Below are 72089 nucleotides of genomic sequence, written 5' to 3'. Positions count from 1 at the left end.
GCCTTAAAGACAATAATCAAGTCACATAATAACTTCCATGTGGTGTGGTCATCTCCAAGAGCAATTCAGGGAAGGTGGCCCAGAACCCACATGTCCTTCCCTGTGGTCATCCCCCCTAGTGGTGCAGGGAAGGTGGCCCAGGACCTGAGTCCTTCCCTGTGGTCATCTCCCCTAGTGGTGCAGGGAAGGTGGCCCAGGACCTGAGTCCTTCCCTGTGGTCATCAACCCTAGTGATGCAGGGTAGGTGACCCAGGAAAGGTGGCCCAGGACCTGAGTCCTTCCCTGTGGTCATCTCCATGAGTGGTAACAGGGAAGGTGACCCAGGACCTGAGTCCTTCCCTGTGGTCATCCATCAGTGGTAACAGGGAAGAGTAGTCTGAGCATTTAGCAGTTGATCCCGTGGTGAGTTCATAGGGATTTTCCAAGTGCAATACAGACAGTTGAGAACACAGTCCCTGAGCACTGAGTCGCAGGGAAGGAACTCTGCTGGGAGGATGGTCCGAGCATGCCTGGAGGCGTGCATGCTCTTTCGGGTCTGTCCACTCTTGGAATGCACCCTTCCTCCTAGTCCTTATGGTGACCCTATGTTTTGGTGTCTTATTACCTGACACTTTTAGCAGAACTAGAGGAATGTACCTTAATGATCCTGGGTGCTATTTCCACACTCCAGATGGAATGTGTGTCCCTCCTGTGTATACTGTCTCAATCTGTCCTCTGCCAGGCTGCTGAGCAGTGGGGACCAGATGTTATTACGCCCTCTCCTGGCTGCACAGAAACTCAGCGCCTGCCTGGGCTAGGAACCCCAGGTCAGTGGACCCCAATGTCATGCCCCAGCAGTGACTTGGGTTTTGTAAGGTTTTCTTCTTTTCAATATTAATGCTATAACAGACTGGAAATGCTAAAGAAAAATAATGAATAATCAAGGCTCATGTTTACTGACCTCTGTACCAGGCTGTGCTCTGGGCTCGAAGGCATTATCATGTTTGAACAGGCATCGGCTCCAGCAGCGACCTACTGTCATTGGAAGGTTGACTCCGTCACTAAAGACCACACCAGCCCTAAGAAACCTGGGTTTGAGCCGGTGCACATGAATCTATGACGCCATAATTCCCTGGTGGGCCATGGATTTTAATAGAAGCCAACAATGTGTGTTGGCTGTTTTCTTCACCCCCGTCCGCCCCGAATTCCCACAAACAGATGCTGTCATCTGTTTCAGCAGAGACTGGGGGCTGCTGAGAACATGCTTGTTAAATGGCCCTACAGGTCCTGCACATGCTGGTGGCTTTGGGCTGATAATGAGACCTTTTAGGGTTGAATTAAGTAAAAGTTGCCAGCATCTGCATTTTATCAGTACTTTACCAAAAACCTGACTTTCCGCTGGAAAGGAAATGGTCTTGCCGAGTATTTTGAAGTATTGAGGGAATGAAATACTTCATTTTGATATTCCTAAAAAGTTAGGGGGGACTGTCAGGTTAGAGAAAAGCAGCATGCTCATGACTGCCAGGTGCAGACCCCAGGTTTCTGTGTCTTCCTGTCCCTAGGGGAAGTTTTCCTCCCACTGGCCTCTCGGATAATATTCTAGGATGGTGACCGTCACGGTGGTCTCTGAAGTCATCTGGGAAGAGAAGAAGAAGGGGGACATGCTTACGGCTGGTGGCAGGCCTGGCCTTTCTCCATCTCTTTCCTGTCAGCTCCCAGGTCACACCTCTGCCTTCAGATCCCCGCCTGTCCCCTCCCATCCCACTCAGCCAAGGTTCCTGGCCCGAAGGTGCCCATATGCAAATCAGGGAGCGGTCCCCTATGTCATAAACAATGCAAACCCAGTCACCTCCTCCAGAACGGCGCCCTTCTCCCTGAGGCAGCATCTGGGAGACTTCACGCCCTGTACGTGCAGGACTCGCCTCCACCTTAACAAGAAATTCAGTGATGCTCCTTCAAGTTCAAGTGATGCTCAAGAAGGTGCCCTCGCCCCAGGGGAGCCTGGCTTGTACTGAGCTGTGAATCCCCTCCTCTCTGTCTCCTTTCCTGTTCCTCGAAAACCATCCGCGTTGCCACCTCTGTCGGCTCTCCACCCGCAGCCCGTGTGGCAGGGCCCCATCTCGCCTTCCAGTCCCAGCACGTTTCCCCCAAGTCTGCACCTGCTCAGCACAACCTGCACCCCACGCCTCCATCTCCACGCATGGAGACCCTCACCCTCTCCGTGCAGCCCGGTGCAATCAGGGTCGCCACCTTGCCCCTTGCTCTCCTCCTTCCACCCGTGCCGGCGAGCGTCACTTACACCGGGACTCCAGTTACTCAGGATGTCTGCCCGGTGCAGAGCCCACGCTTGGGCTGCCAGGGCACGCACCCTCAGAGTGCCACCGGTCCTGCACACCCCGCACCCACTTCATTCCTCCGTTCACTGCCTGCCTCGGTGGGAGTCTGCATGTCAGACTCTCTGCTTCTTTTCTGGGGCCACTGACCCATCACTTCTCCCAGGTGCCGGGCGGAGCCTCCGCCCCGGCGCACGCACACCCCGCAGACGCTCACGCAGCTCCCTGCCGAAGGAAATGCAGGGCACCTGCTGCTGAGCAGGAGGCCCGGGAGGCCGTGTGTCCTGCTGCGGCACGGCCACCTCCCGGCCTGTCGGCCCCCCTGCGGCTTGGCACACACCCCAGCTGGGCCATGTCGCCTTGCCTCTGTGCTGCTCATGGGTGGACCCCAGCTCGTCCATCTGTCCACTGAGGACGGTCTCCTTTGCTTTGAAAAAGCCCCTGGATCCCCGGCCTCCTCCTTGCCAGGTTCTGTTTCCTCTGCTCCCATAGCCGCCCTGCTGTCGCAGCCACAGCCCGAGGGACAGAATGAAATCCTGCAACCTCACCCGTGGGACTGGCCTTCTGTGCTCGCGCCAACCTTACGCTGGCCTGTCCCCTTGTCCCCAGCACCCACAGAGCCTGCAAACACCAGGAAACACCTGCAAATACCAGGCAGTGAACTAGTGTGTTCACAGGCCCCTGGGACATGTGGTTCTCTCCAGCCCTCCACCCACTCCCCTGCAGCCCACCGGGAGGGTGTCCAGATGGGCGCGTCCTCTTGGAAGGGCTGTGGGTGTTCCAGGCAACGCTGGGCCCCCCAGTGCCCCGCCTGCCCCCCGCACCCTTGGGCAGACTGGCCGTGGGGGCCGGTTATTCCCTTCTTAGACGGCTGCTCCCAAACCCTTGTTTTGCCAACAGACACTTTTCTGAGAAGCGAACGAGAGCAGCCACAGCACACGGCCTGGCCAGGCTCGGGCAGCCTGTCCGCTCCCACGCGAGCAGGGAAGGTCGAACCAGGGGTTTTCTGGCACCCCGATGGCTGCCTGCTCTCGCCTGGGAATTACCCCATCTTTCAGGAGGGGTGTGAGTGGGGCCGGAGACAACGCTCAGGGCGTGCTGCCCGACCCCTGGTCTTCCCGGGAAGGCCTGCCTTGTTTCGTTTTGCAGTGGTTTGCTATTGTATGATCACGTACCCATGACCAAGGGCTTACCCACAGCCCTATTTCCAAGGACCGCGGTCTCCTGAAGAACTTCCCTCACGTCCAGCAGGGAAGAGCCCCTTAGCGCTGGGCCTGCCACTCCAGGAAAAGCGCCGGGACCCCAGCACCCCGAATCTGAGACTCTGCTGCCCCAGCCTGTTCCCCAAAGGCTCGGGAAGTGGAGGTTTTCTGGCCCTGCAGCCCCCACTCACCTCTGCTGCTCTGATCTCCCCTCCCAGTCGTCAGGTGTGGGGACTGCTGACCGGTCCCCCCTTGTCCCCTTGCACCAGGGATCTGAGGGCCTGGCTCCTGGAGCCCTGGTTGCCCCTGGAGACCACCCTGCCATCACCACACTCAAGGCCACTCCCATGGTGACCCTGTCCAGAGAGACCCTGGGCCACCATATCCTGGCAAAGTCCCTTGGTCGGGGCCCTCGCGCCTGGTGCCCTGAGGATGGCTGTGGGCTCCTGGGCTGGGACACAGCAGAGCCCTGTGGGAGCCGGGGTGGGGCCAGCACGGCTGGCATGAAGGTTGGCGTTCAGGTGTTATCATTTCCCTTCAGTCATCAAACATGACCTAAAAATACTGAGAGGGGACTCGATTGTATTTACCCAATTTCTGCTCATTGCCTCTCTCTTTCTTGCTTCCAGGTGCCCCACGATTCCTTCTCTGTTGTAGCCTTTGGTTGTCCTTGAAGGGCAGCCTTCTCTGCACCGTGAAAGTCCCTGGCGGCTTCGGAGAGCCTGGCACAGCCCCTGGGGCCTGGGCATCCACAGGCAGAGCAGTGCCCTCTGCAGTCCCTGCCCCCCCAGCAGCCTGCCTGCCCTGAGTCCCCACTGCACCCAGACCCCGCATGCCCACCCACCGAGTGCCCACCGTCTGGGGCCTGTGCGCACGCCAGGGGTGGCCTGCATTTCCCCACAGCTCCAGGCTGGCTCCCCTGCGGTGTGGTGGCAGACCGCACCCTCCCCAAGGAGGGCTGAGCTCCTTCCCATCTTGGCCTTCGGACTTAGGGTACCGTGGAGATTTGTGTATACCCTTTGTTATCATTTTATTATAGCTCATGGTTCTTATATTACACTTCTGTTCAACTAACTGCTTGCTTTCTGTCTCCGGTCTGGACCCAGGCAGACGCATGGACCCAGAGGGTTGTTGACATGTGTGCACATAGTTTCAGTGGAGGAAGGACAGCTGTTCCAGGAGGGTGCTGGAGCCAGGACACCCACCGATGGAGAGTGAACCGCCACACAGACCTCACGTGGACTGGGAGAGAACCGTGCAGACCTCTACCCATCAAAGGACAAGTGTCTGGAAAATATGTAGAACTCTCAAAGCCAACAGCAAATGAATCGGAAGTGAACTAAATCTATCCTGCTCATTTCACTGACAAAGACATTCAGTCAGCAGACAGGCACGAGACACGGTGGACATCACCAGCCACCAGGACAAGACAGCATGAAGCCACACTGGCTGTCACCGCTGACGCAGCACAGGTGAGACACTGATGCTGGGGGGATGCTGGCGGGGGCGGGGGGCGGTTTGCTGCTCACGCGGAGGTTTCCGAGCAAACAGAAAAGGGACCCTGCTCTGGAACACAATCCGCATTTAGCCGAAACATGGAAAGAACCTCAGTGCCCTTCAGTGAATGGTGAATGGTTAAACAAACGATACCGCCTTGCCGTGGACTGTCATAGCGATAAACAGAGACAGATGTCAGCTGACACAACATGGATGGATCTCGAGGGAATTATGCCGCACGAGAAAGCCAACCCTAGAAGGTTACAGACTCTGTGATTCCATCTGTATAGCATTTTTAAAAAATCTTTATTGTTAAAAGTATTGCAGATGTCCCTCCCTATTTTCCCCCACTGACCCTCTCCTCCCCATTCCCACCCCCCTCCTCCCTGCTCCCACATATATCCTAAGAGGACTGAAACACCAATCAGAAAGAATATGTACCCCATGTTCATAGCAGCATTATTTACAATAGCTAAGATCTGGAAACAGCACAAGTGTCCATCAGTAGATGAGTGGATAAAAATGTTGTGGTACATTTACACAATGGAGTACTATGCAGCTGTAAGAAAGAAAGGTCTCTTATCCTTTGAGACAATAGTTTCCCCAAACTGTTGTCTGTATCCATTGGTATCCATAGATGCACATAAGTTCCTTGGTTTATCCTTCCTGCACCCCCACTTCTCTCTGAGGTTTGTCAGTCTGTTCCCTACTTTAGTGACTCTGGATCTATTTTGATCATGATATTCCATAAATAAGTGAGATCATGTGATACTTGTCTTTCTCTTACTCTCTGACTGACTTATTTTGCTTAACATAATACTCTCCAGGTCCCGCCATGTTGTCTCAAAAGATAAGAAATCTTTCTTTCTTACAGCTGCATAGTACTCCATTGTGTATATGTACTACTGCTTTTTTATCCACTCATCTACTGATGGACACTTGGGCTGTTTCCAGATCTTAGCAATTGTAAATAGTGCTGCTATGAACATGGGGGTACATATATTCTTGCTGATTGATATTTGAGGCTTCTTAGGATATATTCCTAGAAGTGGGATCACTGGGTCAAACGGCAGTTCCATTTCTAATTTTTTGAGGAAACACCATATTGTTTTCTATAGTGGCTACAGCAGTCTGCATTCCCACCAGCAGTGTACTAGAGTCCCCTTTTCTCCACACCCTCACCAACACTTATTGTTTGAAGATTTGTTGATGGCGGCCATTCTGGCTGGTGTGAGGTGATAGCTCATTGTTGTTTTAATTTGCATCTCTCTGATGATTAGTGATGTTGAGCATTTTTTTATAAGTCTCCTGGCCATTTGTGTGTCCTGTTTGGAGAGGTGTCTTTACAGGTCCTCTGCCTATTTTTTTAAATTTGATTCTTTGTCTTCCTCTTGTTGAGTTGTATGAGTACTCTATATATTTTGGATATGAACCTCTTATCCAATATATCATTGGCAAATAAGTTCTCCCAGAGAATGAGTTCCTTTTCCATTTTCATTCTGGTTTCTTTGCCATGCAGAAGCTTTTTAGTTGATGTAGTCTCATTTATTAATTTTTTCCTTTATTTCTCTACTACCTTTGATGTCTGAGATTTTTCTGCCTACATTTTCTTCTAGGATTTTTATGGTTTCACAACTTACATGTAAGTTGTTTACCCATTTTGAGTTTATTCTTGTGTATGGTGAAAGTTGATAGTCTAGTTTCATTTTTTTTGCATGTAGCTGTCCAATTTTCCCAACACCATTTATTTTGTTTTAATTTTTTTTTTTTTTCTTTTTTTACGTGCCCCTAGCGGGAACTGAAACCGGGACTCTCCGGTCCGCAGGCCAATGCTCCAACTGCTGAGCCAAACCGGCCAGGACCCAACACCATTTATTGAAGAGACCGGCTTTCCTCCATTGTATGCTCTTGCCTCCTTTGTTGAACATTAATTGTGCATACTGTTTGGGTCTATTTCCAGGTTCTCTGTTCTGTTCTATTGATCTGTGTGTCTGTTCTTGTGCCTGTACGAAGCTGTTTTGATCACGATGGCTTTGTAGTATGGCTATAATGATATCCAGTATTGTGGTCCTTCCAAATTTAATCTTCTTTTTCAAGATGCTATGTCTATTTGGCGTCTTTTTTGGTTCCATATAAACTTTTGGAGTATTTGTTCTAGTTCTGTGAAAGATGTCATTGACATTTTAATGAGGATTGCATTGAATCTGTAGATTGCTTTGGGCAGTATGGACATTTTACTGATGTTAATTCTTCCAATGCATGAACAAGGTATATGCTTTCACTTTTTTATATCTTCCTCTATTTCTTTTTTCAATGTGCCATATTTTTCCAAGAACAGGTCTTTTACCTCCTTGGTTAAGTTTATTTCTAGGTATCTCAATTTTATTTGTTGCAATGGTAAATGGGATTGTTTTTTTAGTTTTCCTTTCTGAGTGTTCATCATTGGTATATAAGAATGCCATCGATTTCTGGATGTTAATTTTGTATCTGTTACTTTGGCAAATTCATTTATTAAATCTAGTAGATTTTTGAGGGAGTCTTTAGGGTTTTCTATGTACAATATCATGTCATCTGCGAATAGTTACATTGTACAGCATTCTTAAATGGCAGAATTGCAGAGATGGAGGGCAGATTGGTGTGGCCAGTGGCTGGGGAGGGCGGGAGGAAGGCTCTGGAAAGGCTGCATGCAGGAGGGAGCCTTTTAGGGTGTTGACTGTGGTGGTGGATACATGGTCCTGCTCAGGATACAATCACATAGAACTAGACACACACACAAGCACGTGATTTCTAATGGGTGATATCTGAATACAGTGGGTAGATTGTGTCAAGATCAATTTTCCGTTCTAATGTCTATTTTATTATAGTTTTGTAAGATGTTACCATTGAGGAAAACTGAGTGAAGGGTTACCTATGGGCCTACATGTATCACAAAACAGAAATTTTATTTTCAAAACTTTCTCATGACCTCACATCGCCTTAAGTTGAGTTCAAGGTCTTCGTATTCATTTAACGGACATCTGTTGGTACTGACTCAGGGGCAGGAAAAGTGCTGGGAGCTTGGGATGCACAGAAGCATGACATAAACTGCAGAAACGGATGATTATTTGGGCTCAGATACAATGATAATGGTGCACACAGAGCGCCCTGGAGGGACAAAAAGGGACATCAGCCGTTACTGAGAAGACACCATCTCCATGCTGGGCAGGGAGAATCGTTTCCACACTCACGCGGTTGTGGCAGCATTCGGTCCTGGAAGGCCAGGGACCTGGGGCCTCGTTTCTTGCCGCTGGGCTCCTCCAACACGCAGCTTGCTCACGAGACGTGCCCGGGGAAGGCGGGAGGCTCTGGCGGCCTGGGCTGTGTTCTGTTGCTAGAAGCCAGTTACTGGGTCCAGCCCGTGCTCAGCGGAGGGCTGTCAGAGGGCAGGATTGCTGGGCCTGCTCAGAACCAACCTCCCTACCCTCTGAAGCAGTTTTAAGTGGCGTGGAGGGGCAGGGGCACCCCAGACGCTGGGACCACTGTGCGGTTGGGTACGCTTCACTGCGGGGAGGCGGTGTGCAGGCCGCTGCCAGTATCTTTTTTTTTTTTTCCAATCCTCGCCTGAGGATATTTTTTCATTTATCTTCAGCTAGAGAGTGAGGGAGAGAAAGGGAGAAAGAGAGAAACATTGACTTGAGAGAGACACATAGACTGGTTGCCTCCTGCACGACCCCAACCGGGGCCGGGGATGAACCGCAACCTAGGTACCTGCCCTTGGTAGGAATTGAACCCGGGACTCGTTGGTCCGCAGGCCAATGCTTTACCACTGAGCCAAACTGGCCAGGTGCTGTCAGTGTCTTTGTGAGCCAGGACCCAGGAATGGGAAGGAGGGGAGGGGAGAGGAGAGGGGTGAGAAATGGCCCTGGAAAGTGGGCCGGTGAGGGGGACAGGGCCATGCCCTCAGCCGAGGACTTGGGCTCCGTCACCACGAAGCCCTTCCCTTAGCCTCTTCCCAGTGACCTGCACGCTGAGTCTGAGCAGGCCCGAGAGGCGTGGTCCGAACAGAACAGCTTTCCGCACACGGAGAGCAGGTCCAGAGCGGCAGGGAGGGAGCGGCTGCCAGCTATCCATCGGGCCAGCAGTGTGGCGGGATGGTGAGGCCACCCAGCAGAGGTCAGAGAGCATCTCCCAGCGAAGGCCCGGCGTCGGCTCCCAGGGCAGAGCCCGCCTGCGCAGCCAGAAGACGTCACTGCTGACTTCAGCTCACACGGAAGGTGCCATTGCACAGGCTCCGCACTGTGCGGCACGTGGGACTCTGCTGCACTCTCCTGGCCCACCTGGCGTGTCCTGTGGGCTGCGCCCATCGGGGGCAAGCCACTCCTGAGACCCCACTAGGGACCTGACTGGGTCACATTCATCTGAGTGACTCCAGAGTTGTGATGCGTTTGGTGCAAGTAAAGCATTAAATGAGAACATAACAGGATAGAGAAAAGGGGGGGGGGATCGAAGAAGACTGGAAAGTAGGTAGAAAACAGGAGAAAGGCAGAAAACCAGTACAAGGAGGAAGGAGGGAGGAGCAGGAGGAAGAAGGAGAATCTGTTCCCGTTAGTCATCTCCGCAGGACCAGCCAGGCCTGGCCTTTCTCGGTTCTTCATACACGTGAAATGACACGTTATGTCCCAGCCCAGACGCTCCCTGTTTCAGTCGTGATGCGGTCCGTCAACCCTGCAGCAGGTCAGCCCCGGTGTCCGGGACGGGAGACTAATGCGCTGAGTGGAAATCCCCGGGTTCTACATGCCAGAGCGCAGACACCAGCTCTCCTGTGCCCACGGGAGACAGAAACGGAATTTAATTCAAGTAACCTGATACTCACCGTCTTCCGTCTTTCCGTGTCCTTTAATCTCTTCTGCAACGCCACTTTTGATGACCTTTGGGGATCCTGTTACTACAAATATACCACAGCTTTTTCAGTCTCTTGTGTTTGGACTTTTACTTGTTTCTCCCTGATTTATCTATTCTGCTGTGGACACATGGTCATGTGCTCTTGGGAACATACAGTATCCCTGCCAGTTAGAAAGGGGGGGGGGGGAGGGAAGAGCGCATTGTTTTAATCTGCATTTCTGTTTGTGATTTTTTTCACATATTTGTTCAATGTCATCAGCACCTGGGTACTAGGCTTTCTAATTTATGTTCAGAGTATAAATGCTTTATCATTCAGGGGCAAAACATGATTCCTTTTCATCCTCGGCCTCTCTGGGTTAGAGGTGTTTAACTACACTCGCATCTCCTGGCTTTGTTCTGGGTGAGAGGAGAGAGGTCGGATCCGTATCCTTGACCCTCATTGTCTCTGCTTCAATGCCTCTCTGGAGGTCCTTGCACCCCAGGTGCACCCTGCAGGCTCTCCTGCATTTTCTTTCATAACTTTTTTTTTTTTTTTGCATTTATCTTCAGATAGAGAGAGAAGAGAGAGAAACATTGATGTCAGAGAGACACATCGAGTGGCTGCCACACACACGACCCCAACCGGGGCCAGGGACGAACCACAACCGAGGTACATGCCCTTAGTGAGAACCGAACCCGGGAATCTCTGGTCCGCGGGCTGATGCTCTAACCACTGAGCCAAACCGGCCAGGGCTCTTTCATAACTTTTATGTGTTTTACACATAATTAAGTCTTTTACCATCTGCAATCTATCTATCTACATGGTATAAGGTCTTGAACATTTTTTCCACATGGTTAGTACATTTTTCCAATTACCCTTCTTGAAATTAAAAAAAATTTTTTTGCAATGCGCTCTTTCTCCTCTATTAAATGTTGACACATATTTGGATCTGTGCCTGGGATTTATGTCTGCTTTATTCATCTCATCCATTCCTTGGCCATCATCACAGTTTTAAATTATTATAGTTTTCAAATATGACTCCGCTCCGGTCCACAAAGTGGGCTGTGTTTTCATTACTTCGATAACATTTATGAGCAAGCATTTTTCCCCCAGGAAAATGGAGGGTGAAGGCAGCACTGTGGACGGTGGGCGCTGGTTTCCAGTGCGCCTCCGGTTGGCTCCACAGCCCAGGCGAGTCCCAGGATGCATGTCTGCTGCCATGCTGCTGAGCACCAGGGCGAACGGCCGCCTGCCCTCCCTCTGGGCTGTGTGCTCCAGCCCCCGGACAGGGGACAGGGCTGAGACAGGGAAGCAGGGGACAGCAGATCGCGCCTCACGTCACAGAGCGCAGCCCCAGACCAAGAGCCCGCTCAGAGCGGCGGCACAGCTCGGCAGAAGGAAGCCCACGGAATTCCCGCGCGCAGAGAGCGAACCACAGGCTAACCACGGCCAGGTGCTGGCAATTTCCTCAGAACACCACCCGCAGCGGGGGGCCGTCCAAGGGTCTGCGGAGGACTCTCCGTGGGGACTCATCAGGATTCCTTCCAGGAATGCAGGAAATTGAGCTCTGCGGGCCAGGTGCCAGGTTAAACAAGACAGACTCAAGATGAATTAGCAAGACAGAGGCGGAGGTGGGGGGCGGCCCCGCACCCCCTCCTACAGGCCTCTGGTCTTCGGAGGCAGAGAGGCAGCCTTCTTCCCCACGCAGCTTCCTGGGGACTGAAGGCGATGCGTTTCTTACATGAGAACAATCAGCAGACAGAGCTGAGCACAGGTGAGCAGCGGTGGCTTCGCTGGGGAGTGAGCAGGTAGGCACACAGGCCCTGGCTTCACACCCCGCTACCACCTTCTTAAAATTTGTATTAATTTTTTTCCTTTATCGATTTTAGAGAGGAAGTTAGAGGGAGAGAGAGAGAGAAACACCGATGCGAGAGAACATCACTTGGCCGCCTCCTGCACACCCCCACTGGAGTTGGGGCCCACAACCTGGGCATGTGCCCTGACTGGGGATTGAACCAGTGACCTTGGTGCAGGGTCGATGCTCAACCACTGAGCCACACGGCTGGATGAAATTTGTCTTAATTTTGATCAAGAAATTCCACTCTCTCATTTCACTGGACCCACAAACGATGTAGTTGCTGCTCATAAGCAGTATAAGAAAAAGCTGGATCTTTAATTCTAGTCAACTGGCCAGGACCCTTCTCAGGTTCAGGCCCCATCAACGGAAGAGCATTGCTGAACTGTTCTCCCATTTCCTCTCTGGCATCTGCTCTCATTTCTTCTTCATTTCCTTTGGCTGCTCTTCTTTCTCCGCGTTGTTACTGGCCGGCCTGGCTCTCCTTTAGCCCAGGTGAGCACATCCCCTGAGTGTGAGGCGGAGCCGATTGGCAGGTGATTTCTCAGCATCACAGCAAAGAGAGGAAGCCAATGACGTCTTTTCTTCCCATAAAGCCCTTGACCAAGAGACTCTCCTTGTTTTAATGGGGGCCCAAAGCTCTTGAAAAGGAATGCGGATTTCAAGAGGTAAAGAAGGCAGTGTTATCTTACGGAAGTGTCATTGAGAAGTCAAGGTGACATTTGTCTAAGAAGCAACCAGAGAGGCAACCATCCAGATGTGCTTAGACACCCAAGACACAGACCCGAGAATGGCTGGGGGAGGGTCAGCTTGCAGGGCGGAGGGTGACAGCTGCTAGTAAGAAAAGGAAGCTGCGGTGAGACTTGAGACGTAGGCAGTGACAGTCTGTGACTTTGAAGGGCGTGCTGTTTGCCACCACTGACCTCCAAGCAGATGCAGGCAGGGTGGGAAGGTAATTTCTACGGAGAGTTAAGGGTGGAGCCAGGGCGGCCAGCCGGAGGAGGAGGATATAAACTTAAGGGAAAGAAGCGCCCTAGGTCTGAGACAGTTTTGTTTCTCAGTGTCACCTTAAAGGGGGAGACACACGGGTGCCTCATTGGGGCGTCTCGCTGTGCATCAGCCCGCTGTGCGGCCTCCTGGGACACCGCTGTTCTGAAAAGGGGAGAAAGAGCCTCTCCCAGGCGGAGCTGCGGCGAGCCTCTGACTGTGTGAGTGGGTGCGGACGGACTGGAAATGGGAGGGTGCATCATCAGTAAAACCTCCCCCTCGGACCCCAGCCCCCGCCAGCCCCCGCAGCCGCACAGCGGAGCACCGCTGTCAGCATGGGGGACAGACTACTGTTGGGAACGGCCCCAGGACATGGGTTTGCAAAATTCATTGTTCCGAATTAAAACTGCATTTGCAGGGAACACACTATGGGAGGTCCATTTAGACCTGCTCCACGCTCCCAGGAAAAGGGTTTGGATCACCCACGGGCACACCCCTTCCTGATGTACTAAGTTTTATGTGTCTTTTCATCTAAATCTAAAGCTGACCCCTCCTTTGTAAGAATATGGTCTCTAGGTCACCAGAAGATGACTGAGAGCAGAGACTGCTCAAACAGGGCAACTCAGGGGCAGGAAAGGCGGGAGCTCTGACCCTGATGGGGTCTTGGGTGCACTCCCCTCACGAGACTCCGAGTCAGGAAATCCGCTCTGATCTCGTTGCCAGAGGTTTACACTCTGGTTGTTCTGCTTGTTAAGGAGAATTCTAAATCTCATTGCTTTGCATACCTAATATTTTCAATTAAAATAATTCATTTCCAGACATAAAGAAAGAAAAAAATGGCCCTGGCTGGTTTGGCTCAGCAGTTAGAGCGTCGGCCTGCAGATCAGAGACTCCCAGGTTCAGTTCCTGCTAAGGGCACGTACCTCGATTGCAATTTGTCCCCGGCCCTAGTTGGGGTCATGTGGGTGGTGACCACTCGATGTGTCACTGTCACATCAATGTTTCTCTCTCTCTTCTTCCTCCCTCTCTCCCTCCCGCTCTACCTGAAGATAAATGCAAAAATGTCCTCGGGTGAAGATCAAAAAAAAAAGGAGAAAAAGGGAGAAAGAAGAAAACAAATTTACCAGGGCATTACAATAAAGCTGCCGTCAGAATGCAGTGACATGCTAATGGCTACATTCTTGTCTTTTAAAGCCAATTTATGGAGATAGTGATTGACAAGTAAAAGCTGCGTGTATTTAATGTACACAACTTGATGAGCTGGGTAAGTACACACCTGTGAACCTATCACCATCCCCAAGGCCATTGCAAATCCAACACCGCCCAAAGTATGCTCTCACCTCCTATATCAGTGTGCGTGTGTGCATGTGTACTAACACTTCACATAAGATCTATGGTCTCAGAAAATGTCAGGTTCACAGCACAGTACTGTTAGCAGAAGGCACTCTGCTGGGCAGATCTCCAGAATGTGTTTGTCTTGTATAAGTGACTTTGCAGCATTTGGTCTTCACCCTGCGTGGCCCCTCCCTCCAGGCCCTGCTGTCACTGTTCTAACCACACATGAGATTACACAGTCTTTGTCTTTAAGTGTTTGGCTTATTTCACTCAGCGTAAAAGTCTCCATGTCCATCCATGTTATCCCAGTTGGAATCTTCATTTTATGGTTGAATAATATTCCATGGCAAACATGTACGACATTTTTCTTATCCATCTCAGGACATTTATGTTGTCTCATACCTTGGCTATTGTGAATAATGCTGCAACAAACTTGGGAGTTCAGGTATCTCTTCAAGATTCTAATTTAAATTCCTTTGGAGAAATACCCAGAAGTGGGGCTGCTGAATCACGTGGTAGTTCTAGTTTTAATTATGTGAGGAACTTCCATCCTGTTTCCCATGGTGGCTGCACCAATTCACATCCCATCAAGAATGTACAAGGCTCCTCTTTTCTGCACAACTTCAGCAAAACTTATTGTTATTATTATTTTTAAATAGTAGCCGTTCTAACAGGCGTGAGATGAGAGCTCATTGTGGTTTTAATTTGCATTTCCCTGTTGATTGGTAACAGGGGGCACCTTTCCTGAACCCATTAGCCCCATTAGCCATATGGAAACGTGTCTATTCAGTTCCTTTGACCATTTTCTTAATCCTCACCCAAGGATATGTTTAGAGAGAAGAAGAAGAAGAGAGAGAGAGACATCGATGTGAGAAATATTGATCTGTTGACTCCCTAACCTGGACTCAAACCCAGAACCTTTTGGTGCATGGGACGATGTTCTAACCAACCGAGGCACCTGGCCAAGGCCCTTTGCCCATTTTTTAAAAATCTTCACCCAAGGACACTTTTTCCATTTATCTTCAGATAGAGTGGGAGGGAGAGAGAGAGGGGAAAATACCAACATGAGAGAGACACACCGACCAGTTGCCTCCCGCATGACCCCGACCAGGGCTGGGCACTGCACCGCAACCAAGGTACATGCCCTTGACCAGAATTGAACCCTTGACTCTGGTCCGAGGGCCAGCGCTCTAACCCATGAGCCAGACCGGCCAGGACTCTTTGCCCATTTTTAAATCAATTACTTGTGGGTTTTTTGCTATTGACTTGTAGGAATCCTTATCTATTTTGGATATTAAACTCTTAGCAGGCACGGTTGCAAATATTTTCTCCCCGTGTTTCTGTGAGGGGTGCTGATGGGAACCCCCTACCCCCTGAAGCTAATGCCACCTCCTAATGGCTGCATTTCAAACAAAGTACAGATCGGAGCCTCAGGGGTGGTCAGTGAATCAGAGGCTGCTATCCTGGGTGGGAGGCCCCTGGCCAGATGTGGTCCACGGGCAGCCAGTATCCGGGGCCATCTTAGCTCTGGCCAATGAAAAGGACCTGGAGTGGACCTCCAGCTTCCCGCATAAGCACCCAACAGGAGAAAGTGGACAGAAGTTCAGGCGAAGGGGCTGCAGGGAAGAGCCTCAGGGAAGGGGGAGCCAGGAGAAGCCGGACAGCCCCAGTGAGAGCCGGGGGAAGCACGTCCCACGCCCAGGGGCAGACTGTGTAAGAGTCACCCGCCTCCCACTGTGTCCCCTCCCAGCTTCAGGCTGCCGGGGAGAGAGGAGGCCAAGGCTGCACACTGGCCAGCCCGCCATAGGGGCCTTCTGGGGGAGGGAGGTGAAGTCTAGCCTTTGAATCAAGTTGTATTTAAAATGAATTGGAGACACACAAATCACTGAGTTGAAACTATGTTCTGAGACTTAAAATGACCTCTGGACTTAAAAAAATTTGACGTTAACCAGGCTACTTGCATCAAGAGTTTAAAAGAAGTAAGATGCCTGCAAAGCATCATCAGTGGCCCCCCTGGACGCTTTCTAAGAGCCTGGAGGTCCCTTCGGACAGACAAAGGCATGGACATTCTACAGCGTTTTCTCTGGAAACCCACAGATTCCTTTCTCCAAGAGAAAGTGACGGTTCCCAGCCCAGGTTACAGGGCTGCTCTTAGCCTGCCCCACGGCACATTGCTGGGAACCCCCACTCCTCACAGCAGTTTGAAAACTCACTGTGCTCACTCAGGCAGCTTGTAGACCGAGGAGACCAGGCCCAGAGCAGCCGGTCACTGCGCCACCTGCGGAGGAATGGCCGAGCCTGCGCCGAGTCGTTCTGTGGGTCCCCTTTACGGTCCACAGGTGCCCAGGGTGCCCTGTTGGTGGGGGAACACAGAATCAGAGAGAAGGCTTGTGCCAAGTGTCTGCTCTGCAGCATAGCACTCCAGAATCGAGTGGCTCAAAACAACAATACTATTTCACCTTTCTGGGTTGTCCGCAGTTTCTCTGCGGGTCCCATTCTGAGTGGCTCATACATCAGCTGGAGGTGGCACCGTCGCTTTCTACTGTCCCCTCCCATTGGGCCAGGGCAGGATTTGGGTTTTCTTAGGGTATCTAACAAAATACTCTATAATGTCACAACATATCCATCCAGCTAAAATTGAAGTGCGTTCTACTACTGTTATTATTTAACAAACATTTGTTCAAGAGCCAGGAATCGGGTGGAGGCCGCTTCTAACTGTTCCCGACCCCCCAGCCCGCATGAGGGAGACTGGCAACGGCCGAGCACCCCAGTGCTGAGCTTTGGTGGAGGCGCTTTGAAAGCCCAGAGAAGGCCCCTCCTGCCCGGGCGGCTCACGGAGCTTTTGGGAAGAGGGCATGTGTATGTGGAGCCCTGGGACATGTTCATGTGCTGTCGAGACACCGTGGAAAGGGACATCCGTGGGGACAGGTGATGAAGGTGAAGACAGCGATGGGGCAAAGCGTGACTGGTGTGGGAGACACCGAGGAGCACTTCCCTACCGAAATGGGTTCTTGCTGATTTAAGGTGGGTTGCCACCCCAACAAAGGTCACTTTTCAAAATAAAGAGAAAAGTAAGTGAACAAAGATCGAAAGCACAGGTTCTTTCCAGGAACAGCTTCCTCTGTGTTTGCACCATGTGGGTGGTGGGTGGGAGGTGCCCGTGAGGGCGCAGGGCTGCTGTCAAACTGTGGCCCTGATGTAAGTTATCGGAGACCTAATTTCACCTGGATCACCTGAAATTCTCGGAAAGGCAGTCCCGGTCTGGTGAGGATTCCACGCTGTCTCAGCGTCCTAGTTATTGCTGACTTGAGCCTCTGCCTCTCTTAGAACCCACCCTCAGGCCCCCTCCTCCCTGGGCAGGGCCCCCACCTCAGGTCCCCTCCTCCCTGGGCACGGCCCCCGCCTCAGGTCCCTTCCTCCCTGGGAACCACCCCCACCACAGGTCCCCTCCTCCCTGGGAACCACCCCCACCACAGGTCCCCTCCTCCCTGGGCACCGCCCCCACCCTCAGGTCCCCTCCTCCCTGGGAACGGCCCCCACCTCAGGTCCCTTCTTCCCTGGGAACCACCCCCACCTCAGGTCCCCTCCTCCCTGGGAACCACCCCCACCACAGGTCCCCTCCTCCCTGGGCATGGCCTCTACCCTTAAGATATCTCCCTTTTTAGACATGGCCTTCACCCTCTCTCATCCCATCTCTCCTCAGATTTTTCTCATCACCTCAAATGACTGCTGCCCCTGCGAACATCTTATCTGTATTCCAACTTCATAAAGGACAAAGAAAGGGGGGGGGAGGATGAGCCGGTGATAGAATTGGTGTTTTAAAGCGCCCCCCCCCCCCCCCGCCCGAAGCCCTACTGACCATGTCCCTGTGCATCTCATGTGTGGGACTGGGTGCTCCACCTGTCCTGGCTGCAATGCAGCTTGGACGCGAACACCCTCAGATAAGTCAGGCCCCGGTGAAGGCCTCAAGGAATGACACAGGCTGGGTAGGCAGCCAGCTGTATCCACGGGAGGCAACTGGGAAAGCTGGGAGAGGGGCTGAGGAGTGGGCCCCACAGGAGGGCAGGACTCGAAGAGAAAACCGTCTGCTTGTCTGCTGGGAGACCCCCTGGGACAGGTGGGCACAGCCTGTGGGCAGAGGTGGGTTCGTGGTACTCGGCTGCCCCTTGCAATTAGGTGTCATTTCCAAGAAGATAGAAAGGGGGGCCATGTCGTGGTACTGTGGCTTTCAGCGGGGTTTACAGAGCATCCCTAGTTCTCTGGCCCTTACAGAGGGGCTGTGGAGCTGGGCCGGGGGCCAGTGTTCCCAGGCGCTGGCCCATGGCTGTCCTTACAGAGCTGCTAAGGAAGCCAGGAGTGGAAAAACCCCCATTTCATGCCGTGTTTCACCATCCTGCCCTGGTTCATTAAAGTGATGCAAGACTGTTTTTCAAGATCCATAAAATCTGTCCTAGACGCTGAGCCCGTAACATAGTGACAAGCAGGCAGATTAGGGCTGGTTTATCTTCATTCAATTTATCATTTTCTGGTGTCAATCCCAAGTCAACAGCTTCTCGAGTGATCATGGAAGCTGGCTGTGTTTCAATGTTGATGTTGTTTGGAGGCTGGGTAGTAAAAATGCAAAATGTACTGTCTGTGCTAACCAAGAAAAATGACTGTGCTCAAGGAGGGGAAAGCTCTTCGGGGTCTGTTCCTGGCGGCCCACAAAGGTTCATGTTGGCTGCTGACTTAAATATGCATGGACATGAAGCTGATAGGACTGGCTGGCTCCTACTTGAACTTTATTCTCTTAAATCTTATCTTCCCAAACTGGGACAAGTCAGGCAGAAGCCTCATGACACGGTGATTGAGTGGCAGTTAGTTTTGAACTGTTTGGGGCCAGAGGGTTGTATCCCTGAGGGCAGGAGCATCCAAGCTGGCGAGTTCCCAGTCTGGGCACGGCTGCCTGTCCCACTGCTGTTTCTGCGGTGGCCCATCGGCAGCTCAGGGGGCAGCTGTCCCATCCACGACATGGTCTCCACGGGAGGCCAGAGCCGTGATCACAGCTCTCCAGGGACAAGCGTGTTGGTGTGAGACTCGCCCCCTCTCTCCTTGTTCTTCCAAGAATAATAAACAACTCCTCATCCAAACTCTGGGCTGATGGGTATCTCTTGGGCTGTGGAGACTTGGAAAGAACAACAACAGCTTCCCACTTGGTGGAGAAATTCTGCCATTTGAACCTTAAAACAATGAGCTGGTTTAAGCTCCTCTGTGACGAATGAGATGTATGCCTGTGAGCCTCTCCCAGGAAGAATGGCTGAAACTTGAAATCCGTGTGATTTCAAAAATACAGTGGACTAAAGAAAACTAGAGAAATAGTGAGGCCGGCGGGTCAGGATGTGGCGCCCAGTAAAAAGGTTGTTGATCTCCGTTCCCAAGCGGAGGGGAGGAGCCGCATGATGAGGCCCGGGAAGAAGCACCGGCACTGGCCAGGAGGCAGGGGGAGGGGCGACGTGGGCAGGAGCCTCCCTGTGGTTTCCAGGGGGAGCAGTGGGCCGGCAGGCTGAGCACTCAGGACTGGCCAGTGTGGGCGGTTTCCGCAGCTCTGGGGCACAAGGGCCATTTGAGTTGTCTGGTACCTGGCCCTGGAGTGACTAGGGAAGGGGCCAGGGACCCAGCTGATAGAGGAAGTGGGTGCCGTGTGGGCTCTGGGTTTGCTGGTGTGTGTTTGAAGAGCATCACGCTGGGGGGTGAGTTGTTGACTCTCTCAGACTTGGCTAACCCTGGAAGGACAGTCCCTCCAGGGTCAGCAAGGCCCAGATGTCAAAGCATCGGAATATGGAAAGAACAGGTGTCAGTACTACAACCCAGCCCCAGCCCGGGGGGCGGGCAGGTGCCTTCCCAAGCTGTGTACTGGAGCCCACAGGAGGAGGCCGGGGCCTGTGAGTCTGGCAGAGGGAGAAAGGCAGAGGTGCTTCCCCCGCAGTACCAGGCCCTGCCGCTGGGAGGCAGCGGCGCTCGGGGGCTTCTGCAAAGGCGTTTTGCCAGTGGACACCCAGAGGCAGGAGGGGCCTCTAGTGAGGGCAGCCCGCCCCCACCTGCAGGCCGGGGGAGAAAGAGCGAGGGGCTCCTGATGGAGGGTGTGCGCCACCAACTGCTTCCACCGATGTCTTCTGAGTCGTTTTCAAATGCTTCCGGGAGACACTGTTGGATTGATGAGCAAACCTTTGGGAGGCACTCGGCGTGGAAGAAGTCATGCCCTGAGTATTTGTGGCTTTCCGAGGAGTCACGTCCTCCAGTCCTCGCTGGTGGCCTGCCAGGCCAGCTGACTGTGCACTGGACGCCGAGGAGCCAAGTCAGCGCTTCCGCCCCTCACTCTCCCAGACTCATGGCAAGAAAATGCCGCTTTCAAAAGGTTGCTCCTCCTCAGATCATTTTAAGAACCTTTTTCCAGAAAACTCGACTCTTTTTAGCCTGTCTGCTGCGCATCACCTTTTTAAAGCTGTATTTTCCTGCCATGAAATAATAAAGTTAAAAATGAAGCCGAGTACCCAGACCTTGGCCTTCCCGATGGGGACTTTTGAGAGCGGCTCAGCTGGAGTGGGAAGCGCCGCCGTGTGAGCTGGGCCGGGCGACACTGTCCTCGGGCTTGGCTGAGCAATGCGGCTTCTGGGCCACGTTTCTGCTGCGGTCACTTTATAGGTCTGAGTTTTTCAGGCCACATAGAACACATCCCTTTATTCTGTCCTCACGCAGTGTCTGCAGTGAGAGCACGTGACCACCACGTGGCCGCCTTTCCCCAAGCAAGATGACGTGAAAAGAAATCGGGCATCCTTTTCCACTCATCTGGCCTTTTCTTAAACCACACACACATGCACGCACGCACGCACACGCACGCACACACACAGAGCTCGGGCGTACACCTCTGAGTAAAAGCTACTGCAGCCACTCACTATTTTGCAAACACCCACATAGGCAAGTGCGACAGACGCGTCACCGAGCTCCGCGGAGAAGCTAAGTACGGTGGGCTCTGGTTGTCGGAGGCCACCCAGCACCACCCCACAGGTGGGCTCTGGTTGTCGGAGGCCACCCAGCACCACCCCACAGGTGGGCTCTGGTTGTCGGAGGCCACCCAGCACCACCCCACAGGTGGGCTCTGGTTGTCGGAGGCCACCCAGCACCACCCCACAGGTGGGCTCTGGTTGTCGGAGGCCACCCAGCACCACCCCACAGGCCGCGCCGAGGAGCCAGGCGCAGAGGCTCCGGTTCTCACCGGCCTCACTCATGGAACCCGAGCTCCACACGTTATCCTCAACCACCCGGGAACCAGCGGCTCCTCTCTTCCATGTCCCCCGTTCCCCGGGAAGATGCACTCGGGCCAGTCTCACAGTGACTTCCCGTGAGAACGGCTGTTCTCAACATGGGATCACACTCTCCTGAGAACCCTCGCGGACAGGGCCTGGCCCGGCCCAGAGCAGCCTGTGCCTGGTGCAGCCGCCGGCCTCCAACTCGCCGTGTGCCTGTCCCCCCGGCACCCAGCCGCCCCCCCCCTCGGTGAGTGGGGTCCCTTGGTGCGGCAAATAAGAAATCTAATGCTGTCAGTTACATGTGTGTGTCCGTGGGTCGTTAGCTGATAGACATGGACATAAATTATGGATTTTTATAACATTCACAAAATACAAACATGTACAAAATACAAAGTTGTAGGAAACTGAAATTACAATCACACTTCATGTTGTTTCCAGGAAAAACAATCAGGGTTACTTTCAGTTTTCTTCATATTTATCTGATTCTGATGAATACACGTTCTAATTTTATTTTCAATTGAGAGGCATTTCAAACCCAACCAATACAGGTAATGTGATACCCGATGTTCACACACCTACCGCCAAAAATAAAATATTTAAGGTGAAGTTAAAATCCCTTTGTCATCTGCTTGCCTCCTTCTTGCGTCAGAGATAACCCCTGGGTCAGATTAGGGTCACATGTTCACATAGTGAACGGTCACTATGGATGCGTATATCTAAAAATAAGATAGATTATTGTTTTGGGCTCTTTTTAAATATGCAGAATTGACATTACAGTTCATGGGTGGTTTTTTTTGTGTGTCCTATGTCCTTTTCTTATATTTCTATGGTTTTTGCTATTTACTCTTATTGAAATATGTAGGACGAGTTCATTGAGTTTAACTGCTCTGTAATATTCTATTGTATGAATAAACCATTTGTTTATTCTATGCTGAGGGACAGCTAATTGTTTCTAAAATCTTCACTATTACAAATAATGCTGTAGTTCCCCTCCCACCCATGTTACCCTGTGCTCACCAGGAGGTGGGATTTCTGGGTCAGGGGTCACGGTAGTCCTACAGGTAAGGTGGTCTCAAGGTAGCTGTGGACTTAGAAGCGCAACCTGCTCCCTGCAGTGGCCCCACCGGTGGTGCAGGGGCTGTCTGCGGGGGCTGTCACGGCCACCCACTCCAGCTCCCTTCTCCGGGACATGCACAGGGTTGGTCTTGAATATCGTGGTTCCACAGCAGCCCCCTGGTCTCCTGTCACCCCCGTCCCCAGGTGGAACTCTGTGCGCTCCTGGGACAGTCCTCCCGTCCTGTCCCTGATTCGGCCAGTACTCTGCTACCTGCAGGGAACCTCTCAGCTTAAAATCCCTGGAGTGGCTTCTGTCTCCTACCCTGAGCTCTGATCACACCCTCCCACCCGCAGTGCTGGAGAGTTCGTTTAGCCTTGGAATCGGGGCTGCTGTTGCCAGTCCCAGAGCTAGAAAGTGGTCTATACCCGCCATTGGTATTGCCATCAGGCTGAGCATCTTTTCATTTTTCTTTATTTTTTTCTTTATTGATTTTTAGACAGAGAAAGGGAAAGGGAGAGAGAAAGAGAAACACTGATGAGAGAGAACATAGATTGGCCGCCTCCTGCATGCCCCCCACTGGGGATCTGCTCACAACCTGGGCCTGTGCCCTGACTGGGAATAGAACCAGCGACCTCTTGGTGCAGGGGTCAACGCTCCACCACTGAGCCACACTGCCCAGGCAACCTTTTCATTTTTAGACCACTTGGGTCTTTCCTTTTTAATATATGTATGTATTTATGTTTTTGCTTGTTATATTAGTCAGGCTAACTAACCCTACATACGGTAACAAATAACCCTAAGTCTTAGTAACTGAGCATTGCGAAAGATTGATTTTGCCCGCTGCATGTCTGATATGACCGTGCAGGCTTTGTTCTACTGAGTGACTCAGCCGTCTTGGGATTCTTTGACTTCAGCCCTAGGGATAGAGGAGAAAAAGAAAACGTGGATGATGATGTGAGACATTCCAGGAGCCAGGCCCAGAAAAGGGAGCCCAGATTCCAATGGCCAGAATTCAGTTGCATGACCCACCGAACTTCCAGAGTCTGGGAAGTGTAAAGATCATAGGGTCCAGGTGTGTGCTAACAGTCCTTCTGAGCTCTGCTCTGATGGTCACAAACTGTTCAGTTACTGCTCTCTGCCTGCACGTCGGACATTCTCATATCGCTCCCCAAGGAGACCACACAGTGCCATCAAGCCCCTCATCAAACTCGAGTCCAGCTGATGCATGGCCCCCACCACCAGAACCAGGAAGACACATCGCAGTTGTTGGTTCAGAGTTACAACGTATTCCCCTTGGACAGCTTTTAGGAAGGTGCCCTGCTCTCGGGGTACAATTACATTTTTTAGGGAGGGCTCTCTGCTCCACTGATTTGGATGATTCGACATCCAGGAAGCTCTTCCTGCCCATTTCATCGGCCACACATGTAGGAAGGCGTGTGGGCATTCATCTTGGGACTGAACAGCTTTGGAAGCCTGCATTTTTCCTTAGGACTGTTCTGGTCATCTACTGCTTGATAACAAACACCCCAAAGGTTAGTCGTTTAAAAGCAAAAAGTTTGGCTCAGCGATTAGAGCGTCAGCCCGCAGACCAAGGAGTTGCAGTTTCGATTCCAGTCAAGGGCACGCACCTTAGTTGCAGTTTGTCCGCGACCCTGGTCGGCGTCATGCAGGAGACAACCAGTCGATGTGTCTCTCTCACATCGATGTTTCTCTCTCTCTTTCCCTCCCTCCCTCCCACTCTATCTAGTCCTTGAGAGAGAATTAAAAATAATAATAATTAAATAAAAGCAAAAATCCTTTATTTAGCTTACAAATTGGCACTGTGGGCAGGGTGCAGTGGTAACGACTGGGTGGTTCACTCACAGGGCTGGCAGGCTGGTTCCTCCCACGTAGGTCTCCACAGGGATGCTGGGCTTCCTCACAGCATGGTAGTCGGGCTCCTAGAGCAAATATCCCACAAGAACCAGGTACCAGGCACATCCCCTTTATGCCCTAGCCATGGAGATCCATAATGGCAGTTCCATCACAGTCCCAAGCTCAGAGTCCAGGGGAAAGAACTTAGACCCCTGTCCCTTGATGGCAGGTGCGTTGATCACACTTCAGATCAGTATGTGGGGGGAGGTAGTGATAGCCACTTTGGAAAATGAGTCTGCCACAGGGGCCCAAGCAATGCACCTTTTTGTTGACGCCATTATTGTTCCCGCCGATGTGTCTTTGGCAACTTGAGGGCCTCAGATGCTAGATAGGTTCCTTGTCTGTTTGCTTCCACTTGGGTCCAAACCCCAGTAACTATACCCGTGGTCACTGCTCTGCCCTAAATAGAGATGCATGTCTTCCCTGTCTCCTCACCCTGGGCCTCCTGCTCTCGACTTTCTGGAGGCTTCCTGGGGGCTCTCAGGTTTCTGTGGGAAGCCCACGTCCTCGGCCTCATGTTATTCTTTAGAGAGGCTTACCTGTGCTGTCGTTGGCCAAATGTTCTAGAATCCTTCGCTTATTGCTTTTGATCTAGTCTCCCCTTGGCTTTTCCAATCCTGCATGACTGGAATTTGTAGGATGTTCCTTGTCCCCTTTTATTTCTTCTTGTAAACTGCCTGATTTTCTCTTGGGGTCAACCTTATTTTGGGGGCACCCTTCCAAATTTGGCCCATACACACTTTGTTTTTTCTTCATTGATTTTAGAGAGAGAGGAAGGAAGAGGGAGAGAGAGATGGAAACATTGATGAAAGAACATAGACTGGCTGCCTCCTGCATGCCCCCCACTGGGGATCAGGCCCACAACCTGGGCATGTGCCCTGACTGGGAGTCGAACCGGTGACCTCTTGTTGCATGGGTCAACACTCAACCACTGAGCCACACTGGCTGAGCCCATGTACACTTTGAACCTTTATAATTCACTTCTCCTCAAACCATTGGCTCAATCAGGCATGTAGGATGCTTCTCAATTATCACCGGCAAGGATTTTACCAAATATCTGCCAGATCGTAGCGTAGATTTCCATGTTTCCAGGCTCCAGCAAGACTGTCCTTGCCATCTGCCACCCAGAACCAAGGCAATGTCAGAGATCTCAGATGTTTCACGTTCGAGGACCTCATCCGGCACTAATTTCTGAAGAATAAAAGTAATTAGCACTGGCTGCTCTAACAGACAACTCAGATATCTCATTGATCTCCTGCTCACACCCTCGTGTGACGTGGATCTAGCCTAGACCATCGCGCTTCTCCACGTGGACCCAGGGATCAATGCCTTCCATTGTGCGCTGTCCACCTCGGAGGCCTTCACTTCAGCCGTGAGAATGAGAACATGGAGCCCATGGAGGTCAGACCAGATGTCTTAGAGGCCAGGCCCACAGATGATTGACATCTCTGCTCACATGTCACTGGCCACATTTAACCACGTGGCCAGGCTAAGAAGGAAGGCTGATGACTAGAGAGAGGGCTGGATATTCGCAGGTGATCTTTGCTCCAGCGTGGATTCCTTGTCTTCTTCTCTTCAATGAGTAGAAAGAATTCATATTTTCCAGTAATCCAGTCAGTTGTAGCATTACCAATATCTTTCCTAAACCCAGGCTTCTCTACTGGGGCTCTTGGAGTATCCTTTGTAATTCGGAAGTTTTAACTTAATTGAATTTAGTACTTTTATTTTTTTGTGGTGTATGGCTTTTTGCTTGTTTCCTTGTTTTTTTGTTGTTGTTGTTAAACCTCACCCGAGGGTATTCTTTTCATTGATTTTTATTTTTTGTTTATTTTATTATTTTTATTTTTAGTCCTCACCCAAAGATATTTTTCCATTGATTTTCAGATAGAGTGGAAAGGAAGAAGGGAGAGAGAGAGAGAGAGAGAGAAACATTGATGTGAGAAAGAGACATTGATTGATTGCTTCCTGCATGACCCAACCAGGGCCAGTTATGTGCCCTGGGCCAGAATCGAACCCACCACTCTTTGGTCTGCAGGCTGATGCTTTAACCTCTGAGCCATACCGGCCAGGGCTCCATTGATTTTTAGAGAGAGTGAAAGGGATGGGGGAAGGGAAAGAGGAAGAGAGAGAGAGAGAAACATCAATGTGAGAGAGACACATGGATTGGCTGTTCCCCACGAGCCCCAATAGGGGCCAGGGATCAAACCTGCAACCCAGGTACATGCCCTTGACCAGGAATCAAACCCATGACCTGTCGGTGTGCGGGCCGACGCTCTAACCACTGAGCAACGCCAGCCAGGGCAGGGTTTATGCTTTGATGCTTGTCTATAAACAAAAGTTAGAGTAAACTCTAAGAGCTCTAAGAGTTCTCATCACGAAGAAAGAAATTCTTTTTTTTTCTCTTTTTACTGTATGAGATGATGGATACTAACTCAACTTATTGCAGTAATCATTCCATAATATATGTAAGGCAAACCATTGTGAGGGGCACTTCCAAACTGAACATTGACATATGTCAATTATACCTCAAAAAACTGGAAAAAAAGAATAACACTGTTATTTATCTTGATTTACAGATAAATGACTTTGTCTCTCAGTTTTCTATCCAAGAAGTTATCTGGTAGAACCCAAATTGAACCCTGTTCTACTTGCCTTCAAACTCTGATCAGTTTATGGTCTACCGCCTTTCTTTGAGTCTTCAGGATAACTTTTATTCAATGATTTTAAAAAAAAGAGAAAATCTGTCCTACCCTGAATTCATGAGATGTTTGTTCTTATTTTCTTGTAGGTCTTTTTTCTTTTCTTTATTGATTTTAGAGAAAGAGGAAGGGAGAGGAAGAAAGAGATAAAAACATCAATGAGAGAGCACATTGGCATGCCCCCCACTGGGGATCGGGCCCACATCCTGGGCATGTGCCCTGATCGAGAATCAAACCAGCGACCTCTTGGTTCAGGGGTCGATGCTCAACCACTGAGTCACACTCGCTGAGCTCCTGTAGGTTTTTCCATCATTATTTTTCTGTGTGTGGAGCTTTGTGCTTGGGTTTTGTATCTTCAGCTATGGGTAGCCAAGGCAACTGCCCATTATTCCTCACGGGCCTCTCGTGTCCCAAAGGGGGACCCCGACCGGGCACATTGGCCCGGAGACGATGGCTCTCTTTCTGAAATCGTCAAGGGCGTTTTTCCTGTTAGCTGTGCATTGAAAACAATATTCGTTACTGTGTATTTCTAGGTGGTGGTTTTGTAAACGTACCTAGTTTCCCGTATGGCCTGCACCAGAGGATCACATATTTGTTTTTAGAAAAAAGATGCTAACTTTTACAGATAGATGCTATTCTTCAAAATTTATTTTTATTAACTGTGTATAATTCATCTGGTGGATCCAAGAGGATTTGTTTCAACACTTCTTTTGGTGTTTAGTTCATTTTTTTTTATAAGTTACTGTCTAATCCATGCTGATTTCTCCTGGGCTCCCCCACCCCAGGGTTTTAAGAGTGTCAGTGGATCACCAAGCTGCTATGATCCTTATCTTCCTACTCAGAGAGGAGTTTGTCCAGGAGATGCTCCCTGCTGCTCAGCATCCGGGTCGTTTATGGGGTTCCCTAAGGCCCCCCACCCTCTTTTCTCTCTTTCTTCTGATCTCCTCACATGTCCTTCATCTATCCCTTAACTTTGAAATTTTCAACTTTACAAAGAGCATATATTTGTACCTATTTTTCTACATGTGGTCATTTTGCACTTTTACTAAAGAATCTTTGCATGACAAAGCTGTGTCCTGTGACGACTGGACAGACATGCGCACTGGCCACTGCTTTTGTGGAATTGTGTTGCATTTTGGCACATCGAGAGGGCTCTGGGGAGGTGTACCCACCGCCTCCTTCTTTTCCCATCCGTCACAGTGGCTGGTCACATTCTTTTTTGCTCAGTCACTTGCAGCATTGTGTTACCAAAACCAGAACAAAAAGGGATCAACAGAAACAAATGGTATAATAAAGGGGGAAAACAAGAACGATGTCTACCTTCAAAAGCTTAACACTAGAGGCAATGTAAAATATTAATGCGGGGGGAGGGGGGCCCTCTGTCTTGCCATGTAGAGTGCAGGTACATGGGAACTGCTTGTAGAGTGGGAACTGCTTCTGTGGGGAAAATCAGAAAGACTGCTGAATCTGCTCTTGACACTTTGAATCAACTCTCTGTTTTAAGACTGGGGGATCTCCTGTCTGGGAAGTTGGGGACACTTGGGCCACCCTGGATGAAAAGCCACAATGGATGGATGGGGTGCCAAGTTCCCTAATCACCAGGGTGATATGGTTGGGTGGAAAGACTCAAGAGGGAAGGAACCAAAGAGCAGACATAAGTACAAAAGAGCTGGGTACCCGAGTATGTTGTTGTGAAGGTTTGGAGAATTAAGGATTCTTGTATTTTTAGTCTCATTCTGATCCATTTTGAAGATCTCAACCAGTGTTGCTCAATATTCCCTGTTTGGGAAGAGATTGCTTTTGGTTATAACAGAAAAACCTTAGTAACGTTGATTTAGTTGAAAAGTGGGTTGTCATGGACCCAGAAGTGTGGTCTCAGGTGGGCGGCTTGGACAGGTCTGCGAGGACCTCCGGACTCTTGGGTCTCCGCTCTGCCACCCACAGGGCGGCTGCTTGTCCCTGCAGGGCGGGCTGTCGGCCATTGAAGCTGTCTGGAGGAAGAGCCGTGGGGAAGTACCGGAGGGGACAGGAGGAAGGCCCCGAGGACAGGTGTGTGCGAGGGTGGTTAGACCTGCCTGAAGGAAAAGAAAAGTTGGCTTCGGAAAATGTGGGAGGAACAGACCAAAAATGTTAACGATGGCCCTAGTTAGAGTCTGTGTTTTCTACTTTTCAGTCGTTTTGAAATTTTCTTTAGGGGAGTTCCAAATAAAAGGATTTTATTGTAAAAATGAGAAGGGGATAGAATAAAGGAGTGACAGCCTCGGTCTCCCTGGGAAGCTCCTGGGAGCGAGCACTGCCCTGCGGTGGCAGCAGAGGCCCGGGCCACTGCGCCTCCTGACTTAGAGCTGACTGACTCACCCCGGCCGGCCCGCCTCAGCGGTCAGAGCGTCGGCCCGTGGGCCGGAGAGTCTCGAGTTCAATTCTGATCAAGGGCACGCACCTTGGTTGCGGTTCGGTCCCCGGCCCTGGTCAGCGTCATGCAGGAGGCAACCAATCTGTGTCCCTCACACATCAATGTTTCTCTCTCTCCCCCTCCCCCCTTCCACTCTATCTGAAGATAAATGGAAGAATATCCTCGAGTGAGGATTAAAACCAAAACCAAAACCAAAATGCCTCTCATCTGCACTTGTTGGATATTTCCACCATCATTAACCTGAGAGTGTAGCGTATGCCGAGTGCTAATTAATGTTTTGACTAATTGAATATTATTTGATCAGGATATTATTTCTTCTCGAATTTCTCCACTGTCCTTTTAATGATTTATTTCAAAATAGATCAAACATGCAGAAACGTTGCCAAAACAGAATAAACAAGTCCCATGCCCCCTACAATGGTCTAAGGGACCTCATTCTCTCTTGCCTGTGATGGTTACATCACTCGTCCTCTTGGGGACTATCTGTGGACAAACTGCAGAAAGCCCTGGATGTCCCAGTGTTTTCCCTGAGAGACTCTCCCACTGCATACACTGTGCAACTCTCCGAGTCAAGAAATCAACACCAACACAACACTAGTCCGACCACAGGCCCCACTCAGACTTTGCCCACTTTCCCAGTGCTGCCCTGGTCCCCTTCTGACCCGGGGTGCTGCCCAGGATCACGCACTGCGTGCGGTTTTCGTGTCTTCTCAGTTCCCCTCGGTCTGGAACAGTTCCTCGCCCTCTCCATCTCGCGTGAGGGTGACGGACTGGCCAGGCCGCCACCGCGGGAGCGACGCTGAGCTAGGGCACAGGGTCGGCTCTTCTCACCGCGACACTGTCGCCTTAGTGATCTCCGTGTCTGCCAGGCCTCTCCACTGCAAATCACCATGATCTCTTCTGTTTTGATTTTAATGTTTTTAAATATTTTGTATTGATTTTTTTTTTTTTTTAGAGAGAGGAAGGAAGAGGGACAGAGAGATGGAAACATCGATGAGAGAGAACATCGATGGGCCGCTTCCTGCCTGCCCCCCACTGGGGGGCCCACAACCTGGGCCTGTGCCCTGACCGGGAATTGAACTGGTGACCTCTTGGTGCATGGACGACACTCGACCACTGAGCCACACTGGCCAGACTGGTCCCTATTTCTTATTAAACTTTATAAGGACAAAATGGGCCACATGCAAATAGACTTGCTACCAAAGCAGCATTGATCAAGGCTTGAATTAGTGAACAGATTCAATAGTCTTGTGAAGAGATGGCGACAAAGCCCAGATGGGGGGAAGGAGGGGAAAAATGAAAACAATCAATCAACAACGGAAACAATGTAAAGCAACATGTTGGAAACATGTTTCAGCCCTTCCCTGAGTTGCGGTAAATCAAGTGAGCCCACTCACTAACCAGCTCGGGGGTAGTGGGCAAGTGGCCCTCTCTCTGACAGCCGTGGGTTTCTCACGGGCGAGAGAAAAGGAGAGCCTGCATCAGAGGCCTGGCCGGGCTGCTGCAGCTTGGTGCCGGGACAGGGAGCGCAGGAAGCCCACAAGGAGGGACACTTCGTTGTTGTCCGCGTGGATGAGAAGCACGGAATTTTAAATGGTTCTTAGGAAGACCACCGCGAGTCCTGAAATTCTCGTATAGACTAATTACGAATTCTATTTCGATTTTCAAAGCAGATGTTCAATCAGTCTAAGCAGGGTCCCTCCAGTTCCGTTATTGCCTTTCCATTATTCAATATTCCATTATTAAATGCAGCCACTCCACGACCACGCTCTGACTCTGTCATTTGCCTTTAAGACACACTGTCATTACATCTAGCTATGCACCTGTCAGTCTGGAGAGGGAAACCAGGACCCAGTTGAAAATGCCGTCCTTCCCAAAGTATTGAGTTCTTCCACTGAGCTCCAGCTGAAGCCAAGTGAAGTCTGGCTGCTCGGAACCCTTCCATTAGCTAATGCCGCCTGGAGATAAAAGTCAACAACAGTAAGGACAGGGCTTCACTGGACTTTCCAGAGAAGTCTGACCCCACTAAAAGGGGTCAGACTAAAGGCTACAAGACAGAGGGACAGAGAAAACACATCACCACGCACAACTGGGTTTAGGTTCAGAGGTTTTTAAATGTAGCTCAGAAACACATTAACTTGGGAGGAGATAGAGTCGTGCCACTGTGGTTCTGTTTGGAGGGAGGCATGACCCATGGCAGCGGACTTGACCATCTCCTAAGGGACCGGTCAGTGGTCAGCCCTGGCTGGAAGGAGCAGAGGCAGGCCGCCTCCTGGGGAGAGCAACCAAGCAGCTGCTTCCAAGTGTGGAGGAACCAAGACAAAAGTCAAACAGTATTTGGAAATATTTGGGGTGATCCTGTGGCTGGCTTTCCCAGAACAAACCCAGTTTCTCTTTTGTCCTGGAGCAGTAGTAACAGCACCCACTTTTACTGCCATAGCCACCTGCCCCCCATCCCCGAGCTCCGGGCACCGGGTGGGCAGTGAGTCCTTGTGGGCAGGAGCCAGGAGGCCCTAGGAGGCCCTCTGAGGGCTGGCTCCTTTACAGCTGCTCACGGGCCAGGCCGGTCCAGATCCGTCCCAGAGGTAGCCCCTTTGTGTCATCTCTGAGCCATAGGCCTTCTTTTCTTGACTTCAATTGTTGGTGTCTTTTTCTTTGTTTTGTTTCTTAAGACAGACCTGGAGGTAAGCAGAAAAGACATACCCGTAATTGTACTTGTTGTTTTACTGACTTGCTTGATTTCCAAGCATCTTGGTCACAGGCTCTTCCCAGCATATCCTGTTGGAGTATAAGCTCACTGCAGGCAGGGATGATGCCTCGGGCTTCCCTCCTGGCGACGACCGAATCCTGGGTGCAGAGCCACTCAGATGGGGGTGGGCCGGCTGATTAATCATACAACCTCTCCATCTGTACAAATACTCAAGAATCCTCCCAGCAATGATTTCCCTGAAATCCGTCCAGGCACTCTCCTCACCTCCACTCCCAGGTTCCTAGCAGCATGGGGAGCACACACAGCTGTCTTGTTACAAAGTTACATTCTCACCAGCCAAGCTCCCTCTGCAAAAGCATCCAGGTGCCTGCAACCTTGGGCTTTGTGGGGCCCTTTGTTCCCTGATCTTCAGGAAGTCTGTGAGCTGTGCGATTTCCACTGGCTCCTGTTGACTTCTTCCTCGGTGGTTGGCCTCACATTCCCTCTCACGGCAGAGGAGGGTGATGCCATGTCAGGTTCTGCGATAGCCACCTCTTTCTCTTTATCCATTTGGGAAAGAGGTCAATTCCTGTACCCAGGTTCTTATGGGGATCCTTCATTCCACGGTGCTGCAACCCCAGGGCCTGCATGGAGTCCACAGGGTGGTGAAGTGAGACGGGACGCTCTCCTTGCTGTCGCATCCTTTCTCTGACACCCTCTCAGCAGCTTCTTCCCTTGGCGGGGCTCTCAATGCCTCCTGTCCCCCTGATTCCTGAACTACGGCACCCCGGTTTTGTGGGGCTAACATCATGCCCAACTTAAAGCAATATTTTCCAGGCACTTTTGCAGATAAGAGTGGCTACGTCTAAGTGCCCAAGAAGATGTAAGTGGAAGCTTCCAGGCTGTCTCCTGACACATAACCTCTACCCTCTGCCCTTTGCTCTTCCCTCTTCCCTGAGAGAGCATGGACCACAGTGATGGTTCAGCTGTCTGCGCTCTCCATGGACATTCTGAAGCCATGCTGTTACGTGGGGCAACTTACCCTGGACCTCACGCTATGTGAGGGCAAAAAAAAAATGTGTAATTCTACCTACTGCAGTTGGGTCTCTGTTGCTGGGATCTTGACGAGCCTCTTGGAGGCACAAAACTTGGTCCATGCCATCCTGCCCCTCTGTCACTGAGGACTAGCCCCCCTCAGGGGCACATATGTCCCCCTTCAGTCCTCCTCTGGAATGGTCTGGATCACTTGCTTTTACCAGCGGGGCAGTCCCCTGACCCTGGTGCTCTGGGACCTCTGGGCTCACTCATGTGAACCTGCAGGAACTCCTGGAACCTCTTCTGCACCTTCTGAGAGAAGTATGGAGATGCCAGGGGACAGCGCTTAGGACCCCAAGATGTTTTGTCTGCACCCTCCCGGATGGCAGCTCAGGCAGCTGGGAGTCTGCCAATGGCACAGGTGTCTGGCTTTCCTCCTGTTACTGCCAGTGACTCCTTGAGCACCCCCTTTCTAGAAGACAAAGCTTAAAAATTAAGGTTCTGGACATCTGGACCTCCGATGGTCTAACTGCAAGTTCTTCTCTCCTCTTCCCAAACGGGCCAGGTGACCTGCTGCTGATGGCTGAGCAGCAGATTCAGTCTGTGCCAACCTGAGGGTCATCCAAACCAGCCACTCACACCTCCTGCTGTCCAGGGCGCCTCCCTCTCCGGGCACTACGGAGCAGCCTCCCACGGCCCTGCGTGATGTGTGGTGCCCTCCTCCCCTGAGCTGAGAGCACGAGACTAATGAATGACTGTCCATCCCATCTGTCGAGCGGTGGGTGCCGTGTGTCCCTCATCAATGGGTGAAGACGGATGTTGACACAGAATATCCCCCATCCCCTGCTCAGGGAAGGCCCTTCCCAGCACTGCCGTGCCCGTCGGCAGCAGCTCCATCTCTTCTGTGTGGAGAGAGCTCAGGTGGATGGCGGTGCCACCTGCCCCTCAGCGTCAGAGGCTGGCAGACAGCTCAGGACAAAAGTGGTGAACGTGACACCTTTTGCTTCTGGTCGGAACCTAAGAGCCACACGTCAGCCTGCCCTGGAAGTGAGAGGCGGGCTGAAAGGGCACTCTGGCACCACGGACTGGGACGCGATGTGACAGTGGCCACAGGCAAGCTGCCCCCACCCCACCCGCTGGGCTTCTTTCGTGAAAACACCATGCACATCAGATCTCCTGTTTGGAAGAGAACAAGAGACTGCGGGAAGTGGCATGTGGAAGGTCACCTGTCTCCTGTTCACAAGCCATGGGTCAGACAGTTGTTTCCAAACCTCAGGGCTGCTCTTGGGTGTAAAAGGCTGGTCACAGACCTGGCTTGTGGCGGTCACCATTCAGGCGGCTCTGTGTGGCGTCCGCAGGGAGGCCACTCCTGGTCGTCACTTTGTTCCCAAGTCTGATTCAAAAGTTAGGAATCAAAATGTGTCCCAGTGCCGGCGTCCCGTGACCCCCGCCGACGGAACAGAATCCCCACGCGGAGGGACCGCTCTCAGTGGGTGGTCTCCAGGGCCTCTTCACCCGCGTCCGTGACCCCACAGCTAGCCTCTCCCGACGCCCCCCATGAATGCAGACCCAGAACTCTTGTCATCTCAGAATAACCGTGAGCGCCCGACCACAATTAGCAGGCGACAGGCACCTCCCTGAGCATTTTGTGGGGAGGGGGAGGAGAGGGGTGTTCTTGGCCCAGCATGGCAGAGTAGCAGATGACACGGGAGTCCCGCTCCCCTCCGCCCTGCCTGCTGCCCCCTCCTCCATCCAGTTCTGCAGTCCCCTCCACCGTCCAGAGCAGCACAGTCCGGTCCCTCAGCCGTGCCCCTGCCGTAAACACGTGTGACCCACCTGTCATCTGAGCCAGCGGCCGCCAGCTATTGACCCTGGTCCCTGGGAACACCTCCCGGCCCCCAGGCAGCCGAGCAGCAGGTGACAGCGGGAACAGCCCCCGGAGTGGTGAGGCGGGCCCTGCCGGAGCGGAGGTCAGGCGTGACTTCCTTCACCATGCGCCGCAGGCGGTGCCCTCGGCCTCCGCCGCAGTCTGTCCGCGGGCCCGGTTACGTGTTTCCCACACACCAGCCAACAGGCCAAATGCCGTCGGGATGACTGTCCTTATTGATTCCTTCGTGTCTGTGTCTCACCGCTGCCGCTGCCCCTCAGTGTCCTCTCCCTGAACCCCACACAGTGTCCGCCTGTCCTCTGTCCTCTCTTTCTTCTGAGCATTCAAGATAAGGTCCACCCGTGACTGTCTGGCGGTTCTGTCCTCGGGCCAACCAGCTTCCGCTGGGGTTGCAGAGACGTTTCTCAGCAGCGGAGAAGAGCTCGTGAGATGTTACCTCGAGGTGTCTGGGAGGCCAGAACCGCCCAGTGTTGGGCCACAACAGGACGCTGGCATGAAGGGAATCTGCTCATTGGAAGAGTCACCCAAAGGCTTGTCACGATGATGACAGACAGCCATCGGGACAGTTGGAGGAGAAGAGGCAGCCACCCTTACCACCAGTCCTCTAGGGGTGAGGCGGAGGGATGGACGAAGACACTTTCACACCATGAGCCCTGCAGGGTGGGCTGTGGACAGACACCTTCCTCTCAGCTCTGACGTTCCCATGAAAGAACAGTAGCTGAAGACACTCAGACACACTGATACACTGATATGCACACACACACTCAAATACTCACACACATGTACACACACCATCATGCACACACACATGTACACACATCATCCAGGTATGTGCCCTGACTGGGTATCGAACTGGCAGCCTTTCCGTGCACGGGATGACCACCCCACTCTGTGAGCCCCCAGACAGCCTGGGGATGCCATGGCTTTACCTCGAAGCCCCTACAGCCACCAGAAGCACAAGCAGACGGTGCACCGCTTGTGGGAGGACACGCTCTGCGACAAACACTTGGGTCTGACGGACATGCAGCCGCGGGTCCCAGGGCAATTCCCAGGGCATCCCTGCGGGAGACGCGGTCCTGCACCTGGGTGTCAGGGCGGAGGAGCAGAACCACCCCGAGAGCCGCTGCCGGGACGGCGAGGGCTGTTGGAGGCTCATTGGATTTCAGTTGGACAGACTATAAAAATACCGTGTATGAGACCACTGGGGAAGTTGGAATACCGACTCGATATTGACGGTATTAAGGAATTATTGGTGACTGTTTCAAAAGTAATAATGGTACTTCAATTATGTTTTTTAAAAATACTCTTTACATTTATTTTTTAAGCCTCACCCGAGGATATGTTTTACTGATTTATTTTTAATTGTTTTTTCTTTATTGATTTTTCTTTTACAAAGAGGGAGGGAGAGAAAGAGAAACATCAATGAGAGAGAACATCCATGGGCTGCCTCCTGCACGCCCCCTACTGGGGATCAGGCCCACAACCTGGGCATGTGCCCTGACCGGGAATCGAACCAGCGACGTCTTGGTGCAGGGTCAGTGCTCAACCACTGAGCCACACTGGCTGGGCTGTCTTGCTGCTGTTTTAGAGAGAGAGGAAAGGAGAGAGAGAGAAACATTGATCCTCCCACATGCATTCCCACTGGGAGTGGAACACGCAACCCAGGTGTGTGCCCTGACTGGGTATCGAACTGGCAGCCTTTCCGTGGACGGGATGACACTCCAACCACCTGAGCCACACCAGCCAGGGACACATTTTTAAATATATAGTTTTCTCTCTATATATACCTATACACACTCACATGCACACACACATACATTCATGCACTCATACGTACACACACATTCTCATTACACACTCAGACACACTGATACACTGATATGCACACACACACTCAAACACTCACACACATGTACACACACCATCATGCACACACACATGTGCATACATCACCATACCCACATACATGTACACACCATCATGCACACATATATGCTCACTCACACATGAGCACACTCAGATGCTCAAAAACATTCACACTTACACACCCTCCTTCACATGTTTACACATCCTCACACTCACTTGTCCTCACATGTACGCCCTCTCACAGCCACACACTCACAGTCTCGCTGACACACACACACCACCGCCCGTCGGCCCGGCTCCTGCCCCGCCGTCTCCCTGTGTGCAAGGCTGGGGCACTGCAGGCACAGGCCCTCCAGTACAGACGAAGCAGGGCCGGGAGGCCCGGTCCGCTCTGAGCCGCCAGCCCAGCCCCACCCGCCACTGCTCTCCCTCCCAGCTCCTCCCGACCCCGCCGGGAGAGGCCCTACAGGAAACTCCAGGAACAGGAAATGACTGTCCATCCGGTGGAACTTGCCTTCTGGTTTTTTGGCTTCTCCTCGTTTTACATTCTGGTCTCAGAGTTTGCCTCCTGGGACCTGTGCTCCCTCTTTTCTGCACAGTGACCTGAATGTCATCATGTCGGGCTCACAGGGCCGTGGCTCGAAGTACCAGAGCAGCATACACATGAGGGCCTGGGGTTAGCTGCGGCGCTATTAACAGACAGCCTGGCCCTGCCGGCAGCTCAGTGGGTCAGAGTCCACACACCAAGGCTGTGGGTGTGACCCCAGTAGGGCACACACAAGAGTCCCCAGTGAATGCATAACTAAGAGAGACAGCACATCAGCGTTCCTCTCTCCCTGTCTCCTGACCTTTCTCCCCTCTCTGTCTGAAATCAATCAACCAATTTTTTAATAAACAAATTTTAGAGACAGTCATACAACCCTGAGAGGCAGAATCAGAGAGAGACACGAAGAGAGCAGAAAACTGGAGCTCTACCCACCCCCGCACCAAACCCGCTCAGAAGATGGGGAGTCACCGTCCCACGAGGGCGGCAGGTGTCTGGCTCGGAGGGAAGCGTGGCAATGTGACAGTCAGCTCCTTGCAGAGTGTGAGAGGGGTGTCCATGGCCACAAAACGTGTTTTGTTAGTCTTGTCCCCAAACCTCCAGGAAGAAGCAAAAGAAAAAGTGGTATGCTAAGAATACTCCCCAAAAGTAGGAATGTTCTTTCCATACAATTACAATAAAAATTATGTTATTTTTTAATTAAAAAAATTTTTTTTTCTTTATTGAGTTCAGAGAGAAAAGAAGTGAGAGGGACAGAGAGATAGAAACATCGATGAGAGAACATCGACTGGCCACCTCCTGCATGCCCGCCACTGGGGATGGGCCCACAACCTGGGCATGTGCCCTGACTGGGAATCAAACCGGCGCCCTCTGGGTGCAGGGTCAATGCTCCACCACTGAGCCACACCAGCTGGACTATAATAAAAATTATTTTAAAAAATAAGGTCTTGAATCAAGAAGCCCCAGGATTGTCCCTGCTGTTTTGTCCACTGGATTGTGCCCCGTGGATGCGCACATTTGCACGCGCACACACGCACGAGCCCTTCCTCCCTCGCACACTCCTCTAACCCCAGGGCTCCGGTGCTCTGCGCACTTCCTTCCGAATGTGGGACGTCCCCAGTTTCAAACCCTCCTTTGCTGGGTCTCTCTGGTGCAGGTCTCTTTTCACAGCCCTGCCGCTAAGGAGAGCTCGTGAGCCGTTACCTCGAGGTGTCTGGGAGGCGCTGCCTGGCTCAGCCTTGGACCCGACCGGGCGCTGGCACGAAGGGAAGCCGCTCATTGGAGACTTGCTGTGCCGACAACGGTAGCCATCGGGACAGCCGAGGGGAGAAGGGGCGGGCACCCCTACACCCGGTGTCCTGGGAATGGCTGCCGGCGAGGAGGCCAGAGCGAGCCCGTGTCGAGAGCAGTGAAGTGGACAGTGGGACTCGCGCTCAGGCCCCACGTGGAGCCAGGATGAACGGGCATGCCCACAGTTGACACACACACATATGCATGGTGTATATACATGTAATGTGTACACATATATGTGTATGTAGCATACAGCCACTCTTTCAAAGGCACACACAGAATGCCTGGCTATGTCCCTTATCGTCACTAGGTCCTCAGTGGACCCGGGTCCCTCCTCAGCCAGTGCGGAAGGTAACCCAGGCGACATTCAGACACCTCCATCGCCTCGTTGGGACATCAGCCAACAAGGACGCACCAGGAGACCACTCCCGTGCCCACCACCACAGAAGCCCTGCAGGACGGCGTCTCTCCCCTTCTCCAGTGAGTGGGACTCCACTTCCCGCTTCCTCTGGGTGCTATGGGGTGCTGTCCAAGCGGGGACGTGAGGAACTGAAGTCTGTGCCTCTAAAACTTGCTCTGTCCTTTTGTCTTGGCTGGGCTGAACCCATTATGCAGATGTACCACTGTTCATTGATCCCTGCTGACAGGTGGCTGGGCCCCCAGGCTGCGCCGCGGCTGCTGCCTGTCAGTGGTGACTAACAGGCCCGTCCTCTCGCCACGGGTGGGAGTGTTGTGTGTCCACGCACGCCGTTGTCAGCAACCAGGGCTGCTTCTGGCTTCTGAACTGCTCAGCAGTGGTGCCCATCCACTGTTTCTTTCCATTCTTTGTTAGACATTTCCTCGCATGCATAACGTCTTCAGGAGGGAATCTGGCTTTAAGAAAGGCAAACTTCCCGCGAAGACCTCTTTAAGGCCTTCTCGTCCTCAGAAAAGGCTCCACATTTCCCCACAGCCAGCCTTCGCCCTCCACTTCCTGCCGTTCCCAGCCCCGCCCCCGTGGCGCAGACAGAGAGAGGGCCCATTAATGTCAGCATTGAACTTCTTCCAGATAACGTGGCTTCGCTGATCTTATTCTTTCCTAAGGACACAAAGCTGTCTTAGGAAGTGTCCTGCTCTCGGAATGAATCAACAGCCAGCAGAAATGAGCCCCCAGCTCCCATTCTGCCGCCACCCCCAACCCGGGAGGTATCTCATTCCATCTCCCAACACGCCTGCAAGGTGCCCTCCTTAGCCCAGAGTCAGGTGCACACGAACGTGCGGGCACACCTGTCCTCTGCCCCGCTGCCCTGGCCCCTCTCAGAGCCCCCCCTCCCCAGCGGACTGGCCAACACCACAAGCCAGGTCTCACCAGGCTCAGGGGCCACACTATGAGGAGGGTGACGAACCTTTCAGAGAGCACCTGGGACACAGCCATATCACACCAACAAACAAACAAAAAACCCATATGGCATGTAATAAATAGCTTTTCACATGTCTTATGACTTTAACATCATATAAAATATACGCAATTGTTTGAAATTATGTATTACTTTGTATTTTGTAGTTTGTATTATTCGGTGACATAAATGCTGTTATTTAAACAAAACAGAATAGGGCTCGTTAACAGTGCTAGTTAATAGTGCCTTCTGGTAGGACTGCTTAAACAAATAACGAGTGAGGAAAAGAGAGGGAAACGTCATTGTTTTCCTGCCCTCTGATACAGCCATTTGTTTGGCCTCTTTGCTGAAGCTTTCAATTTTATTGGTTATGGTATCAGGTTTTCTTAAGATACATAAACGTAAGACTTTTAAAAAGAATTCAACCAAGAGTACTTATATTTTGTTTTCAAAAGCCATGATGCATTTCTCTCTGCCCCTGGACAAGGTAGGGTATGGTGACTCCTGCCGTCTCCAGGCTGCTGGTGGCCGCTGTCTATGCGCTGACGGCACCACGTGCCTTCGGATGGAAATCTCCCTGCATGTGCAGCTCCGCTCTTGCCAGGCTGGCATCGCAGTGACTTCTGACCTGTCTTTATCACGATGATCGCTGCATGACTGCTGCGTAAAATGACCACAAATCACGGGCTTCAAAGAAGACCGTCGCAGCTCCCAGCTCTGTGGGTCAGAAATCAGGAGCGGGTTCTCTGCTCTGGGTCTCGGCGGGGTCTGCGTCTGGGGTCTCTGGGTCCTCTTCCACGCCCACGGCTTATTGAAGGAATGCATTGCCTCCCACTCTTTCCACATGGCCCCTCCAGCTTCCAGTCAACAATGAGATTTTTCTTTTGGTACGTGCCCCTAGCGGGAACCAAATCCGGGACTCTCTGGTCCACAGGCCGATGCTCCAACCGCTGAGCCAAACCGGCCAGGGCAACAATGAGATATTGAATCCTTCTCACGCTTCAAATCTCTTTGATTTCCTCTCCTGCTTTCAAGAGCGTCTCTGAGTCCAGTGGGCCCAGCTGGACTCTCCAGGCTATCTCCCTGTCTTAAGGTCAGCTCATTAGTAACCCTAATTCCATCTGCCAGGTCCCTTTGTCAGGTAAAGTAACTGGATTAATACCAGGAACAGAAGAGAAGACGGGGTGGGAAAGGGTTGTGAGAATTAGATGAGTTAATACATATTAAAAACAAAGGAAGGTCCGACCAGTGTGGCTCAGTGGTTGAGTGTCGATCCTGCACCAGGAGGTCGTCGGTTTGATTCCCAGTCAAGACACATGCCCAGATTATAGGCCCGACCCCACTGGGGAGCATGCAGGAGGCAGCCAATCGATGTTCTCTCTCATTGATGTTTCTTTTGTGTGTGTTTTTATTTTTATTTTATCTTTATTGTTGAATGTATTACACATGTTCCTCATTTTCCCCCCATTGACCCCCTCCTCCCCACTCCGCCCCCTTCCCGCCTTTTCCCACACTGTTGTCTGTGTCCATTGGTTATGCATATAAGTTCTTTGGTTTATTTCTTTCCACCCCCCAAACCCCTTCCCTTTGAGGTTTGTCAGTCTAACAACCAATTTGTACTTCTTAATCCCTTCACATTTTTCACCCATTACCCCCAACCCCCCTCCCATCTGGCAACCAACAAAATGTTCTCTGTATCTATGAGATTGTTTCTGTTCTACCTGTTCATTTTGTTTGTAGATTCCATTGTTGATAGATATGTATTTACTGCCATTTTGTTTGTTCATATATTTGATCTTTTTCTTCAAAAACACCCTTCAACATTTCATATAATAACGGTTTGGTGGTGATGAACTCCTTTAACTTTTTCTTGTCTGGGAAAGTCTTTATATGACCACCGATTCTAAATGACAGCTTTGCAGGATAGAGTAATCTTGGTTGTAGGTTCTTGCTTTTCATCACTCTGAATATTTCTTGCCACTCCCTTCTGGCCTGCAAAGTTTCTTTTGAGAAATCAGCTGACAGTCTTATGGAAACTCCCTTGTAGGTAACTAACTGCTTTTCTCTTGCTGCTTTTAAGGTTCTCTCTTTGTCTTGAACCTTTTGCATTTTGATGATGATGTGTCTTGGTGTGGGCCTCTTGGGGTTCAACTTGTTTGTGACTCTCTGTGCTTCCTAGACGTTTATGTCTGTTTCCTTCACCAAGTTAGGGAAGTTCTCTGCCATTATTGTTTCAAATAGGTTTTCGATTTCTGTTCTCTCTCTTCTCCTTCTGGCACCCCCAAGATGCGAATGTTGGCATGCTTGAAGTTGTCCCAGAGGCTCCTTACACTATCCTCATTTTTTGGATTCTTTTTTCTTTTTGCTGTTCTGATTGGGTGTTTTTCGCTTCCCTATATTACAAGTCGATGATTTGCTTCTTGGCTTTACCTACTCTACTATTGAATCTGTGTAAATTATTCTTTATTTCAGCTAGTGCCTCCTTCATTTCTGACTGGTCCTTTTTTATGCTCTTGAGGCCCTCAATTAGTTTGCTGAGGTTCTCACTAAGTTCATTGAGCATCCTTATAAGCAGTATTTTGAACTCAGCATCTGTTAGGTTGCTTATCTCCATTTCACTTAGTTCTTTTCCTGGGGTTTTGTTCTGTTCTTTCATTTGCAACCTGTTTCTTTGTCTCTTCATTTTGGTTGCCTCCCTGTGTTTGTTTCTATGTATTACTTAACGAGAGGTATGGGGCTAGCTGAGACCAGATGCTGCTTGTTTGAAAGAATTTAGGAAAAACCTGAAGCAGGATCCAAGACAGACCAATCCTATGGTTAAGCAACTGGCAACAGCTTGGGTGGGCCTGAAAGTTGGGTGGGGTGGGGCCTCAGGGAATCACCAGGATGTGGCTACCAGTGTGAGCCAGGTTGCTAGAGTCCCAGATATGGAGACTGTCTGCCGCCCCAGGGAAGGGCTCACCAAAGGAACAAAGGCCTCTGACAGCACGTTTGTCCCAGAGAAAGCCCCCTCTCCAGCCCTCGCTCCAATGCCAAACAGCTCAGTTCTTCCCTGTATGTCTCTGGTGCCCCTCGAGCTGCCTCCCCTCCAAGCTTAGAGGGAGTAAGTCTGATAAGTCCGTGCGTGGGCCCTTTAGGAGGAGCTGCCTGGGGCTCCAGCCACCTCAGCCTCCCTGAGCCTCAGTTCCCGCTGGTTTTTCCAGCCTGACGTTATGGGGATTCTCTTCCTGGCACTGGAACCCTGAGCTGGGCACCTGGTATGGGATGGGGACCCCTCAGTCCTCAGGGAGGACCTTCCCAGCCGAGGTGTCCTCCTGATTTTTATTCACCACACGTGGGTGTGGGACCAGCCTGTCCGCCTCCACACCTCCTACCAGTCTGGATGTGGCTGCTTCTTTAATTCCATAGTTGTAGGGCTTCCATTCACTGTCATTGATGTTTCTATCTTTCTCTCCCTTCCCTTCTTCTCTCTAAATTAAAAAAAAAAAACAATTAAAAAACACAAGGGAGGTAATAAACTTGTCAACACTTATCACACAGTGGTACACTTGCCACACAGTGTGCCTGCAGTAGCATCATCTGTGCCTGAGGACTCGAAGCCCATTGCAATCACTTCGGCCCACTGGGCCTCCCACCTGGAGTTCCTGTCCCCACCCTGTCAGAGCCTGTGGCCCATCAGAATCTGCCTCTTCCACAGAGCCATCCCAGCATCCCTACCCAGAACGTGGTCCACTGAGACTCTGCAGAGCTCTGTGCTTCTCCTGAATTGTGCATCTCATCTACCTCCTGTTACTGTCTTTTCTCTTGTTCCTGGTTCTAGTATCTGAGGGCCAGGGACCCACACTCAGCTCAGTGCCCAGAGGGCTGACTAGTAAGGCAAGAGTCTGCCTTCCCTGCTCCAACTTCTCAGCGCGAGGGGTTCATACTGTGCTCCAACTTCTCAGCGCGAGGGGTCCATACTGTGCTCCAACTTCTCAGTGCGAGGGGTCCATACTGTGCTCCAACTTCTCAGCGCGAGGGGTCCATACTGTACTCCAACTTCTCAGTGCGAGGGGTCTGTACTGCGGGTTGTCTGAGACTCTGCTCTGCATGGAACCCACCTGGAGAAGGACATCAGGCTCCAGTAAATCTCTGTCCTCCCCTCCCCTTTTGCTGGCTGTCCTCAGGCCTTAGGTGGCTTTACAGTGATAAGCCGACAGCCATCAGTGGTTACAACCTTTTAAAGTGGGAAGGTTCCTCGTCAAGAACACTCGTCAGGCAAGAAATCTTGGTTGCGATAAACATAGGTAGACAGGCTGGCCAAAGGCCTGCTGAGTCATCTCTCCATCCAGACACCCAAAGTCTTAATGGTAAGTGGTCACTTCTTTCTGTAAGTGACAAAAAAAAATTACTTTAAGAGAAAGAATTCTTCCAAAGGGTCACATTTATTTATTTCTGTTTTTTCTGCAAATCTTTGTGCATAGAATATAGAATTGGGGCAATCACTTCAGGATGAAAAGCAAAGGGAAGACCCTTCCTTTCCACGGGGAAGGCCACGTGGGGAGACCAGAGTAATCAAAGAAGATTCTCTAATTGCACAGGCCCTTCAGTCTGTAATGGCTTCCTCATGGACCCCACTGAAAATCAGGCATTGGGAACCCACGCTGACAGTTAGAAGCCACCATAGGCCTTTGGAGCACTAAAGTCACAGAGGTCAAGAGCTGATGATTAAATAATCCAATCCCCAAGAGACCCTCCTACAGAAGTGTCTGTCAAGTAAATGTGTGATACTTAAACAACCAATTAGTTGTGCGCATGATTACATATCATTTTCCAAATTATTTGGAAATAACTAAATATGGTTGGATTGATATTGCAGTAATTCTATTTGGGCCACAGCCAAACTCACAATTCACTCATTTTCCTATCCACAGAAAACATTATATCAGCAATATTAAGGTGGAGTTTTCTGTGCAGAGATGAGAGGGTTTTACATCAGCTCAACAGCCCCAATTTACATGAAACCATCATTTTTATCCTCATGGGGCTAAATCTACGTACAGAATATTTCACTGATCTCTCAAAACAAACTCTTTATTGTTGTGGAGATTGGTGCCCTTCACTCCCACATTGCTTTTGAAGAGTATGGTGTTCGTTGGATCTCTGTTGTTTGTTCATCTGAAGCCCATTTGGTGAAAATCATGAGACTTTAAATTATCAGTGGTTTACTCCCAAGCAATTTTCTTGATTTGGATTTCAAGACAGAAAAAAGTATAGAGTGCCTGCCGTGTCCCAGACGTTGCGCCTGTAAGAGGGCTACAAAGGCGTATGACGGAGACCTAGACCCTGACGCAAGGGTGATCGAGGAAGGTAAGGGCGTCTTGAAAACAAGAAAATCTCACACTGTGCATTTAGTGCTCTGGAGACCTGGGTACGGGGGCAATTATTTTTGCCTGAAGAGGAGTTACAGTGCCACAGGAAGGTCGTGTGTACAAGGAAGATGGTGGGTGATGAGAAAATCCGCTAAATTATCATTGTGGAAAAAAATAAAATTAAAAATAACATGTTCAATTTATTTACACAGTGTAAATAAATAAGGACAGGAAGGAAAACAATATTACTATAAATGGAGATGGGAATTATGGCTTTCATATCTCTTTGAACACCCATCACTCTTCTTATGAATAAAATTCACTCATCAGTACAAAGTGGAGTCCACTGGAAGCCCCATTTCCTTAACTTTCATGGAAAGAGCTACCATTGGAATCTGAAATTCCTTGCTCCAAAAAAATTATCCATTTAAGGGTAATTTTATTTTCAGGAGATTTTAAATCACAAATTCAATCCCTTAGTTGTCATAGGATATTCAGATTATCTATTTCATCTCAGTTGAATTTTTTCTTTATTGATTTTAGAGAGAGAGGAAGGGAGAGGGAGAGAGAGATAGAAACATCGATGAGAGAGAACATCGATTGGCCACCTCCTGCATGCCCCCACCCTGGGGATCGGGCCCACAACCTGGGCAGGTGCCCTGACTGGGAATCGAACTGGCAACGTCTTGGTACATGGGTAGATGTTCAACCAGTGAGCCACACCAGCCAGGCCTCACTTGAGTTTTGGCAGTGTGGTTTTGAATAATTGATTCATTTCTTTTAAGTTATCAAAGTAACTTAAAGTTATGTAAGCATAAAGTTATTCATAGTATTCTTTTAATGACTTCAGGACTTGTAATGACATATTTTATTCCCAACATTGATGAGTTGTCTTCTCTTTTTATTTTTGTTAATCTTGCTAGAAGTTTATCAATTTTATGGATGTTTTAAAGAAATCAGCTTTTGTTTCATGTATTTTCTTTATTACTTGTCTATTCTCAATTTCAAAGTAACTTTATTGTTTTCTTCTTTCTGTGTGTTTTGGGTTTATTTTGCTCTTCTTCTGTTTAGTTTCTTGAAGTAGGAACTTAGGTTATTGTTTTGGGATCTTTTCCCATTTCTGGTTTAAGCATTTATTGCTATAAATTTGCTTCTCGGTACTTCTTTAGTTGTAGTCTATGTAGTTTGATATTTTCTATTTTCATTTTTACTCATTATTCAGTTCTATATTTTTATAATTTTTCTTTGAGACTTACTCTTTGACACATGGATTATTTAGAAGTGTGTTGTTTCATTTCCAAGTATTTAGAGATTATCTTGTTGTCTATTATTAATCTCTGATTTAATTCTGTTGTAGTCAAACAACACACTCTATGATTTCAGTTTTTAAAAATGTGTTAATGGTTGTCTTAGGGTCCATGTATGCCCAGTCTTGGTAAATGTTCTACAGTGCTTGAAAAAACGTGTCTTGTGTTATTGTGTATGGAATGTACTATACATGCCAATTAGTTTCTGTTGGTTGAGTGGTTGTTCAGATCTTGAAATCCACAGATTGAAAAGGGAAAAATAAAACTGACTTTGGATTGATAACATGATTATCTATGTAGAAAATGCCAAATAATAAACAAAAATACTTCTGAAACAATAACTTTTTTTCCTGAACTTTTTTTAAAAAGTAGTTTAGGGTTGGGAGAATCTCAGGATGGATGAGAATATGACCCAAAAAAAATCTGTGTTTCAAATATATGAAATAATATCACTGAAAGAGATGAAGGGAAAAGGTGCTGACTTAGGCAACCTTGGAAGTAAGTGGAGCCTGTAAGACTAAAAGCAGAAGAAACTACTCATAAACATTGTGTTCCAGTTGACAACGTTGTTCTCCGTGGAAGCATGGGGTGACAATTCTGATTTTTCTATATGTGTATAGTGCTACTGGACACTTAAGTAAATGGATGGAGAATTGGGGGCGCCAGGTTGCCCACTGTTGGAGTGAGAAGGTCCAGAGAAGCAAGGGCAGGGGGCTGGAATGGTCCACCTACTGAAGTATTAGAGGTGAAGACCCCAGTGTGAACTCCTGTTAGCTGAACACAAACACAGATGGTTATATCTAGAAATACTTATAGATAAGTGTATACATGGATTATAATGTACACACACACACATTTTTCTTGGTGATGGGGCCAAGAAGCAATGACATCCCATAGTAATGAGCACACCTGTTTCCAAATCTTGATGTCTAAGGCCAATCTCCAATAAAAGAAAGCAGGACACTTTGGAGAAATGGATAATTCTAGGAGTGGGGCAGGAAATATACAAGATGAGCCTGGAGTATCTTACAGTGTCACAAAGTAAGGGAGTGCTAACCACAAAAGGACAAAACCCCACCATGTTGGGCTCATGTCAAAGGGAGCAAATTAAAAGAACTCCCAATGGCCAAAGATGAAAGAAAAAAAACACAAGCAATAAAATAAAACATGAAATTATTACTCAAAGTATAAAATAAATATTCCTGAGTCTGTAGCAATAGAAATAAATGAATGGATAAATAATGGGGCAGAATAAATGAATCTTTCATGCAAACTTTCAAATAATCTGTGTTGATGTTCCACCCTCAAGTGACTGGGCTTTCTGCATTTTTTGTACAATCTAATAAACCTTTTAAATGTTACTGCTTATATCCCAACATCTGTTTTTGTTCCTCTGAGTCGACAGTTTTCTGTTTCTGTCCCTAAGTGTGTTTCACAATAGTGCACACCAACGTCCCTGGATTGCTACTGCCATGTGATCACCTCCACTCCTTAGGTGTGAGCATCCTGCAAGTTTTACCTGAATGTTCCTCTTCCCTCTGTGCCTTGTTTATTCACTGTAACACCAACGGCCATTTGGGTTGTATCAGGTTTTTGTTGGAAATGTGTGGGTAGGAACATGTCCCTGTCATACGTAAGGAGTTTTCTAGAGTTTGTTCTTTGGGAGGGAATGTTGGGCTCTATGGTAAGTATGTGTTCAGCTTCACTAGGTCATGCCAACTTTTTCCAAGTACGTGCACCATCCATTGCACTATCAGTGATGTCTGCAAAGTCCCGTATCTCAGTGTCCACAGATCTCCCAAATTCGGTGTTTTCTGACTTTTCAATTTTTATCATTCCTAGTAATTACATGATGGTATTGTGCTATGTTTTAAAATATTTGCATTTCATGTGTAACTGATGAAGCACAGAATCTTTTCTTGTATTTGTTGTTTACCATATCTCTTTTTTCTGGAAAATACTCATGTATTTTGTCATTTTTCTTATGGTTGTTTTCAGTTCTTTATAATCTTGAGATTCTGATCCTGTGTTGGTTATAGCATACAAAGGGGTGGGCAAAAGAAGATTTACAGTTGTGAGTACGTGAAACAGTTTATTCTTGTGTTATTTATTTATTAATTATTGCATTATTTATTTGCATTATTTCTCTTATTATTGTTATTATTTTGTATCCTTACTTATGATTTATCTTTTAGGCAATGATAGCTGGTAATTTAACCTACTTTTGCCCATCCCTGTATTTTCTCACAGTTTGTGGCTAATTGCCCTCCTAATAAAACCTGTTGTAGAAAAGAAATCCTCAGTGAATTATCACAAAACGACCGCAGCTTTGCAGCTACCACCCAGGTCAAGAACTAGAACACTGTGAGCTCCCAGGATATTCTTTCAAGTCTGCTCCTGGTCATTATCCCCATGCTTCTCCCCAAAGATAAGCATGATCTTGATTTCTAACATCATAGATTAGCTTGGCCTGATGAAAACTTTTATATAAATAGAATTATGTAATATGTCTTTTTTGTGTGTGTAGCTTCTTTCATTCAGTGTTATGTTTATGAGAAACATCCAAATTGTTGTTGGCTACAGGTTATGCATTTTTATAGTATGAATGTGCCATGATTTCTTCACCAATAGTAATGTTAACAGATATTTGAGTGTTTCTAGTTTAGGGCTATTAGGAATAATATTGCCATGAATATCTTTATACATGTGTTTTTGTACATGTAGTTTTCTTGGATTTATATCTGGGAGTAAAATCGCAGGGTCAGTTTTCAGTTTCAGCTGCAGTAATATTGACTGTCAAAAGGTTTGTCAACTTTATACTCCAATCAGTAGTGTAGGAGGCGTTCTATTGTTCCACACATTTTAATATTTGCTGTTGTCAAATTTCTCCATAGAGTTTTATTTTTATTTGTTTATTTATTTATTTTTATTAATTAATTTTTGTTACAGATATTTCTCCTTTTTCCCCCCACTGATTCCCCCCTCCCTCTCCTTCCTCCCCTGTCCCCAGCTTTGTTGTCCATGTCCATTGTTCATGCATACATGCATATAAGGTCTGTGGTTTATCTCTCCCCCACCACCCCCTCTTCTGGGGATTGTCGGTCTATACCCCACTTTCATATCTCTAGGACTACCCCATTTCTCAGACTGTTAGGTTCATTACATTCCACAAATAAGTGAGATCATATGATACTTGTCTTTCTCTGTTTGGTTTGTTTCACTTAGGATGAGACTTTCCAGGTCCCTCCATGTAGTCTCAAAGGATAAGAGATTTTTCTTTCTTACAGCTGCATAGTACTCCATTGTGTATATGTACCACAGCTTTTTTATCCTTTCATCTACTGATGGACACTTGGGCTGTTTCCAGATCTTAGCTATTGTAAATAGTGCTGATACAAACATGGGGGTACATATATTCTTTCTGATTGGTGTTTCAGGCTTCTTAGGGTATGTTCCTAGAAGTGGGACCACTGGGTCAAATGGAAGTTCAATTTTTAATTTTTTGAGGTAACACCATATTGTTTTCCATAGTGGCTGTATCAGTCTGCATTCCCACCAGCAATGTACTAGAGTCCCCTTTTCTCCACATCCTCGCCAACACTTGTTCTTTGATGATTTGTTGATTGCGGCCATTCTGACAGGTGTGACGTGATACCTCATTGTTGTTTTAATTTGCATCTCTCTGATGACTGGTGATGTTCAGCAATTCTTCATATGTCTCTTAGCCATTTGTACGTCCTGTTTGGAAAGGTGTCTATTTAGTTCCTCTGCCCATTTTTTAATTGTGTTCTTTGTCTTCCATTTGTAGAGTTGTATGAGCTCTCTGTATATATTGAAAATTAATCCCTTATCTGATATATCATTGGCAATTATGCTCTCCCATACAATGGGTAGCCTATCCGTTTTGATGATTGTATCTTTCGCTGTGCAGAAGCTTTTTAGTTTGATATAGTCCCATGTGTTCATTTTCTCTTCTGTTTCTATTGCCTTAGGTGATGTATCAGTGAAAATTCTGCTGCTTATGACGTCTGAAATTTTGTTGCCTAGAGTTTCTTCTAGGATTTTTCTGGATTCATGAGTCACATTTAAGTCTTTTATCCATTTTGAGTTTATTCTTGTGTAGGGTGTAAGTTGATGGTCTAGTTTCATTTTTCTGCATGTAGCTGTCCAATTTTCCCAGCACCATTTATTAAAGAGGCTGTCTTTACTCCACTGTATGCTCTTGCCACCTTTGTCAAATATTAATTGAGCATATTGCCTTGCGTCCATTTCTGGATTCTCTGTTCTGTTCCACTGGTCTATATGCCTGTTCTTGTGCCAGTACCAGGCTGTTTTGATTACAGTGGCTTTGTAGTATAACCTGAAATCTGGTAATTTGATCCCTCAAACTTTGTTCTTCTTTTTCAAGATTGCTGTGGCTATTTGAGGTCTTTTTTGGTTCCATATAAACTTTTGAAGTACTTGTTCTAATTCTGTGAAGTATGCCATTGGTATTTTGATGGGGATTGCATTGAATCTATAAATTGCTTTGGGTAATATGGACATTTTAATGATGTTAATTCTTCCAATCCATGAACAGGGTAATACTTCCACTTTTTTATATCTTCCTCTATTTCTTTATTCAATTACCTGTAGTTTTCTGCGAATAGGTCCTTTATTTCTTTGGTTAAGTTTATTCCAAGGTAGCTTATTTTTTTTTTTATTTTTTATTTTTTGCCACAATGGTGAATGGGATTGTTTTCTTAGTTTCTCTTTCTGTGAGTTCATCATTGGTGTATAAGAATGGCATTAATTTCTTGACGTTAATTTTGTATCCTGCTACTATGCCAAATTCATTTATTAAGTCTAGTAAATTTTTAATGCAGTGTTTGGGGTGTTCTACGAATAGTATCATGTCATGTGCAAATAATGACAGTTTCACTTCCTCCTTTCCAATTTGGATCCCTTTTATTTTTTCTTCCTGTCTGATTGCTGTGGGTAAGACTTCCAGTACTATGTTAAATAAGAGTGGTGAAATTGGGCATCCTTGCCTTGTTCCTGTTCTTTAAAAAATGCTTTTAGTTTTTGCCCATTGAGTATGATGTTGGCTGTAGGTCTTTCATATATGGCCTTTATAATGTTGAGATATGATCCCTCTATTCCCACCTTGCTGAGTGTTTTTATCAGAAATGGATGCTGGATTTTGTCTAAGGCTTCTTTGGCTTCTATGAATATGATCATGTCGTTTTGATTCTTCATTTTATTTATGTGGTGTATCATGTTTATTGATTTGTGAATATTATACCAGCCTTGCATCCCTGGGGTGAATCCCAGTTGGTCATGGTGGATAATTTTTTTTGGTGTATTGCTGGATCCGATTTGCTAGTATTTTGTTCAGGATTTTTACATCTATGTTCATCAGGGATATTGGCCTGTAGTTTTCTTTCTTTATAGTGTCCTTTTCTGATTTTGAAATTAGAATTATGCTGGCTTCATAAAACGAGTTTGGAAGTCTTCCTCCTTCTTGAATTTTTTGTAATAGTTTGAGGAGAATGGGTGTTAGTTCTTTGAATATTCGGTAAAACTCCCCTGTGAAGCCATCTGGGCCTGGGCTTTTGTTTGCTGGGAGAGTCTTGATTACATCTTCAATTTCTTCTGTTGTTATTGGTCTGTTCAAGTTTTCTATCTCTTCTTGGTCCAGTTTTGGGAGACTATGTGTTTCTAGAAATTTGTCCATTTCGCTTAGATTGTCAAATTTGTTGCCATATAATTGTTCATAGTAGTTGTTGATGATCTTTTGTATTTCTGTGGTGTCAGTTGTTATGTCTCCTCTTTCATTTCTGATTTTGTGTTTGGGTTCTCTCTCTTTGTTTCTTGGTGAGTCTAGCTAAGGGTCCATCAATCTTATTTATCTATTCAAAAAACCAGGTCTTTGTTTCATTGATCCTTTGAATTGTTTTTTTAGACTCTATGTCATTTATTTCTGCTCTGATCTTTACTATTTCCTTCCTTCTACTTGCTCTGGGGTTTTCTTTTTTGCTCTCTAGTTCTTTAAGTTGTGAGGTTAGATAGTCTATTAGAGATTTTTCTTATTTTTTGAGGTAGGCCTGTAATGGCTATGCACTTCCCTCTCAGAACTGCTTTCGCTGCATCCCATAGATTTTGTGTTGTTTTGTCTTCATTTTCATTGGTTTCCAGGGAGTTTTTGATTTCTTCCTTGATCTCCTCAGTGACCCATTCATTGTTTAATAACATACTATTTAGCATCCATGTGTTCAAATGTCTTTGTGTTCTTCTTGCAATTGATTTCTAGTTGAATGCCATTGTGATCTGACAAGATGCTTGATATGATTTCAGTCTTCTTGAACCTGTAGACTTAGTTTGTGCCCTAACATGTGTTCTATGTTTGAGAATGTCCCATGTGTACTTGAGAAGAATGTGAATTCTGTAGTTTTGGGGTGTAATTCTCTGTACATATCTATTAAATCCATTTGGTCTAGTGCTTCATTTAGAGTCTCTGTTTCCTTGCTAATTTTTTGTCTAGAGGATCTATCCAGTGATGTCAGTGGGGTGTTGAAGTCCCCTGCTATGATTGTATTGCTATCGATTTCTCCTTTGAAGTCCGCCAGAAGATTTTTAATATATTTTGTGCTCCTATATTGGGTGCATATATGTTTATCAAGGTTATATCTTCCTTTTGGATAGATCCTTTCAATATTATGTAGTGGCCTTCTTTGTCTCTAGTTATGGCCTTCATTTTGAAATCTATTTTATCAGATATGAATATTGCTACCCCAACTTTTTTTCCCTTTCTGTTTGCTTGGAAGATTTTTTTCCATCCCTTCACTTTCAGCCTATGTGAGTCTTTTGTTGTGAGGTGGGTCTCTTGTAAACAACATATGGATGAGTGATGCTTTCTTATCCAATCAGCTCCTCTGTGTCTTTCTATGGGAGCATTCAATTTATTTACATTTAAGGTGATTATTGATATGTACTTATTTATTGCCATTTTTGTTTAGTATGGTTCTATTTTTCTTCCCATTTCTCCTGCTAATTACAGCCATCCTCTTAACATTTCTTGCAGTGCTGGTTTGGTGCTAATGTATTCCCTTAGCCTTTTTTTTGTCTGGGAAGCTCTTTATTGACCTTCTATTTTGAATGATAGCCTTGCTGGGTAGAGTAGTCTTGGATTCAGATCCTTGTTTTTCATGACTTTGATTACTTCATGCCATTCTCTTCTGGCCTGTAGTGTTTCTTGTGAGAAGTCAGCTGAGAACCTTATGGGGTTTCCTTTGTAGGTAACCTGTTGCTTACCTCTTGCTGCTTTTAGGATTCTCTCTTTGTCTTTAATTTTTGGCAGTTTGATTACTATGTGTCTTGGTGTGGGCCTGTTTGGGTTTTTCTTACTTGGGGCTCTCTGTGCTTCTTGAACTTGAATGCCTTCTTCCTTCACCAAATTAGGGAAGTTTTCTGTAACTATTTCTTTGAATATATTCTCTAATCAATGCTCATTTTCTTCTTCTTTGAGGACTCCTATGATGCGAATATTATTACGTTTCCAGTTGTCCCACAGTTCTCTTAACCTGTCTTCCTGGTTTTTTAATCATTTTTTTCCTTTTGGTTTTCTGATTGGTTGATTTTTTCTACCCTGTCTTCTAATTCACTAATCCGGTCCTCAGATTCCTCTACTCTGCTTTTTAGACCTTCCAATGTGTTTTTCATTTCTGATATGTTGTTTTTAATTTCCAGTTGGTTGATTTCCAACATTTCTATGTCTTTACTCATGGTGCTTATGTCCTTACACATGCTGTTGAGCTTCCTCAAGATCATGGCTCTGAATTTTAGTTCTGTTAACTTGCTTAACTGCACTTCATTTATCTCATCTTCAGTAGAGGTCTCTTGTTCTTTTATTTGTCTTTTGTTTCTGTTTTTCACCATTTTGGCAATCACAGTGGGCTTTGGAGTCTGCCATATTTTTCCTGTCGGTGTTGGTGTTCTGCTATTTGTGGCTCCCTCTCCTGGGTTTGGATGAGGCAGGGAGGACCCGCTTAAATACCATTGTCAAGTCTTAACTTTCCTGGTTAGAGTTGCTAGCCCAGGGAATGGTAGTTATCCTTGAGCTTTTTGCCTGGAAGCTATTAGTAGCGGTCACCAGAAGAACCTTGTTTTCTGAGTTGACTGAAAAACTCCCTCAGGTGCTCAGTGTAAGAGGATTTTCCGAGGGTGGGGCAGATGCTGGTTGTTAATGGGCCTCAATTAGTATTTCAGTGGCCACCAGGTGGGGTTGAATCTCCCAGAGAGGACCCACCGCCTCACCCTAGGGCCCTGGGAAGTGGGAAGGAGTAAGATGACCACAGTCCTGCGTGACTGCACTCAGCACAAGCTCTGAGCACCCTCCAAATCCCGAGTGTCCCCCCACAGTTCCAGTCCAGTCTGCCTTCCCTCTGCCAGAGCCCAAGGTGAGTGGCTGCTGCCATTTTAGCCTGGGCTCTGCGTCATGGAGCCGCCTGGGACTTTAACCCTAGGGCGCTGCTCCCAGCTAAGGGCTGCGAAGGCTGCGGCACCAGCCAAGGGCGTAGCACCCAGCCGAGGTCCCAGGACCCAGCCAAGGGCGCAGGACCCAGCCGAGGCCACAGGACCCAGGCAAAAATGCAGGACTCAGCTGAGGCGGCCGCTGGTCTCAGCTGAGGGCTTAGCACCCAGCCGAGGTCGCAGCAACCAGCCGAGGTCGCAGCACCCAGCCAAATGCATAGCACCCAGCCGAGGCAGCCATAGGACCCAGCCGAGGGCTCAGGACCCAGCCGAGGGGGCCTCTGGTCTCAGCCGAGGGCATAGCACCCAGCCGAGGTCGCCGGCCCAGCTGACAGTGTAGAACCCAGCCGAGGTGGCCGTAGGACCCAGCCGAGGGTGTACGACCCAGCCGAGGCCACAGGACCCAGCCGAGGGCACAGGACCCAACCGAGGCGGCCGCTGGTCTCAGCCAAGGGTGTAGCACCCAACCGAGGTCTCCGGAACCAGCCAAGGCGGCAGCTTCCAGCCGAGGGCGTAGCACCCAGCCGAGGTTGCAGGACCCAGCCGAGGGCGCAGCTTCCAGCCAAGTGCCCTGGTCCCAGCTGAGTCCACTGGTCCCAGCCCAGGCCGCTGCAGACCATGGGCTCCCGGCCCCCTCTCGCATCCTCGCAAGCCTACCAGGATTGAGTCAGTGTCCCTGGTTATGTGGTCCTCCAAGCTGCCTTTTGGTTGCCCCTTCCTGACGATTTGTCTTTATTTTCATTGTAATTCCAGTTTGGTCCTGGGAGCTGGTCTGTGTAGCTCCATTCACTCCACTCACTCCATAGAGTTTTAAATGTTCATTTCCCCTGTGTCTAATGTTTTTAAACATCTTAAAATAGGTTTATAAGTTATTAAGATGGTCTATTTTAGAAATGCTTATTCAAATCTATTACACATTTTTCTATCATTTTCTTGATTGAGAGGAAATATCTACTTTCTGGAGATGAGGTTTTATCCATTGTAGGCGTTGCAAATATCTCCTCCAAATCTGTGATTAACTTTTGAAATTCCCATACTAGAATTTTTGGTTAACAGATATTCTTAAATGTAACATAGTCCAACTTAGCAATTTTTTATAGGTATTCTGCTATGTTGTCTTCTAGAAGCATACATTTATATATATCAAGTGTGTGCATTGAATTGGGTTTCTGTTCATAGTGGATACCTGGAGGCCTCACTCGTTTTTCTGAAGAGATAACTAATTGACCAGCGACAGTTCTTAAAATGACCATCTTGTCCCGCAATTTGCTGTGCCACTTCATCCTAAATCAGGTGTCCACAGAAGCATTCCGTTTCTGAACTCCACATTCTGATCAGTTGGTACATTTCTCTTTTCTGCATTCATTGGAACTCTGTCTTCAGTATAGTATCTCTATAAAAAATATTATTTTGTGAGAGTACAATTTCTGTCTTGATGTTTTAAAGAGTGTATTGCTAGTTTTTGTGTGTGCATGTTCATGTAAATGTCAAATAAGGTTGTCAGTTTCCACAAATTATCATACTGGGGTTTTGATTAGTGTCATATTTAAGTTCAAAATACTTTTAAATTTCCCTTTTGATTTCTTCTTTGATCCACAAGTTATCTAAAGTGTGTTGTTTGATTTACTTGGAGACTTTACAGATATATTTCTGTTATTAATTTTTAATTTGATTGCATTATGGTGAGAAAACACACTTTGTGTGATTTAATTCATTTTCACTTTGAGATTTTATAGCCCAGAATGTGGTCAATTATACATGCCTTTGAAAGGATTGTATATTCTACTACTTTTGCGTGTAGTGTTTTATAAATGCCAACTTAGGTCCAGTTAGTTGATAATGCTATTCAGATCTATGTCTATATAAACCATGCTGGGACTTGGACAAGAATTGCATTAACCCTATAATCAATTTAAGGAGAACTGGCATCTGTATTATGTCAAGTCTTCCAGTTCATAAAAACAGTACAGTAAGTTCTCACCTTCCATCAATGATAGGTTCTTACAAACTGCAAGTTCAAGTGAAACAACATGTAAGAAAACCAGTTTGACCACAGGCTAATGAATATAAACAAGGGTGAAGTTTCTACAGCATACTTCTGGTTGCAAAACCATCACCCAACTTCAAAATAAGCACCCAAAAACTTCCAATATTTTGTTTTGTTTAGCAGAGTTTTTAAAAATCATTTTATTTATTTATTGAATTTAGTGGGGTGACATTGGTTCATAAAATTATATAGGCTTCAGTTGTACAATTCCATAATACATCATCTCTATATTGTATTGCGTGTTCATCACCCCAAATCAAGTCTCTTTATGTCATCAATTATCACTTCTTTATCCTTTCCTACCTTCCCCCTCACTCTGGTGATCACAATGCTGTTGTCTGTGTCTGAGTATTGGTGGGTTTTTCCTTAATCCCTTCAGTTTTTTCACCCAGCACTGTGACCCCCTCCCAGCTATCAGTTTGTTCTCTAAAAGGCTGTTTCTATTTTGTTAGTTTATTTTGTTCATAGATTCTGCATATGAATGAAATCATATAGTATTTGTCTTTCTCTGACTGGCCTATTTCACTTAGGATAATGTTCTCCAGGGTTGTCTATGAATCAAGATGGGGCAGGCAGGATGGGAGTGAGTGTGAGTGTGTAAGAGTGTGGAGAGAGAGTGAGGGATGTGAGAGTGAATAAGCAACCACACAGCAGTGTGGAAACTTAGGACAGAGGGTTCCAGTGCTGTGGACCGGGGAGTAGCTGGCTATTGCTATGCCAGCTTGTCAGGGTGCTTCTCCCTGCTCAGGGCTGGAAGGCCCCACCATTTTAGAAGATCCACTGGGTCTTCTCTGGGAGGAGGCAGCGGGGGTGGGCAGGCTCAGCAACCCGAGGCCACCAGTGGGCCTTGCACCAGTGGACTAGTGGCCCCTGCTGTGCCAACGTGAACCAGTGCATAGTAGCAAGCTGTCAAGGTACCTGCCCCCAGAAGCAGCAGCAGGGCTCAGGAGCCCAGCACCACACCTAGAAATAGTAGTAGCCAGCTCAGGAGCAAAGCACTGCTTCAAAAAGCAGTAGCAGCCCTCTCAGGAGTTGAGCACTGACCCTAGCAGCAGTAACAGCCAGCTCGGGAGCCAAGCATTGACCCTAGCAGCAGTAGCAGCCAGCTTGGGAGCTGAACACTATCCCCAGCAGCAGCAGTGAAGGCTCAGAAGCGGAGCTCTACCCCCAGCAGGAACGGTCACAGGAGCTGAGACCCATCCCTCAGCAGCAGCAGCAGTGGCTGATAAGGGGTGGTGCAAGGTTCGAGGAGCAAAGGCCAGCCCCTGACAACTGCAGCAGTGGATTGGGATTGGAGCTCCACGCCTCAAAGCAGCCAAGTCCCAGGATCTGAACATCCTCAGCCCCCAGCAACAGCAGAGGATTGGGAGCTGAGACTCATCCCCCAGTGGCAGCAACAGCAGCAGTAGTGGTTCAGACTGGGAGCTGAGGCCCAGCCCCAGCAGCATCAGCAGCAACTGATCAGGAGCTGAGTCCCAACAGGCAACAGAGGTACCTGAGGACCCATGCACCCCCGCAGTGCACCAACTGGCCTTACACACCCCAACAGCACCTACCATGACAGACCAACATGAACCACCAGCTGTCAGTTCTCCAGGATGCACAGCAGACAAGAGGTTCCACACATCAGAATAGTCTGGGAAGCATAGCAGTCTTATCTGATACACAGCGACCTGCCAACATACTTCACCTAGACTGAAACTACCAAATGGCTAAAATGGTGGGACAAAAAAACAACCTTCAAATGATAAAAAGGAGGCATCACCAGAAAAGAAACTACATGAAATGGAAGCAAGCAGTTTTCAGATAAAGAATTCAAAGCAATGATTTTAAGGGCCTTTAAACAACTTAGTGAGAACTACAAGCAACTTAATGAGAATTATAAACACTTCAGTGGGAACTACATCAGCAAAAAAAAAAGGTAGAAGCTATGAATAAAAGTCAAGTGGAGATAAAGAATGACACAGCTAATATTAAAAAAATACTTTGGAAAAATACAATAGTAGATTATAAGAAGATAAAGACTGACTCGGCGAGCTAGAAGTCAAGGTAGAAAAAAACACCCAAACAGAGCAGTAAATGAGGGAAGAAATTAAAAAGTAGGAACTTTTAAGGGAGCTTTGGGACAATACAAAAATGGAACAACATTCGCATCATAGGGGTATCAAAAGGAGAAGAATTGGAGAAAAGAATAGAGAACCTGTTTGAAGAAACACTGACAGAAAACTTCCCTAATCTGGTGAAGAAAAAATTACTCAAATCCAGGAAACACAGAGGGTCTCAAGCAAGATGAACCCCAAAAGACCCACAGCTAGACACATCATAATTAAAATGACAAACATTAAAGACAAAGAAAGAATCTTAAAGGCAGCAAAAGAGAGTCAGAAAATTACCTACAAGAGTGCTCCCATTAGACTGTCAGATGATTTCTCAATAGAAACACTTCACACCAGAAAAACGTGTCATGAAGTATACAAAGTAATGAAAAGTAAGGGTCTGAATCCAAGACTACTCTGTCCAGCAAGGCTATCATTCAAAATTGAAGGTGAAATAAAGAACTTCACACACACACACACACACACACACACACACACACACACACAAAAGGCTAAAGAAATTTACTACCACAAAACCAGCACTGCAAGAAATGCTAAAGGAACTGTTGTAAGAAGAAGAGATAGAGAGAGGAATATAGACATAAAATAAAAATGGCAACAAATAAGTACCTACCAATAACAACCTTAAATGTAAATGGCTTAAATTCTCCCATCAAAAGACATAGGGTAGCTGACTGGTTAAGAAAACATGACCCACATATATGCTATCTACAAGACACCCACCTTACAACAAAAGACACACATAGAATGAAAGTGAAGGAATGAAAAAAGATTTTCCAGGCAAATAGAAATGAAAACAAAACAAAACAAAACTGGTGTAGCAATACACCATAAGACAGACTTCAAAATGAGGACCATAATAAGAGACAAAGAAGGTCACTACATAATGTTAAAAGAGTCAATCCAACAAGAAGATATAACCCAGGTAAATGTATATGCACCAAATATAGGACCACCAAAATATATTAAAAACCTTCTGGAGGACTTCAAGAGAGAGATCGATAGCAAAACAATCATAGCAGGTGACTTTAACACCCCACTGACATCATTGGATAGATTTTCTAGACAAAAAATTAATAAGGAATCAGAGTTCCTAAATGACAAACCAGATCAGTTGAACTTAATTCATATTTAGAGAACATTTCATCCCAAAGCTTCAGAATATACATACTTCTCAAGTGCACATGGGGTATTCTCAATGATAGACCACATGTTAGGACACAAAGTAAGTCTCTACGATTTCAAGAAGATTGAAATCATATCAGGCATCTTCTTGGATCACAATGGCATAAAACTAGAAATAAATTACAATAAAAACACTCAAAAACATTCAAACACATGGAGGCTAAATAGCATGCTATTAAACAAGGAATGAGTTACCAATGAGATCAAGAAAAATAAAAACCTTCCTGGAAACTAATGAAAATGAAAACACAACACAAAATCTATGAGACGTAGCAAAAGCAGTCCTGAGAGGGAAGTTCATAGCATTACAGGCCTACCTCAAGTGACAAAGAAAAAAATTCTAATAAACTATCTAACCCTACAACTTAAAGATTTAGAAAGGGAACAAAAAGAAAAACCCAGAGTTCATAGAAGGAAGGAAATAATAAACACTAGGTGGAAACAGATGACATAGAGACTTAAAAATAAAGCCACACAAAAGATCAATGAAACCAAAAGCTTGTTCTTTGAAAGGGTAAACAAGACTTATGAACCTCTAGCCAGAGTCATCAAGAAACAAAGAGAGAGGACCCAAATAAATAAAATCAGAAAGGAAAGAGGTGAAGTAACAACTGACACCACAGAAATACAAAGGATTGTAAAAAAATAAATAAATACTATGAACAATTATATGCCAACAAATTCATCAATGTAGGTGAAATGGACAAATTCTTACAATCATACAGTCCTCCAAAACTCAGGTGGGAAGGGTCAGAAAATCTGAACAGACCAATAACAATTAAAGAAATGGAAAGAGTAATCAATAAAATCCTGCAAACTAAAGTCCTGGTCCAGATGGCTTCACAGGGAAGTTTTACCAAACATTCAAAGAACTATCACCTATTCTCCTCAAACTATTCTAAAAAATTCAAGAGGAAGGAAGACTTCCAAGCTCTTTTTATGAGGCCAGCATAATCCTAATCCCAAAACCTGATAAAGACTACAAGAATGAAAATTACAGGCCAATATACCTGATGAACATAGACGCCAAAATCCTCAACAAAATCTTAGCAAATCAGATCCAGCAATATATTTTTAAAGGTATACACCATGACCAAGTAGGATTTATCCCAGTGATACAAGACTGGTACAATATTTGTAAATCAATAAATATGATACATCATATAGACAAAATGAAAGGTAAAAATCATAAGGCCATATCAATAGATGCTGAAAAAGCATTTGACAAAAATCCAGCACCCATTTTTGATAAAAAAAAAAAAAAAAAAACAGCAGTGAGAATAGAAGGATCATACCTCAACATATTAAAGGCCATATGTGACAAACCTCCAGCCAACATCATACTCATTGGGCAAAAACTAAAAGCATTTCCCTTAAGAACAGGAATAAGACAGGATGTCCACTTTCACCACTCTTATTCAATACAGTACTGGAAGTCTTAGCCACAGCAATCAGACAGGAAGAAAAAATAAAAGGGATCCAAGTTGGAAAGGAGAAAGTAAAACTGTCATTATTTTTTATCTTCATTGTTATTATATAAAGATACAATTGATTTTCTCATGTTAATCTTGTATCCCATGTTGCTAAACTCATTAATTCTAGAAGTTTTTTTGTGGATTCTTTTGAATGATTTATGTAGATAGTCATGTCACCTGTAAATAGGGATGATTTTATTTCTTCCTTTAGAATTATTATGCCTTTTACTTCTTTTCCTTGCCTTTTGCAGTGTCTATACTTTCTAGTGCTATAATGAGTAAGACTAGTGAGAGTGGATGTGTTTGCCCTGCTCCCAGTCTTAAGGGGAGAGCATTCCATGTTTCCTAGAAAGTGTGCTGTCACTATAGAATGTTTGTAAATGCTCTTTATCCATTTGAAGTAGTTAATCTCTATTCCAACCTGTCTTGGAGAGAGGGATATTTTAAATCACAAATATAATTGCATTTTGTTAAATACCTTTTGTGTCCATAGATATGATTGTGTGATTTGTATTCTTTGCCTTATTGTTATGATGGATTATATTTATTTTTAAAGCTGAGCCAGATGTGCATACCTGGAATAAGTCACATGTGGTCATAGTTTGTCATTTTTTGATACATTTTTGGACTTGGTTTGCTACTATTTTGTTGACATAAAGTCATGAGAGAGATTGTTTTGTAGGGTTTTTCTTTCGTTTTTAAACTGTCATCCTTTCGTCTACTGATGGACATTTGGGCATCCAGATCTTAGCTATTGTAAATAGTGCTGCTATGAACATGGGGGTACATGTATTCTTTCTGATTGGTGTTTCATGCTTCTTAGGATATATTCCTAGAAGTGGGATCACTGGGTCAAATGGCAGTTCAATTGTTAATTTTTTGAGGTAACACCATATTGTTTTCCATAGTGGCTGCACCAGTCTGCATTCCCACCAGCAGTGCACTAGAATCCCCTTTTCTACACACCCTTGCCAACACTTGTTTGATGATTTGTTGATGGTGGCCATTCTGACAGGTGTGAGGTGATACCTCATTGTTGTTTTAATTTGCATCTCTCTGATGATTAGTGATGTTGAGCATTTCTTCAAATGTCTCTTGGCCATTTGTATGTCCTGTTTGGAGAGGTGTCTATTCAGCTCCTCTGCCCATTTTTTAATTGGGTTCTTTGTCTTCCTTTTGTAGAGTTGTACGAGTACTCTATATATTTTGGAAATTAACCCCTTATCTGATGTATCATTGGCAATGATGTTCTCCCATCGAGTGGGTTGCCTTTCCATTTTGATGGTTGTTTCTTTTGCTGTGCAGAAGCTTTTTAGTTTGATGTAGTCCCATGTGTTCATTTTTTCTTTTGTTTCTGTTGCCTTAGGTGATGTAGCAGTGAAAATTCTGCTGCATATGATGTCTGAAATTTTGTTGCCTACATTTTCTTCTAGAATTTTTGTGGATTCACGTGTCACATTTAAGTCTTTTATCCATTTTGAGTTTATTTTTGCATATGGTGTAAGTTGATGATCTAGTTTCATTTTTTTTGCATGTAGCTGTCCAATTTTCCCAACACCATTTATTAAAGAGGCTGTCCTTACTCCACTGTATGCTCTTGCCACCTTTGTGAAATATTAATTGAGCATATTCCCTTGGGTCCATTTCTGGGATCTCTATTCTGTTCCACTGGTCTATATGCCTGTTCTTGTGCCAGTACCAGACTGTTTTGATTACAGTGGCTTTGTAGTATAACCTGATATCTGGTATTGTGATCCCACCTACTTTGTCCTTTTTTTTTTTTTTTTTTTCAAAATTGCTGTGGCTATTCGAGGTCTTTTTTGGTTCCATATAAACTTTTGAAGTATTTGTTCTAGTTCTGTGAAATATGTCATTGGTATTTTGATGGGGATTGCATTGAATCTATAGATTGCTTTGGGTAATACGGACATTTTAATGATGTTGATTCTTCCAATCCATGAACGAGGTATGTGATTCTACTTTTTATATCTTCCTCTATTTCTTTTTTCAATGTCCTGCAGTTTTCTGCAAATAGGTCCTTTACTTTTTTGGTTGTTTATTCCTAGGTATCTTAATTTTTTTGCCATGATGGTAAATGGCATTATTTTTTCAGTTTCTCTTTCTTTGAGTTCATCATTGGTGTATAAGAATGCCGTTGATTTCTTGACGTTAAGTTTGTATCCTGCTACTTTTCCAAATTCATTTATTAAGTCTAGTAGATTTTTGATAGAGTTAGGGTTTTCTATGTATAATATCATGTCATCTGCAAATAATGAGAGTTTCACTTCATCCTTTCCAATTTGGATCCCTTTTATTTTTTCTTCCTGTCTGATTGCTGTGGCTAAGACTTCCAGTACTATGTTAAATAAGACTGGCGAAAGTGGATATCCCTGTCTTGTTCCTGTTCTTAAGGGAAATGCTTTTAGTTTCTGCCCATTGAGTATGATGTTGGCTGTAGGTCTTTCATGTATGGCCTTTATTATGTTGAGATATGATCCCTTTATTCCCACATTGCTGAGCATTTTTATCAGAAATGGATGCTGGATTTTGTCAAATGCTTTTTCAGTGTCTATTGATAGGATCATGTGGTTTTTATTCTTCATTTTGTTTATGTGGTGTATCACATTTATGGATTTGCTAATATTGTACCAGCCTTGCATCCCTGGGCTGAATCCCACTTGATCTTGGTGAATAATTTTTTTGATATATTGCTGGATCTGATTTGCTAGTATTTTGTTCAGGATTTTGGCATCTATGTTCATCAGGGATATTGGCCTGTAGTTTTCTTTCTTTGTAGTGTCTTTTTCTGGTTTTGGAATTAAAATTATGCTGGCTTCATAAAACGAGTTTGGAAGTCTTCCTTCTTCTTGAATTTTTTGAAATAGTTGGAGGAGAATGGGTGTTAGTTCTTCTCTGAATGTCCGGTAAAACTCTCCCATGAAGCTATCTGGGCCTGAGCTTTTGTTTGCTGGGAGAGTCTTGATTAGCTCTTCAATTTCCTTAGTTGTTATTGGTCTGTTCAAGTTTTCTACCTCTTCCCGGTCCAGTTTTGGGAAACTGTGTTTCTAGAAATTTGTCCATTTTGCTTAGATTGTCGAATTTGTTGCTGTATAATTGTTCCGTTCTCTATTGGTTTCATAGTTTTAATGTCATTAATTTCTGCTCTTAACTTTATTATTTCCTTTCTTCTGCTTGCATTGTTTGTTTTCTCTTTTTTTCAGTTTCTTGGGGTAGGAACTTCGATTAATGATATGAGACTTTTTCTCTTTTCTAATGTAAACATTTTTGTGCTATACATTTTCCTCTCAGCACTGCTTTACAGCCCACATTTTCATATATTGTATTTTCATTTTCAGTTTTTTAAAATTTCTTTTGAGAAGCATGTTGTTTAATTTCCATGTGTTTAGAAATTTTTCTTTTGTCTGTGTTACTGATTTCTAGTTTGATTCCATCATACATTGTGTATGATTTCAACTCTTTTAAAATGTTTGATATTTACTTTTGTTCTAGGATATGGTCTTTCTTTGTGAATGTTCATAGGCACTTGAAAAAATGTGTGTTCTGTTGCTGTTGAATGGAGTATTCTACATATGACAGGAGGGTCCTGTTGGTAGATTGTATTGCTCAGATCTATGTCCTTACCTAATTTTCTCTCTGGTAGATCTATTAGTTGATGAGAGCTGGGTGTTCTTTCAACCATAACTGTGGCTCTGTCTATTTCTCCTTTCATCATTATCAGTTTTTGCTTTATGTATTTTTAGGATCTGTTGTTTTTTTTGGGTACACATTCAGAATTATAATGTCTTCCTGGTGACTGATTCTTTATATGATGTCCCTTTTTATCTTTAGTTACCTTCTTTGCTCTGCAGTCTATATTGTTAGATATTAATATAGCCACTGGTGCTTTTTTTTTCCACTGATGCTCTCATAGTTTATCTTTTTCTATCCTTTTACCTTCTACCTACCTATGATGTTAATTTGAAGTGAGTTTCTCATAAACAGCACACAGTTGGATTATATATTTTTTATTGTTGACAGCATTATAAATGTCCCCCGTTCCCCAATCCATTACCCCCATCACCCAGTCCCCATCCCATCCCAGGACTTCACCATACTATTGTCTGAGTCCATGGGCTATGCATATATGTATATACATTCATTGGTTAATCTCTTCCCATCCACCCCCCACCCTCCTTTCCTCTGAGATCTGTCCGTCTGTTTCATGCATCCATGTCACTCTGAACCTATTTTGTTCATCAGTTTGTTTTGTTCATTAGATTTTGCGTATAAGTGAGATTGTATAATATTTGTCTTTCTCTGACTGGCTTATTTCACTTAGCATAATAATCTCCAGGTCCATCCATTCTGTTGCAAAGGGTAACAGAACCTGCTTTTTTATAGCTGCATGGTATTCCACTGTGTAAATGTACCACAGCTTTTTTATCCACTCATCTACAGATGACCATTTGGGCTGTTTTCAGATCTTAGTTATTATAAATAACACAACTATGAACATAGGGGTACATATATTCTTTCTTATTGGTGTTTCAGGATTCTTAGGATATATTCCCAGAAATGGGAAGTGGGATCAAATGGCAGTTCCATTTTTAATTTTTTGAGAAAACTCCATACTGTTATCCATAGTGGCTGCAGCAGTTTGCATTCCCACCAGCAGTGCACTAGGGTTCTCTTTTCTCTACATCTTTGCCAGCACTTGTTTTTGAGGATTTGTTGATGGCAGCCATTCTGGCATGTGTGAGATGATAGCTCATTGTTGTTTTAATTTGCATCTCTCTGATGATTAGTAATATTGAACACATTTTAACATGCCTATTGGCCATCTGTATGTCCTTTTTGGAGAAATGTCTATTCAGGATTGTTTGTCTTCCTTTTGTTGAGTTGTATAAGTTTTTTATATATTTTAGAAATTAGCCCCTTATCAGATGTATCATTGGCAAATGTGTTCTCCCATACAGTGGGTTCCCTTTTTGTTTTGATGCTGGTTTCTTTTGCTGTGCAGAAGCTTTTTAGCTTGATGTGGTCCCATTTGTTTATTTTTTTCTTTGTTTCTCTTTCCCTAGGAGATGTATTGGCAAAAATTCTGCTATGTGATATGCCTGAGATTTTGCTGCCTATGTTTTCTTCCAGGATTCTTATGGTTTTGTGACTTACATGTAAGTTGTTTACCCATTACTCTTGTGTATGGTGTAAGAAGATGGTCTAGTTTCATTTCTTTTTATATACCCATCCAATTTTCCCACTACCATTTATTGAAGAGACTGTCTTTGTTCCATTGTATGCTCTTGCCTCCTTTGTCAAATATTAATTGACTATATTGGCATGGGTCGATGTCTGGGGTCTCTGTTCTGTTCCATTGATCTATATGCCTGTTCTTGTGACAGTACCAGGCTGTTTTGTTTACAGTGGCTTTGTAGTATAGTTTTATACTCAGTGTTATGTTCCCTCAAACTTTGTTCTTTGTTCTCAAGATTGCTGAGGCTTTTCAGGGTCTTTTTTGGTTTCATATGAATTTTTGGAATATTTGTTCTAGATCTGTGAAATAGACAGTTGGTATTTTGATAGGGATTGCATTTAATCTATAGATTTCTTTGGGCAATATGAACATTTTAATAATGTTAATTCTTCCAATCCATGAACATGGTATATACTTCCACTTGTTTGTATCTTCCTCTATTTCTTTTTTCAATGTCCTATAGTTTTCTGAGTACAGGTATTTTATCTCTTTGATTATGTTTATTCCTAGGTGTCTTATTTTTTTGTTGTTGCAACGGTAAATGGGATTTTTTTATTTTATTTTTCTGAGAGTTCATTATTGGTGTATAAAAATGCTATCAATTTCTGTATGTTAATTTTGTATCATGCTACTTTACTGATTTCATTTATTAAATCTAGTAATTTTTTGGTGGAGTCTTTTGGGTTTTCTTTATACAATATCATGTCATCTGTGAATGACAGTTTTACTTCCTCCTTTCCAATTTGGATGCCTTTTATTGTTCCTTTTCTTAAAGGAAATGATTTTAGTTTTTGCCCATTGAGTATGATGTTGGCTGTGAGTTTGTCATATATGGCCTTTATTACATTGAGGTATGCTCCCTCTATTCCCACTTTGCTGAGAGATTTTTATTAAAAAATCAGTGCTGGATTTTGTCAAATGTTTTTTCTGAATCTATTAATATAATCATGTGATTTTTAAAAATATGTTTTTTATTAATTTTTTTAGACACAGAGGAAGGGAGAGAGAGAGAGAAGCATTGACGTGAAAGCAAAACATTGTTCGGCTGCCTCCTGCACTCCCCCTACTAGGGATTGAGCCTGAAACTCAGGCATGTGCCCTGACCAGGAATCGAACCAGGACCTCTCAGTCCATGGGACGACATTCAATCCACTGAGCCACACCAGCTGGGCTGATCATGTGATTTTTATCCTCCGTTTTGTTTATGTGATGTATCACATTTATTGATTTGCAAAATATTGTACCAGGCTTGCACCTCTGGAATAAATCCCACTTGGTCCTGGTGAGTCATATGTTTTTAATCATTCTACCGACCTCTGCTTTTTATTTTAATTGCCGCAAACAGCAGGGTCTGCTGCAGCTCCTTGCGGTGGGATGTTCAGTGCAGCCTGCCCACTGAGACTGCCCTGGAGTTTCCAGGAAATGCCGAGGCTGCCTCGACTGATCAGTGCCATTTATAACCCAGCTCAGAAATGCAACATCACACTTCCCGTCTGCTTTGGATTTGGAGCTACGAGCTTGAAACTTCGTGGTAATGACTTCTCTGTGCAGCCCCCATGCCCTGCTCAGTGTGCTGGTCTCTCTCTGAGGGAACTTTCTCCACCACCAGATGGAATTCACCTCTTCTCTTCATCTTCCCAGGGACTGGAGCCTGGGATGTGTCAATAAGGTTTTGTCCTAAATCTGGAACTCATTGTACACCATCAGGCTTTTTGCTATTGAACCTTGAGTGTTGGCTCACACATATCACTATCCAGGGCCAACACTGTGAAGAGGCCTCTGGACACTTGCAAGGGTACCAAGGAAGAGTGAAACTCGACGCTTAATTTGTACACCCCCATCAAGACTCCATGGAAACGTCCCTGACCTGTGAAGGCTTTCCCGTCCTTCTCTGAGGCTTTGCAATATTCATTTATTCAGCTTATTTTGGTACTTAAAAATTAAAAGGCATCCATTAAAGGTCCTCTGGGTTGTTAGTGCTCTGGGGGGGTATCAAGGCTGTAAAGGAGGACACGGACCTGGAAGAAGTCCGTTTGCAGCGTCCTTGTGCCCGGCAGTCCAGACAACTAAGAGCATCCATGTTATTCAATGGCTGTTGTGAGCACTGGGGCAGTAAGTAGAACGAGGTCAGGTTTCACACTCTTCTTTTTTAAATTTTTTTTCTTTATTAATTTTTAGAGAGAGAAGAAGGGAGAGGGAGAGAGAGATAGAAACATCGATGAGAGAGAACATCGATTGACCGCCTCCTGCACGCCCCCCACTGGGGATCGGGCCCACAACCTGGGCATGTGTCCTGACCAGGAATCGAACCTGCGACCTCTTGGTGCAGGGTCGACACTCAACCAGTGAGCCACACCAGCTAGGATCACACTCTCCTTTTAATATCCCCCAGTCTCTTATGACAGAACCATGCATGCTCTGAATATTACCTGAGAAGTTTGCTGAAAAGCATCTGGTGTCAGTGTATTCTGGAAGGTTCTGTCTGCGTTTCTTATACCCCAGTCTGCACCCCAAGGCAGGGACCGTGCTCCAAGTCCCCTGCCTACGTGTTCTGTTGTGGCCTAAAGAGGACATCAGATGGAATCAAGAGCCCGAATACAGGCCCTCAGCACTCTACCCTGACGCCTCTCTATCTATGTTCCCAACAGAATACACTCCCTAACGGGCAGGAGTACAAACACAGAATGACTGGACGGAGTAGTCAGATCAGCAGGTGCGGCCGACAGGTTAGAAGAACGTCACCCTCGGGGTGACAGCCCAAGAGCCAGAGGACAGTGGAAGCAGCGCTCCTGTTCTCATCACTTCTCATTCCGGATCGAGCCCAAGCTCACCGTGCACACCCGGACTCCCATGCCTCGACCTGGGAGCAGAACATCATTCTTGTCTTGATGGTTAAAGAGAAACTTTGAACTGATGTTAAATCTCCTCATAAAGAATGCAGTGGAGCCTGGCTGCAGTGGCTCAGTGGATTGAGCCCCGTCCCATGGACTGAGAGGTTCCAGTTCGATTCCTGGTCAGGACACATGCCCGGGTTGTGGCTCGATCCCCAGCGGTGGGCGTGCAGGAGGCGGCCATTGAATGTTTCTCTCTCACATCGATGTTTCTCTCTCTCTCCCTCCCACTCTATCTGAACAAAATATTAAAAAATGTCCTCAGGTGAGGATAAAAGAAAAAAATAGTGCCATGGAAGGTGCTATCTTATAAACTTAAGTCATATACTTGAAAAGAATAGATTTGACTGCCAGCCTCCAATTCATCTTCATCTACAGAGTGTTTATTTCAAAAACTGTTCACTCTCGGGGCCATGGCCAGTGCCTCGAGCGGCAGGCACGCGAGCCTGCCTCGGAGGGCCCTGTGTGCACCCGTGTGTGCTGGGCAGTCCCGAGCCCTGCGTTAGTGGAAGAAGCTGGCTGAGTGCTGGCAGCACTGAGCACAGGGCGGGCTTTCATTCTGGCATCAACAGCCATCCCGTCAGCATATTTCCCACAGAGGGGAACGAACCGCCCAGCAAACCGTGGCCCAGGGTAAGGCCCTGTCCTTGAGGTGGGGTTAGCCCAGGAAGCATGGGCATGAGGCCTCGTGTCTGCATTGTAGGGTCTAAAGGAGACAGTCACGGACAAAACCTATCTCAAAGAAATGGATTTTCACACATAGAGTAATAACTAAAATGACATCTAAACAAATTTTTAAAAGTCTTATATCCTGGTCTCAACAAATAGTGCTGGAGCAATTGGACATCTATAGGCCAAAAAAAATTAACCTTGATCTAGACCGCACACATTATACAAAACTAACTCAAAATTGGTCAGAGATAGACATGTAAACCATTAAGCTATACAATTTTTTTTAAGAGACCATAGGCAATCATGGGGGCCCAAGGTTGGTCAATAGACATGACATCAAAAGCAAGGTCCATCAAGGGCCTCAAGGGCATAAAAAAGGACCAGTTAGAAATCATGGATACACAGTTAGAATTGAAGGAGGCATTAACTGAAATACAGAATAATTTACACAGCTTCAATAATAGAGTATGTAAATCCAAGGAGCAAACCATCGATTTGGAATATAAGGAAGCAAAAAATCTCCAATCAGAACAGCAAAAAGAAAAAAGAATCCAAAAAAATGAGGATAGTGTAAGGAGCCTCTGGGACAACCTCAAGTGTGCTGACATTCACATCTTGCGGATGCCAGAAGGAGAAGAGAGAGAACAAGAAATCGAAAACCTGTTTGAAACAATGATGGCAGAAAACTTTCCTAACTTGGTGAAGGAAACAGACATACAAGTCCAGGAAGCACTGAGAGTTCCAAACAAGATGAACCCCAAGAGGCCCACACCAAGACACATCATCATCAAAATGCAAAAGGTTCAAGACAAAGAGAGAATCTTAAAAGCAGCAAGAGAAAAGCAGTTAGTTACCTACAAGGGATTCCCATAAGCTGTCAGCTGATTTCTCAAAAGAAACTTTGCAGGCCAGAAGGGAGTGGCAAGAAATATTCAGAGTGATGAAAAGCAAGAACCTACAACCAAGATTACTCCATCCTGCAAAGCTGTCATTTAGAATTGATGGCCATAGAAAGAGTTTCCCAGACAAGAAAAAGTTAAAGGAGTTCATCACCACCAAACCGTTATTATATGAAATTTGAAGGGTCTTTTTGAAGAAAAAGATAAAATATATGAACAAACAAAATGGCAATGAATACATATCTATCAACAATGGAATCTACAAACAAAATGA

Source organism: Molossus molossus, unplaced genomic scaffold, assembly GCF_014108415.1.
Source record: "Molossus molossus isolate mMolMol1 unplaced genomic scaffold, mMolMol1.p scaffold_m16_p_14, whole genome shotgun sequence".
Classification (NCBI taxonomy): domain Eukaryota; kingdom Metazoa; phylum Chordata; class Mammalia; order Chiroptera; family Molossidae; genus Molossus; species Molossus molossus.
Note: the sequence above shows the minus strand (reverse complement) of the source record.